Here is a 70,303-nt window from a genome sequence, read left to right as displayed (position 1 = left end):
AAAACAGTTCTCTTCCCTTTTTTTTTTTCAATACAGCAGATTCACATTGAAAACACTTCTGAAATTTGTCTAATTAACCACAGAAGAATTGAAAATTTTGATTATTCCTCGGGGCTGTTCTTGATCAGGTCTTTTAAACAAATGTTTATGAGCCTTTTTCACTGAATCCCAGAACTGAAGAGTTCAAGAAAGAGGCCTCTGGAGTAATAAAATTCATTAGCAACCTCCAACTGGCTGAGGATCCATCCCATGCAGAGCAGCAATGAACAGAAATGGGCACAGCTTTGTGGCTGCCCCAGCTTTGGCATAGGCCCTGGGCCTGGAGCAGTAGCAGCTCTTGAGAGCCCCAAGGCTGGGGCTCTTGTGCTGCCCTGGGCAGATGGGATGGCAGCAGGGGCTGCAGAGCTCTCAGCACCTCAGCCCGAGGGGAGCAGGGCAGCCAGGGAGCCTCCTTTGGCCTTGGCCAAGCACCTTCCCCCATGGCTGGGGCTGAGTCCTGTGGCAGCTGCAGCTGCTGCTGTGCCCTTGGCAGGGGCTGAGGCCATGGGGCCAGTGCCCAGAGCAGCCTGGCCTGAGCAGAGCTGTGGGGCCAGAGCTGGCTGGGCTGGGCTGGGCTCAGAGAGGCCCTTGGTGCTGCCCAGAGCTCAGGGCAGCTGGCAGAGCTTGCAGGGAGCTGGGCTGGGCTCCGAGAGCCCGGCCCAGAAACCATCAGTGTCCATCTCAGCCTGGCTGAGCGTGCAGGGGCAGGACTCAGGCCAGGCCTTGTGGGGCAGGGCCAGCGCCTGTGCAAGGCATTGCAAACAGGCAAGTGGCCCAGAGAGGAGGCTGCTCTGTGCCCTTGGTGGCATGGACAGAGCAGGGAGGGGGCCCAGGACATTTGTCAGAGCCAGCCTCTGTGCCCAGCCCTTGGCAGCCCTGGCTGCTGAGCCCAGCTTTGGCCTGGGCTGAGTTTGGCTGTGGCCCAGCTCCATCCTCCTGCGGGGCTCAGGGCCTGTTCCTGGCCATGGCCAGTCCTGGCTGCCTCTCTGCTGGCCCAGAGGCCGGCAGAGCCCGGGGCAGGGCTGTCTGTGCAGCCCCACAGGTGCCATGGGCTCTGCAGGAGCTGGCAGAGGCTGCCCAGCAGGGAGGCCATGGGGCACAGAGCCCCAAGGCTGCTGTGGGCACCACAGCACAGGGGCCGTTCCCAGCCGCAATGCTCCTGGCCTGGGCTGGGCCTGCACAGGGGCTGGGCCACCATGGCTGGGCCAGCTCAGGGCCACAAAGGGGCCACGCAGCCGCTGCCAGGGCTGACAGCAAGGCCAGGCACACACAAGCAATTGCTGAGCATGGCCTGCGCTGGCCAGGCCTGACTGTGCCAAAGGCAGAGCTCAGCTGCCCTTGGGGGCTGCAGCAACACTCCAGAGCCCAAAGAGCCTCCATGGCTGGGCTGGAGACCAAGGCTGCAGCAGGGAAATGCAGGGCTGCTGCGGGGTTGGGAGGCCATTGAATTCCAGCACACACCTCAGCTCTCTGATGATCCCGGCACCATGCTGGGCCCAGTTTCAGACTGGAGCAGAGAGCAGATGTTGATGGGACAAGGGCCCTGTGGGGCTGTCAGGGACCTGCAGCTTGCAAGGTGCTCTGCTGTCCCTCAGGTGCTCTGGGAGAGATCCAATCCCAGCTGGGCACTTCAGGGCACAAGTGGCACTGCCTGTTGATGGGCACACAGCTGATGTAAGCCTGGAAAGGGGCACAGGTGTTAATGCCTGTTAGTTTCCTAATATACAAGAAAATTGTTATTATCTACGTAATCTGAGTTCTTTTCAGAAATGTCAAAGTTTTCCCATCAGGAACAGGAATTTTCTGGATCTACTCTATTGTTCTACTAATTGCAGGAGAAGAAAGGCTGATGATTCCATCTACTTGTGTCACCTATATTCAGTCTATTACTTAATCTCCTTTTTTCATCAGGTGTTTTTAGCTCTCCTGTTGAAATGGCCATGTCTAAGTGGCCATCTCTTCACTAGACTGGCTGGATCTATGTCCTTTCCATTGCTCCCAGATTTCGTCCTCCAGATGCTCTCTGTCATTCAAGTGCCTATTAACTGACTGGTTTCATGCTTTAAGCTCCAGAAAGTTGCCCAGTCTTTCTGATGTTAAAATAAATACCATATTAGTCAACATCTTAATTGTGTTTATATCTATCACAAAATTGTGTTTTCTTATGTCCTTGTCTAGAACTTTTCCTTTTCGGAAATCCCTTGGGGACCTGGACATGTCAGATGCTGCTGGGACATCCCAGAGAGCTGAGGGAAGAGATGTGGTGGTTCTTAAACTGTTCAAATGTTCAACTTGTCTTTGTTGGCAAGAAACCTTTCTGTGCCTTTGAGTGTCACCAGGCCCTGAGCCCAAAGGACACAAACCTGATGAGTTGTGGTTCCCACTGCAGGGGCTGCACTTGGACCTTGGCTCTGCACAGGAGAGCTCTTCATCCCCTTTCTCTCTTTTCCTCCCTCTGGGCATGGAGGGAGCTCCTGACTTCAGCCTGTGATTCGTGTGTGCAAAGAGCAAATCTGGGCAGAATCGGGGCAGGGAGGGTTTGGGGGGACCTTGGGATCTGTGCTGGGCACAGAAGGTGTTTTCCATTGCTCTGAGACTGTCTGCTGTGCAAAGTGGATTTAATATCCAGCAGAGGAATGACTTTGGCATTTGATGGAGCTGTGCCTTCCCTTGGCTTTGTTGGCTGACAAGAAATGAACATCCTTCTGTGTCTCAGGCAGCTCCTTCTGCAAGGAAAGCAGGTGGGAGTTGGAGCCAAGGAGCTGAAAGCTGCAAGTGCAGCCTGGGCTGGAGGGAGCTCAGATTTGCACAAGGCTGCTCTGAGTGCCAGGGCTTGGATGGGGGAAATGGTGGGGTGGGGTTAGGGACAGAGTCTGATTGATTGTCAGCCAGGAAGGATCTTGATTTTCATATCCATTCCAACAGCATGAGGAGGTACTTGGATTCAGTGTCAATTGGAGGTTGCACATATCAGTGAATTAACAGGAAAACAAAACTAAAAAGGACCTAAAAAATCTTTTCTCGACGTCTTTTTAAATATCATGTATTCAGTTTCAATACACTACTGAGATCTACTTAACCACAAAGGATTTGAGAATTAAAATCAAATGATTCCCAGAGGCTTGGCTTGTTCAGGTGTTCTGAATGTTCATGAGCCCGGGGACACTGAATTCCTGCACTGAAGAGCTGAAGGCTGAACAAGCCTCTGGAGCAGTGAAATTCAGCAGCAGCCTCCAAGTTGCTGAGGATGTCAGCAGCCCCCACTGAGGCCATCCCTGCCCAGAGACCGTGGGGGAATGGGCAGACAAGGAGAGCGTCCCTGGGGCTGGGGCAGCACAACTCAGAGGCACCAGGGGCTCCAGCTGGGCAATGGAGTGTGGAATGTGGCTGGGAAAGCCCTGCCTGGGCTGGGCCAAGCAGGACACACAAGCCCTGACTCCCATCCCCCAAACAACTCTCTCAAGGAGACATTTAAAAGGAAATTCTATTTTTTTTTGTGTACTCTGAGTTGGATGCACTAAGAAATATCAATAAGAGAGTCTGAGGAGCTCAAAATAACCAAACAGCCTTTACTGGCAACTTTAAAAAATCAAATAAATTCTCGCAAAAGGTTTAATAGGACATTCAATCAACAAAACAACATTTCTCAAAGCATTAATGGCCCATTCAACTTCACAAACTCTAAGCCTGTTCAATTTTAAGTTAATTGAAATTTGCAGGAGGACAAAAATAGAAGAAGTATTTTTCCTTCTCAGAGAGATAGAAAGAAAAATAAGATTCAGAGAAGCACACACAGAGCTACCAACTCCTGGATTCCAGCACTGTTCAGATGGAAATTCCAAGAGGATCCAGGGCCAAGATGTGTACTTGCCTTGTGGTCAGCCTTCAATACCCCTTGGTCTCCCTGGGCCCTTCCCCCAGGTGGGGCTTGGGCTCATTTGGTCCCTCAGGAGCTGGGCTGGGGGCTGCAGAGGTGGCTGTGGAGCATTGCCTGTGCTGTGCCAGGGACTGGCAGCCACTGCTGGGCTGGGATAGAGGCTCTGGGGGGATGGGGGTTCCAGGGCAGTGCTGGGGTTCCAGGACAGGGCAAGGCTGGACCTGCACCTTCCTCCCCCACACACATGAAATGTTTCCAGCCAACAATCTCCTCCAGTCTGTCACAACAGAGAATGTTGGATGTGGAACCCCATTTCTGGTCATGGACACCTGGATGAGAAGGACAGTTCTTTTCCATAGGAAGGAAAGCCCAGAGCTCCAGTGTTTGGAAGGCAGATGAGAGCCTCTCTAGTCCAAGGCCAGCCAGAATTGTCAGGAATAGCAGATTTTGTCCGGGAGCAGTCTTTGTATATAGCGAATTTGGAGGTGGAAACCCAATCTTGGCCATGGGAACCTGTAGAAGCAAAACAGTTCTTTCCTATAGAAAGGATAACACGGAGCCTTCCCCAGTGCTTTGGGGACAGATGGGAGCTGACCCTTTTGAAACCAATCCCAGCCAGTCTTGTCCTGGAAATATTCCTATGTGAACAATCCTTAGATATAAGGAAATTTGGAGGTGAAACTCCAATTGTGGCCATGCATGCCTGGAGAAGAAGGGCAGTTCTTTTCCATATGAGGGAAAGCACGGAGCCTCAGTGTTTCAGCAGCAGATGAGAAGAGACCCTCAACATGCCAAGGTCAGCTGGACCAGTCATGCAGCCCCTGGGAGGCCAAACCAGCCAGACCTGTTCTGTGTTCCCTTGCTTTTATGGGGCCCAATATTTTCACAATGGCCCCAACAATTTCATGGGGCCCCTCAATGTTATCATGGTCCCAATGATTCCATGAGGCCTTGCAGTGTCACAATGGACCTTTGGACCCTGGGGTTTTGCTGTGTCACAATGGTCTCCTTTGGCTCCACAGTGTCACAATGGACCACTGATGACAGGAGGCCCCTCTGTGTCACCCTGGAGCTTTGGTTCCATGGAGCCCTGCAGTGTCACAAAGGCCTCTTGGTTTCACGAGGCCCCGCAGTATCACAATGATCCTCTTGGATGTATGGGGATCCTCAGTGTCACAATGGTCTCACTGGTTCCATGAGGCCTCACAGTGTCACAATGCTTTGCTTATTCCATGGGGCCTCATAGTGTCACAATGGTCTCCGTGATTCCATGAGTCCCCTCAGTGTCACTATGGTCTCCTTGGTTCCATGGTGCCCCACAGTGTCACAATGGCCCCGTGGTTCCATGAGGCTGCCATCTCTTAATGGTGTCTCCATTGTTACATGAGGCCCTGCAATATCAAAATGAACCTTTTTCCATGAGGCCCTGCAGTGTTACAGTGGACCCTTGGTTTGATGGGGCCTCTCAGTGACACTACAGTCCCTACATTTTTATGAAGTCACACAGTGTCAGTACGGTCCCCTTGGTTCCATGAGGCCCAGCAATGTCACAGTGCTCTCCATGATTCCCTGAGGCCCCACAGTGTCACAATGGTCCCTTGGTCTCACAGGGCCCCCCAGTGTCACAATGGTCCCTTGGTTCCATGGCCCTGTGCTGCTGCATTCCCCCCTCCTTCTCAGGCTGTCCTGCCAGATGAGAAATGCTCCTTGGGCCTCAGCCTTGGCCAACAGCCCCTGGGCTCAGCTCCTCTGCAGCTCATCACAAACACTGTCTGCTCCAGGCACTGCTGCTGCCCAACCAGCTCCTGCTTTCTGTAGGAGCAGCCCTGGGAACTGGTTTTGTTCCCTCAGTGGCACAACATCCCTGTTCTCACCCTGCCAAAGAAAGCTGTTGGTGCCAAGTGTGGCCAGGATGAACCATTGCTGGGACTGAAGTCCCTCTCTTGGGGCCCTACAAACAGCACTCCAAAAGGAGCCCTTGGAGCTCTCCTGGGCCAGCGACTCCCTCTGAGTGGGGCCTCTCCCAGCCGGGAACTCTCCCGTTTGCTGCACTCGGGGATCCCCAACAACGACGGAGCCTGGGCCGATCCCCCCACTCCTCCAGGCTCAACCGTTCACCCACTGGGGAGATGCCAAAGGATCCACAGGGAGCATTTCCTGCCCTCAGGGGAATTTCTTCCAGGTGCCTTGCACTGACTCTTTGTGTCTGTGTGCACACAGGAGTGCCTGTGCCGGGGAAATGTGGCAGAAATGCTGCTCTCTGAGGGGTTTGAGAGCCTTGGATAGCTGAGTCGGTCAAATATCCAGATATCAGTAAGTAATGTTAAGTCACAAGGCCTAAGCTAAGTTAAATGCTGCTAAGAGTTGTTCTTTTGCTAAGTTGTTCTGTTTAATTTATTTCTTAGCTAAGTTGAATAATAAATGGTATTACTGTGTTAAATTGCTGAGTCATATGTTTTAAGTTTGGTTAAGTAGTGTTAAATGCTGTTCTTTTGCTAAATTATGAAATTGAAGGTATCAGTTAAGGTTAAAGTATAAGTTAAGTCCTGTTAAGTTTGAGCTCTGTTCAGCTTTTGGGCCATATTCCTTTTATTCTTGCCCTCACTGTCCTTGTGTCACAAACACGCACAGGGACAGTTCTTGCTTCATTTCTGGTTTGATTGTCTGGATTTGGTTTGGTTTTGTTGTTGCTTTGTTTCCTTGGTGTGCCTGAAGTGTCCAGTCAGGAGCAGAGTGACTCTTGCCAAGGAACTTTGTGCTGCTGTCCCTTAATATTCAATCTGGTTTTTGCTGCTCCCTTGCTGGGGATGTTTTCAGCGCTCTCAAGGCCACGTTGGTACCAGGGTGAAGGAGCCCTGGCCCAGGCTCTGGCCCTGGGGGACACGGGGACGCTGCCGGGGGGTCCCTGTCCCCCTGTGCCACCCCCAGGGCCCCGGCCCCCCGTCCCCGTGTCAGGCTCTGGGGTCGATCTCGTGGAACATCCTCTGAGGGAGGCTGCGGCGCCGGGGGCGGGGGGACCTGGGGGGACAGGGGACCCCGCTGTGCACGAGCAGGGTTGGACTGCTCTGGGGGGAACTGTGAGGGGGGCCGGGGCAGAGTGACCTCCTCACACAGCCACCTGTGATGTCACACAGCCCCTGTGATGTCACAGAGCCAATTCAAATATGTCACTTTGTTATGTCATACTGCAGTGCTGTGATGTCACAGAAGACTGTAATGTTACAAAATTACCCTGTGGTATCACAATCTGTTCTGTGATGTCACAGCCAGCTCTATGATGTTACACAGCCACCTGGTGATGTCACAACCCACTCTCTGATGCCACAGATCCATACTCTATGGTGGCAGAGTCTGCTCTATGGCCTCACATCCTACTCTGTGATGTCACAGCCTGCTCTGTTATGTCACAACCCCCTCAGTGATGTCACAAAACCCTCAAGAACTCATTTACATTGGAACACTGAAGTTTCTTGTACTTTGAAGATATCCCTGTCAGGGACACAACTGAGAAAGTGTTCCCAGGTTCCAGGTAGAGCAGAACCCTGTATGCAGTGATGACAGCTGGCGACAAGCAAGGCAAAGGTGTCCCTGGTGCTGAGCAAATCTGGACATGTTTCAGGAAAGCAAAGGGCCAAGGCCTGAGCCCCAGCCCCTGGCAAGGCAGATCCTGTCCCTCCCTCATTGCTCAGGGGTCTTCCCGGGATGGGCACTGGGATGTGGGGATGGGCAATGCCAAGGGCAGGACCATGGGGCGGCCCCTGCCAGGCTGCTGAGCAGGGACAAGGAGGCAATGAGGCCCCAGGCCTGCAAGGGTCACTTGTTCCCTCGTGGCCTCAGGCCCAGGGCCAGGAGCCATGGCCAAAGTGCTGCCCAAGTTGGCTCTGTCAGGGCTGTCTTGCAGCTGCTGCCCATCCCTGTGCCCTGTGCAGCCCAGGCTGTCCTACAAGTGTCCCTGCCCTGCGCCTCTGTCCCTGCTGGCTGTCGGCATCCTCTGGCTGCCCCACCTGGCTGGGCCCTTCCTTTGCTGACAGCTCTGCCTCCTGCCTGCCTCTGCCTGCCCACACAAAGACTTGGGCTGCTTCAGGCTTCTTCTGGGGGACGTGCTGCACCACAGCCCTGCCCTGGCTGGAAAATTCTTTTGTTTGGTGTCCAGCCTGGGCCTCCCCACTTGGTATTAATTCTTCCTTTCTCCAGCTGTTCTCTACTATGTGAAAAGGATCCACCATCTCTGAAATCACTCTTTAATCCCTCCCAGGCCTCTCCTCTACTATCCTCAGTTTCCACCCCACTGAGCACAGAGCTCCTGTGTCCCTATAGAGTGGTCAAGTGCTTGAGGCCAAGAGCACCTGGACAAGAGGGACAATTCTTTTCTATAGGAAGGAAACCACAGAACCCCAGGGTTTGAAGGCAGATGAGAAGCAGTCACCAGAGGCCAAGGCCAGCGAGACCTGTCTGTCCTTGGAGCTTTTGTCTGAAAGCAGCCTTTGGATATATGTGGGGAGTTTTGGGTGTGGAATTCCATTTCAGCCACCGGTTCCTGGACTGGAATGACAGTTCTCCATAGGAAGGAAAGGAAAGAGCCCCAGTGTTCCAAAGGCTGATTAGAGGCAGCCCCAAGGAGGCCAAGGCAGCAAGATCTGTTGTCAGGGAAGAATCCTTGGAGAGACAGAATTTGGGAGGCCAAACCCCACATTTGTCTATTTGGATGGGCTTTGGATGGGCTTTGGATGAGAAGGACAGTTCTTTTCCATAGGAAGGAACGTGCAGAACCCCAGTGCTTCAAAGGATGATGAGAGCTGGCCCTTAGCAAGCCGAGGGAACCTAGATAGTCCTGGAAGCTTTTGTCTGGAGCTGTCCTTGGATTTAAGGAATTCTGGAGGCAAATTCTCAGTTTTGGCCATGGATGCCTGGACATAAAAGATGTTTTTTCCCATGAGAAGAAAAGCACAGGCCCCTGGTGTTTGGAAGGCAGATGAGAGGTGGCCCCCAAGAGGCCAAGGCCAGCCAGAGCTGTCTGTCCCTCCAGGTGACCAATGGGAATAATCCTTGGATATAATCAAATTTGGAGGAGGAATCCCAATTTCAGCCATGAACCCCCGGAGGAGAAGGACAGTTCTTTCCCACAGGAAGGAAAGCACACAACTCCTGGGTTTCAGGGGCTGATGAGAAGCAACCCTCAATATGCCAAGGTCAGCTGGACCAGTCAGGCAGCCCCCAGGAGGCCCAGCCAGCCAGACCTGTCACGTGTTATTGGATCCTTGGGGTCCTGCAGCATCACAATTGCCCCTTGGTTCCATGAGATCCCGTAGGATCACAACAGATCTTTGTTTCCATGAGGCCCAGTGATATAACAATGGTCTCCTTGGCTCCACAGTGGCACAATGGCCCCTTGCTTCCATGAGGCCTTGCAGTGTCAAAATGGTTTCCTTGTTTCCATGGGACTGAGAATGCCACAATGGCCCCTTGGTTCCATGAAGATGCAGAGCCCCAGATGGCCCCTTGGTTCTATTGGGTTCCTCAGGGTAACAATGGCCCCTTGGTTCCATCAGGCCTGGATGTGTCACAATGGTCCCTTGCTTCCATGAGGCCTCGAGTATCACAATGGCCCCCTGGTTCATGAGGTCTTTGGTGTCTCCATGATTCCATAAGGCCTTGCAGTGTCACCACAGATCACTGGTTTCACTGAGCCCCACAGTGTCACTGTGGTCCCCTTGGCTCCAAGAGGCTCTGAAGTGCCACAAAGGCCCTTTGGTTCCACAAGACCTCCAAGTGTAAAAATGGCCTTATGGTTCCATCATGCCCCAGACTGTCACAATGGTATCCTTGGCTCCATTGGACCCTTCATCCCATGGAGACCCAGAGGGATCTATGCAGTCCCTTTGGTTCCATGAGGTCCTGCCATGCTATAATGGCCCCTTGGTTCCAGTGGGTCCCAAAGTGTCAGAACAGTCTCCATTGTTCCATTAGGCCCCACAAAGTCACTGTCATCCCCTTGGTTCCACAGGGTCTCACAGTAGAACAATGGACTCTTGGTTCCATGAGGTTCCTCAGTCACAATGGTCTCCTTGCATCCACAGTGTCACAGTGGCCCCTTAGCTCCATGTGGCCACGCTGTGTCACAATGGCTCATGGTTCCATGAGGCCAAACAGTTTAACAACGGACCCTTGGTTCCACAAGGCCTTGCTGTGTCACAATGGACTTCTGGTTCCATGAGCTTTCACACTGCCCACAGCATCCCCTTGGTTCTGCAGGGTCACCATGGACCATTTGTTCCATGAGGTTCCGTAGTAGAACATGGTCACCTTAGTTCTGTGAGGTTCTGCAGTGTCACAATGGACCCATGGTTCCACCAGGTCTTGCTGTGTCAGAATGGCCCCGTGGTTCCCAGAGGTTTCTCAGTGTCACAATGGTCTCCTTGGATCTGCAGTATCACAATGGACCATTGGTTCAATGTGGCCCCAATGTGCCAAAATGGATTTTGGTTCCATGGGGTTCCATGGTGTCACAATGGACCCTTTGTTCCATGAGTTTGGTTCTGTGAGGCCTCGCCACAATCAAATAGACGAAATATCAGAATAAGACTCATTAAAACTAAATTGCTGTTTAATAGAGTATCATTTATTCAGGTCTGAGGTCTAGTGAGGGATAACTCCTAACCCTATGTGGACATGTAATTCTACCAGCGTCATTAAATGTGTATCACAATTTACCCATTACCATAAAATCCATCCCAAGTTCCCAGTTGCAATCCTTCTTTTTTCTGCCATTACATTCTTGAGCCAGATGTCTTCTTGTCTTCCAACCATCCTTGCTGGGAAAGCAGCCCCTGCATGGCTTGTTCCTGTGCTGAAAGTTCACAAGCACAGTAAAAATTGAATTAACCCTTTTGGTATCAAGGCCAAGGCTTTGTGTGGGCAGGCAGAGGCAGGCAGGAGGCAGAGCTGTCAGCAAAGGAAGGGCCCAGCCAGGTGGGGCAGCCGGGGGATCCGACAGCCTGCAGAGACAGAGGCGCAGGGCAGGGACACTTGTAGGACAGCCTGGGCTGCACAGGGCACAGGGATGGGCAGCAGCTGCAAGACAGCCCTGACAGAGCCAACTTGGGCAGCACTTTGGCCATGGCAGACACAAAGATCACCAAAGCCCCAGAGGGTCATTAAAGTCCTTGTGCTGTGTCTGTGCTGCTGAGCTGGGCCGGGCTCCTGGCACAGAGGCAGCTCCTGGCAAGGGCAGCAGAGCTGCAGAGAGACAGCTCTGGCCAGGAGCAGCTCCTGTGCACAGCCCACCAGGGCTGGGGCACTGCCAGGGCCCATCAGGGACACCAGCAGGGCACAGACAGAGCTCCCAGGGGCTCAGCACTGGCAGGGGCTGTGGCATGTCCCAGAGGGGGCTGTACCACAGCAGCACCTCTGTGGCTGTGTCATGGAGGCACAGAGCAGCTGTGATGTCAGCAAGGGGCTGTGTGACAGCACAGAGTGGGTTGTGTGAGGTCACAAATTGGGCTATGACATCACAGAGTTCTTTCTGTGAGGTCACAGAGCAGCTACAGCACCATAGAGAGACTCTGTGACATCACAGAGCAGGCTGTGACATCACAGCATGGCTGTATGACACCATGGAGCGGGTTGTGAGGTCAAAGTGTGTGCTGTGACATTACAGAGTGGCAGTATGACATCACAGAGAGGGTTTTGTGGCATCACTGAGGGGGTTGTGAAATCACAGAGATGGCTGTGACATCATAGAGTAGGATGAGGGGCCATAGAGCAGACTCTGCCATAATAGAATGTGGCTCTGTGACATCTGAGATTGGGTTGTGACATCACAGGGAGGCTATGTGACATCACAGGGAGGCTATGTGACATCGCAAGGGGGCTGTGTGACATCACAGGGGCTGTGTGACATCACAGGGGCTGTGTGAGTGCCCTGGCCCCCCTCACAGTTCCCCCCAGAGCAGTCCAACCCTGCTCGTGCACAGTGGGGTCCCCTGTTCCCCCAGGTCCCCCCGCCCCCAGCGCCGCAGCCTCCCTCAGAGGATGTTCCACGAGATCGACCCCAGAGCCTGACACGGGGATGGGGGGCCGGGGCCCTGGGGGTGGCACAGGGGGACAGGGACCCCCCGGCAGCGTCCCCGTGTCCCCCAGGGCCAGAGCCTGGGCCAGGGCTCCTTCACCCTGGTACCAACGTGGCCTTGAGAGCGCTGAAAACATCCCCAGCAAGGGAGCAGCAAAAACCAGATTGAATATTAAGGGACAGCAGCACAAAGTTCCTTGGCAAGAGTCACTCTGCTCCTGACTGGACACTTCAGGCACACCAAGGAAACAAAGCAACAACAAAACCAAACCAAATCCAGACAATCAAACCAGAAATGAAGCAAGAACTGTCCCTGTGCCTGTGTGTGACACAAGGACAGTGAGGGCAAGAATAAAAGGAATATGGCCCAAAAGCTGAACAGAGCTCAAACTTAACAGGACTTAACTTACACTTTAACCTTAACTGATACCTTCAACTTGACAATTTAGCAAAAGAACAGCACTTAACTTTGACGCCAGCCGGGGGTTTATTTACAGACGCAAACAAGATGGGGCTGCTATATGGAAAGTGTCTCGAGCTGTTTATTTTTTCAGCATCACTCTCATTACATGATTATGATAATGGGAAGATGCTAGCAGCTCACAATCCAGGCAGCAGGCCAGAAAACTTAATGTTACAACATACTTTATAAGCTTCTTGACCAATCACACAAAGCAAAAGCATATTGACAGTAGTTCTATCCAATCACCATAAGCACACGTACCGTTGATTAAAACAATGCCTGCTTATTTAGAATACAATACCTGTTTGTAAGAGACAACGCACAGAGCTCCATTATTAAGCTTTAACTTTCCTAATATCTTGCTAGATAAACTTGCTGCAACTTAGAGAGCTATTCAGACAAGCATTAATACATAGGTTATTGTTCTATTTGGCCTTGCCTTTTCTACAGTTTAAATAATTTTTCTGCTGACCTATCTCATGACTGTTGCTTTAGCACTGTTCACAATTCTGCTGTATCTGAGGCCTGCCTTTTGCTGCTTTCCTAGAACCCTCTAATTTTATGGATTCCACAAACAGTATTTAACCTGACTAACAACCTATGACTTAATGATTTAATGGTAGAATAACATTAAACAATATTCAACTTAGCTTATATCATATTAAACTTAGCAAAAAAAAAAAGCTCTTAACAGCATTTAACTTATTCCTTATGATGTAACCTTACTTACAGGCCTGACTGACTCAGCTGTCCAAGGCTCTCAAACGCCTCAGAGAGCAGCATTTCTGCCAAATTTCCCCAGCACAGGCACTCCTGTGTGCACACAGACACAAAGAGTCACCGCCAAATTCCCTATATCCAAAGACTGCTCCCAGACAAAATCTGCCATTCCTGACAAGTCTGGCTGGCCTTGGACTAGAGAGGCTCTCACCTGCCTTCCAAACACTGGGGCTCTGGGCTTTCCTTCCTATGGAAAGGAACTGTCCTTCTCATCCAGGCACCCATGGCCAAATTTCGGATTTCACCTCCAACACTGCCTGTTGTGACAGACTGGAGGAGATTGTTGGCTCAAAACATTTTGTGTGTGGGGGAAAGGAGGGGGGAGGTCCAGCCTTGCCCTGCCCTGGAAGCCCAGCCCTGCCCTGCCCTGGAACCCCAATCCCCCCAGAGCCTCTATCCCAGCCCCAGCAGTGGCTGCCAGTCCCTGGCACAGCACAGGCAATGCTCCACAGCCACCTCTGCAGCCCCCAGCCCAGCTCCTGAGGGACCAAATGAGCCCAAGCCCCACCTGGGGGAAGGGCCCAGGAAGACCAAGGGGTATTGAAGGCTGACCACAAGGCAAGCACACATCTTGGCCCTGCATCCTCTTGGAATTTCCATCTGAACAGTGCTGGAATCCAGGAGTTGGTAGCTGTGTGTGTGCTTCTCTGTATCTTTTTTGCCTTTCTGTCTTTCGGTCCTTTCCTTCTCTTTCTGTCCTTTTGCAAATTTGAGTAATGTAAAATTCAAATAACTTAGAGTTTGTGAAGTTGAATGGGCCAAGGCAGTGCTATAAGAAGTGTTCTGTGTTGATTGCATGTCGTATTAAACCTGTCGCTAAAATTTCTCTGATTTTTTAAGTTGCCAGTAAAGGCTGTTTTCTTGTTTTGAGCTCCTGAGAATCTCTTGTCAGTATTTCTCCAGCACATCCAACTCAGAGTACACAAACAATTGTAATTCCTTTTAAATGTCTCCTCGAGAGAGTTGTTTGGGGGATGGGAGTCAGGGCTTGTGTGTCCTGCTTGGCCCAGCCCAGGCAGGGCTTTCCCAGCCACATTCCACACTCCATTGCCCAGCTGGAGCCCCTGGTGCCTCTGAGTTGTGCTGCCCCAGCCCCAGGGACGCTCTCCTTGTCTGCCCATTCCCCCACGGTCTCTGGGCAGGGATGGCCTCAGTGGGGGCTGCTGACATCCTCAGCAACTTGGAGGCTGCTGCTGAATTTCACTGCTCCAGAGGCTTGTTCAGCCTTCAGCTCTTCAGTGCAGGAATTCAGTGTCCCAGGGCTCATGAACATTCAGAACACCTGAACAAGCCAAGCCTCTGGGAATCATTTGATTTTAATTCTCAAATCCTTTGTGGTTAAGTAGATCTCAGTAGTGTATTGAAACTGAATACATGATATTTAAAAAGATAGAAAACATTTTTCAGGTCCTGTTTACATTTTTTTCCCTGTCCATAAATTGACACTGAATCCAAGTACCTCCTCATGCTGTTGGAATGGATATGAAAATCAAGATCCTTCCTGGCTGACAATCAATCAGACTCTGTCCCTAACCCCACCCCACCATTTCCCCCATCCAAGCCCTGGCACTCAGAGCAGCCTTGTGCAAATCTGAGCTCCCTCCAGCCCAGGCTGCACTTGCAGCTTTCAGCTCCTTGGCTCCAACTCCCACCTGCTTTTCTTGCAGAAGGAGCTGCCTGAGACACAGAGGGATGTTCATTTCTTGCCAGCCAACAAAGCCAAGAGAAGGCACAGCTCCATCAAATGCCAAAGTCATTCCTCTGCTGGATATTAAATCCACTTTGCACAGCAGACAGTCTCAGAGCAATGGAAAACACCTTCTGTGCCCAGCACAGATCCCAAGGTCCCCCCAAACCCTCCCTGCCCCGATTCTGCCCAGATTTGCTCTTTGCACACATGAGTCACAGGCTGAAGTCAGGAGCTCCCTCCATGCCCAGGGGGAGGAAAAGAGAGAAAGGGGATGAAGAGCTCTCCTGTGCAGAGCCAAGGTCCAAGTGCAGCCCCTGCAGTGGGAACCACAACTCATCAGGTTTGTGTCCTTTGGGCTCAGGGCCTGGTGACACTCAAAGGCACAGAAAGGTTTCTTTCCAGCAAACACAAGTTGAACATTTGAACAGTTTAAGAACCACCACATCTCTTCCCTCAGCTCTCTGGGATGTCCCAGCAGCATATGACATGTCCCCCATCCCCAAGGGATTTCTGTACAGGAACAGTTTTAGATAAAGACAAAAGAAAAGGTAAGTCTATGATAGATGTAAAAACCTTTAGGATGTTGACTAAAGTGATATTTCTTTGAATATTGGAAAGATTGGGAAGCTGCCTGAATCTCAAAGCAGGAACCCAGTCAGTTGAGAGGCACTTGAATGACCAGAGAGCAACTGGAGGAAGAAATCTAGAAGCAATGGGAAGGACAAAGATCCAGTGTGTCTAGTGAAGAGATATACAGAGAGACGCCCATTTAAACAGGAGAGCTGGTAACACCTGAAGGAAAAGAGAGATGATATAATAAACAGATTATTGGAGACTCAAGCAGAGGGGAAGATCAGTAGCTCTTCTCCTGCCATCAGTACACTTCCAGGAAATTGCTGTTCCTGGTGGGAAAATTTTGCCATGTCTTAAGAGTACTCAAATGACCCAGATAATGAAAATGTGCTTGCATATTATGAAATTTACAAGTATTAAAACCTGTGCCCCTTTCCAGGCAGACATCACTTGTGTGCCCATGAACAGGCAGTGCCTCTTGTGCCCTGAAGTGCCCAGCTGGGATTGGATCTCTCCCAGAGCACCTGAGGGACAGCAGAGCACCTTGCAAGCTGCAGGTCCCTGACAGCCCCACAGGGCCCTTGTCCCATCAACATCTGCTCTGCTCCAGTCTGAAACAGGGCCCAGCATGGTGCCGGGATCATCAGAGAGCTGAGGTGTGTGCTGGAATTCAATGGCCTCCCAACCCCGCAGCAGCCCTGCATTTCCCTGCTGCAGCCTTGGTCTCCAGCCCAGCCATGGAGGCTCTTTGGGCTCTGGAGTGTTGCTGCAGCCCCCAAGGGCAGCTGAGCTCTGCCTTTGGCACAGTCAGGCCTGGCCAGCGCAGGCCATGCTCAGCAATTGCTTGTGTGTGCCTGGCCTTGCTGTCAGCCCCGGCAGCGGCTGCATGGCCCCTTTGTGGCCCTGTGCTGGCCCAGCCATGGTGGCCCAGCCCCTGTGCAGGCCCAGCCCAGGCCAGGAGCATTGCGGCTGGGAACGGCCCCTGTGCCGTGGTGCCCACAGCAGCCTTGGGGCTCTGTGCCCCATGGCCTCCCTGCTGGGCAGCCTCTGCCAGCTCCTGCAGAGCCCATGGCACCTGTGGGGCTGCACAGACAGCCCTGCCCCGGGCTCTGCCGGCCTCTGGGCCAGCAGAGAGGCAGCCAGGACTGGCCATGGCCGGGAACAGGCCCTGAGCCCCGCAGGAGGATGGAGCTGGGCCACAGCCAAACTCAGCCCAGGCCAAAACTGGGCTCAGCAGCCAGGGCTGCCAAGGGCTGGGCACAGAGGCTGGCTCTGACAAATGTCCTGGGCCCCCTCCCTGCTCTGTCCATGCCACCAAGGGCACAGAGCAGCCTCCTCTCTGGGCCACTTGCCTGTTTGCAATGCCTTGCACAGGCTCTGGGCCCTGCCCCACAAGGCCTGGCCTGAGTCCTGCCCCTGCACGCTCAGCCAGGCTGAGATGGACACTGATGGTTTCTGGGCCGGGCTCTCGGAGCCCAGCCCAGCTCCCTGCAAGCTCTGCCAGCTGCCCTGAGCTCTGGGCAGCACCAAGGGCCTCTCTGAGCCCAGCCCAGCCCAGCCAGCTCTGGCCCCACAGCTCTGCTCAGGCCAGGCTGCTCTGGGCACTGGCCCCATGGCCTCAGCCCCTGCCAAGGGCACAGCAGCAGCTGCAGCTGCCACAGGACTCAGCCCCAGCCATGGGGGAAGGTGCTTGGCCAAGGCCAAAGGAGGCTCCCTGGCTGCCCTGCTCCCCTCGGGCTGAGGTGCTGAGAGCTCTGCAGCCCCTGCTGCCATCCCATCTGCCCAGGGCAGCACAAGAGCCCCAGCCTTGGGGCTCTCAAGAGCTGCTACTGCTCCAGGCCCAGGGCCTATGCCAAAGCTGGGGCAGCCACAAAGCTGTGCCCATTTCTGTTCATTGCTGCTCTGCATGGGATGGATCCTCAGCCAGTTGGAGGTTGCTAATGAATTTTATTACTCCAGAGGCCTCTTTCTTGAACTCTTCAGTTCTGGGATTCAGTGAAAAAGGCTCATAAACATTTGTTTAAAAGACCTGATCAAGAACAGCCCCGAGGAATAATCAAAATTTTCAATTCTTCTGTGGTTAATTAGACAAATTTCAGAAGTGTTTTCAATGTGAATCTGCTGTATTGAAAAAAAAAAAGGGAAGAGAACTGTTTTATCCAGTATTCTTTTCCTGTTTATAGTTTGGTATAATCAATGTCCAATTGATATTGACCCCCAGCACCTCCTAATGCTTTGTGAAGAGATATAAAAACCAAGACCCTTCATGGCTGACAATCAATAACACTTTGTCCCCCCCTCTCCCCACCTTTTCCCTCATCCAACCCCTGGCACTCCTATGGATCAGGAATGGTGTGGCCAGCAGGACCAGGACAGTGATTCTTCCCCTGTGCTCAGCATTGGTTGGGCAGCACCTCAAGTGCTGTGTCCAGTACTGGGCATCCCAATTTAGGAAGGACATGGAGGAGCTAGAGCGTCTCCAGAGAAGGGCAACAAGGCTGGGGAGGGGTCTGGAACACAAGTCCTGTGAGGAGCAGCTGAGGGAGCTGGGGTTGTTTATCCTGGAGAAGAGGAGGCTCAGGGGAGACCTCATCACTCTCTACAACTCCCTGACAGGTGGGTGCAGCCAGGTGGGGGTCGGGCTTTTTTCCCAGGGAACAGGGACAGGACAAGAGGACACAGCCTTCAGCTGCACCAGGGGACATTTAGGCTGGACATTAGGAAATATTCTTCACACAAAGGGTGATTTGGCATTGGAATGGGCTGCCCAGGGAGGTGGGTGAGTCGCCATCTCTGGAAGTGTTTAAGGAAAGACTGAATGTGGCACTCAGTGCCATGGTCTGGGTGACAAGGTGGTGTTGGGTCCCAGGTTGAGCTGGATGCTCTCCAAGGTCTTTTCCAGCTTGGCTGATTCTCTGATGATTGTGACCCTGCAGGGCCCTGGGGAAGCAAGGGGGCCATTGTGACACTGCGGGGCCTGGTGGCACTAAGAGGACCATGGTGACACTGTGTACGACCTGGCAGCACAGAGCCAAGGGGCCATTGTGACACTGTGGGGCTGAATGGAAGCAAGGAGTCCATGGTGACAGTCTGGGTCCTGCTGGAACCACAGAGGCCACTGTGACCCTGCAGGGCCTTTTGGAACCATGCAGAGCATTGTGGCAGAGCAGGACCTGGTGTCATGATGGGGCCATTGTGACACTGCAGGGCCCCATGGAACCAAGGGGCCAGTGCTGCTCCTCAGGGACTCCTGGAATGACGGAAACATGTTTGACACCGTGGTGGCCCTTGAGACCAAGAGGCCATTGTGACACTGTGGAACCAAGGAGAGCATTGCTGCACGGCCAGACCTCATGGAACTAAGGGTCCATTGTGACAGTGCAGGGCCTTGGGGGACCACGGTGCCATTGTGACGCTGTGGGGCCCAAGGATCCAAGGGACTTTGTGACACCAAGGGGGCCCATGGAACCAAAGGCACATTGTGACACTGGCAGGCCTCATGAATCATGGACACCATTGGGACACTCTGGGGCCTCATGGAACCATGGTGACCCCAAGTTGGCTGGGAGTGTGGACCTGCTGGAGGGCAGGAGAGCTCTGCACAGGGCCCTGGACAGGCTGGATCCAGGGCCCAAATCCAACAAGGTGAGGTTGAACAAGTCCCAGTGCTGGGTCCTGCACTTTGGCCACAACAACCCCTGCAGCACTACAGGCTGGGGACAGAGTGGCTGGAGAGAAGCCAGGCAGAAAGGGACCTGCAGGAACTGTTGGACAGAAGGCTGGACATGAGCCAGCAGTGTGCCCAGGTGGCCAAGAAGGCCAATGGCTCCTGGGCTGGATCAGGAATGGTGTGGCCAGCAGGAGCAGGGCAGGGATTCTTCCCCTGTGCTCAGCACTGGTTGGGCAGCACCTCGAGTGCTGTGTCCAGATCTGGGCCCCCAATTTAGGAAGGACACGGAGGGGCTGGAGCGTATCATGAGAAGGGCAACAAGGCTGGGGAGGGGTCTGGAACACAAGTCCTGTGAGGAGTAGCTGAGGGAACTACTGGGGTTGTTTCTCCTGGACAAGAGGAGGCTCAGGGGAGACAAGGCAGTGTCAGGGCACAGGTTGGACTTGATGATCTCCAAGGCCTTTTCCAGCCTTGCTGATTCTGGGATTCTCTGAAACCACCCTTGGAGCAGCTGCAGGATGAGCCCTGGGCCTCCTCTTCAGCAGCTCCAGCAGCCCAGGTCCCTCAGCTTCTCCTGGCAGCCCCAAAGCCCATCCTGTCAGTCCTGCAGAGCCTCTGCAGCTCCTCCTCATTGCCCAGAACAGGGAGCCCCAGAGCCAGACACAGCAGCCCAGATGTGCCCCCCTGGCCTGGGGTGCCTCTGGCAAGGGAGCAGCACCAGGCACTGCAGGAGCCTGCAGACAATTCCTGCAGCACTTGTAGGATGATCCTGCTGCCCAAGGGACCTTCCCATGGTGCCAAGTCAGGAACTGCAATGGGGAGTGGGGCCAGAGAGGAAAGGGCAAACCGGGATGGGCTGTTTGCAGGGGAGGGAACAGGGCTGGGCAAGAGGAAGCAATTTGTATAAGGGAAGAGTAAAAAGCCTAGGAAATGCTGAGGGCAGTTTGGGGGTGGCTGCCAGGCAGCCCTGGCTCTGAGCAACAGCGTCTGCAGTGGCACAGGAAACTCCCAGCTGATGGGAACAAACTTTCTGGCTGACTGCAGAGGCCAGGACAAAGCTGAATGGTTTCCCTGGTGTCCCCCAGGCCTTGCTGGCCCCAGGGGCTGATGGCATTTGTGCTCCCTCAGGTTCATGTCCCCACAGCAACAGCATGGGGGTGCTCCCCCTGCTGTGGGCAATGCAAACAGGGGCTGCTGAGCCAGTGCTGCCGTGTCTGTGCCTGCAAGGATGGGGCACCTGTGTGAGCTGGGGGAGAGGCCAGGGCTGCAGAGGGGGGATGTTGTTGGCAGCTGCATGAGGACGCTCTGGGACGCTGCCCTGGGCTGTGCAGCGCACTGGGGATGGATCAGCCCCTGCTCTGCTGCTCCTTCCCGTCTGCCCCAGGGCCCTTGCAGAGCCCCAGCCATGCTGTTTGCCCCCAGCCTGCCCACGGCCAGCCTGAGGCTGCTCACGGGGGTTTCTGTGCTGAGCATTGGCCTGGCCGTGTTCTTGAGAGAGCCTGGGCAAGGAGCCTGGAGCCTCCAGGGCCTGGCCTGAGGCGTCAGCGCTGCCCCAGCAGTGCCCATGGCCTGTCCCTGCTGCAGCCCCGGCACTGCCACCCCCAGGGCTGTGCCCGGCCCCCAGAGCACTCAGGCCCTGCAGCAACACCAGGGCCACCAGGGCAGCGGGGCAGGGCCACGGCAGCAGCACTGGCAACACCAAGTGCTGCTGCTGCTGCTGCTGCTGCTGGGCCAGCACTGATCTGCCCCAGCTCTGCACACAGACATTGCTGCTGCAGCTCCAGAGAAGGGAACAAAAGGGCATCTCTGCCGAAAACTCTGCTGGGAGATCCATTAGTTCCTTTAAAGCCACTGCGAGTGCAGCCCCTCATTGACACAGTCTGTGGCTACAGGGAAGGCGGAGAGAAACAAAATGAGAAATGGCACAACAAATGGCTTTTTTTTGTGGACAATATGAAAAAAGTAAAAGAAAAGAAAAAGCCCACAACCAAATGAAGAAGTATCAAAGGTGACTTTTATTACAAATGATGGGCAGAAATTGCCCAGCAGTTTAATGTTCCTGAACGCATCCAGTCATCAGTCTCCACACTGCAGCCTTGAGCTCCTGGTTCCTCAGGCTGTAGATGAGGGGGTTCAGGGCTGGAGGCACCACCGAGTACAGAACTGACAGGGCCAGATCCAGGGATGGTGAGGACATGGAGGGGGGTTTTATGTGGGCAAATATGGCAGTGCTGACTAACAGAGAGACCACAGCCAGGTGAGGGAGGCAGGTGGAAAAGGCTTTGTGCCGTCCCTTCTCAGAGGGAATCCTCAGCACAACCCTGAAGATCTGCACATAGGAGAAAACAATGAACATGAAACAACCCAATACCAAACAGGAACTAACAGCAATGGGCCCCAGTTCCCTGAGGTTTGAGTGTGAGCAGGAGAGCTTGAGGATCTGTGGGATTTCACAGAAGAACTGGCCCAGGGCATTGCCATGGCACAGGGGCAGGGAAAATGTATTGGCCGTGTGCAGCAGTGAATAGAGAAAGGCACTGGCCCAGGCAGATACTGCCATGTGGGCACAAGCTCTGCTGCCCAGGAGGGTCCCGTAGTGCAGGGGTTTGCAGATGGACACGTAGCGGTCATAGCACATGATGGTCAGGAGGAAATACTCTGCTGAGATGAAGAAGAGAAAGAAAAAGAGCTGAGCAGCACATCCTGCGTAGGAGATGTTCCTGGTGTCCCAGAGGGAATTGTGCATGGCTTTGGGGACAGTGGTGCAGATGGAGCCCAGGTCAGTGAGGGCCAGGTTGAGCAGGAAGAAGAACATGGGCGTGTGCAGGTGGTGGCCGCAGGCTACGGCGCTGATGATGAGGCCGTTGCCCAGGAGGGCAGCCAGGGAGATGCCCAGCAAGAGGCAGAAGTGCAGGAGCTGCAGCTGCCGTGTGTCTGCCAATGCCAGCAGGAGGAAGTGCCTGATGGAGCTGCTGTTGGACATTTGCTGGGGCTGCACATGGGCACCTGTTCATGGAGAAAGGACAGTGGCAAGTCAGGAGAGGCTGCTTTGGGCCAAACCTGGGCCATTCCCTGCAGATTGTCCTGCTGGGACTCACCCAGCCTTGTTCCTGCTCTGTGAAATCCTTCATCCAGGTCCCTGCCTGAGCTCCAGTTGTGCTGGCTGAGTGTGCCAGGAGCAGCCAGGCCTGTGCGTGGGGGCTCTCGAGGAGCCATCCCTGCCCTGATGCCCAGTGTGTGTGGCCATGAGGCAGAGGGACAAGGCTGGATATTCAGGATTTGTCAGGGAAATCACTCCTAATGAAGAAAGTCTTGTTAGCATCTGCACTCACAGTCCTATAGGACATGGATGGCAGGAGCTGGTTTAAGGAATTGTTTTCCTACCCACACATCATTCCTGGCTCTCTGAGGACAGCAATCCCCAGCATTTCTGCTGCACTCAGACTTTGCCACTGAGAGATGGGAGAGGCAAAGGATTCCCCGTGGCTCAGGGAAGGTGAGGGGCTGGATGGGCTTGTTCCCAACTGCCCTGGCTTTGCAACTTTTGCTGCAATCAGAGCACAATCACACTCCTGGGTCACCCTGGGATGCTCCAAGAGGCTGGAACTCCAAGAGATCCAGGCATAGATCTGCACCCAGGAGGGCAGCTCAGAGCCTGGCAGGGCACAGCAAGGAGATCCCTGGCTGTGCCCATGATGGGATCTCAGGGAGGGGGCTCAGCTCATTCCCCTTTGCCATGGACTGCTTTACCCACAGCCCCACAGGTGCCAGGGAAGCTTGGACACCCCATTCCCATGGACAGCCCTGCCTGGCAGGAATGCCAAGGGCAGTGCCTGGCTCAGCTGCTGCAGATGCCAGAGCCTCCCTGAGAGCAGCAGATAACAGTGCCAATGTCAGGGCAGTGCAGAACCAAGAGCAGATGTTGTGGTGCTGTGCCTGAGAGGGCAGGGCAGAGACAGCCGGGCACTCAGGACAGTGTTCCCGTGCCCAGCTGTGCCCGGCACCTCCCACACACCAACAGTGTCCTCCTGCCCCAGCACTGCTCTCTTCAGCCCCCTCTCCTTCCCTGAGCATCTCCCTGGGCCTGGACATTCCCTCCTGAGAGGAGCCTTGTCCCTGCCAGCGCTCACAGAGCCCATCCCAGCCTGTGTGCCCTGGCTGGGGCCCTACAGAAACCTGCCTGTGTGCAGGGCCCTGCCTGGGGCAGGCTCTGTGTGCAGCTGGGCAAGGGCAGCTCAGGAGAGCCCTGCTGGGCCCTGCAAAGGTGATGCTGCTGCTGTCCAGGGCTGAGGAGTGGCTGAGGGCCCTTTGGGAGGCTCCCAGCAGAGACACTGACCACCCAAAGTTACAGTTCTGGACTCTCTGTAAATGCTCAAACATTCCTTGGATGATCCTGTGTGTCTCTCTCAACTCAGAATGTTCTGTGAGTATCTGATTACAATTCCTGTTCTGCTTCTCTCATCCCCTTGTTGTCTATAATCAAAAAAGAAAAAAAAAAAACCAAAAAAAACAAAACAAACCTTTGCAACAGTGTTAGAACAGTAAAGTAAAAACCAGACATAAATTGGAAGCTTCCAGGTGTCCCAGTGGGGATGGGGCACACCTGGGGCCTGATTTCAACAATTTATTAAGGTTGATTAATTAGGATATTTAACAGGAACATCCCATAGCAGATTCAGTTGCCCTGGTTACACACCCCTGGCTCAACCCATTGGAATAGGTCCAAGGGCTTCTTTACCTTCACTTTTTGTTATGACTGCTCATTTATCTGGTCAATAAAAAAAAAGGTTTTGTAGGTTCTCTTCCTGATAATAGGACTATTTGATAATAAGACTGATAAGACAGTATTTCAGGAATGTATTTAGACAGTGAGCTTATTTTTCTAAAATCTAAGAGAATGGTTAGGAAACGTACTAGAGTTAATTAAGGATTATAATTATATAAGTATATAAGAGCAGTTAATATAGTGAATAAGAATTTAGTAGTGTTAAGTAAGGATTGTAGATTTATAACTATATAATAGTAATTTACAGAGCTATGAATGTATCAAAAATGTATAAAAAGCAATAATCTTTTTGCCATCACCCCAACTTTCCCACCCTGCTCCAAGCAGGAAATTGAAAACACTCTCAGGAAAGCTCCCGATCTTTCCAGCAATCCCAGGCTTACCTTCTTTGGGAAGTGCCCTCCAGAGCAGTGCCCAGGCTGGTCTGGAGCTGGGAATAGCCCTGCCCCACCCAGCCCCTCTCAGCAGCAGCCCCTGCCCTGCTCAGGGCAGCTCCTTCCCCCCAGAGCTTCTCGCCAGCGCTGGGAGCAGCTGCCAGGGCTGGCTGAGAGCTGTCCCTGGCAGGCAGCAGAGTCCCTGCCCCAGCACAGCGCCCTGGGCTGCAGGACCCTGCTCTGCAGGACAGCCCTGGGCACCCCTGGCTGCAGCCCCGGCTGCTCAGCCCTGCAGCAGAGCCTGGCAACAGGAGCTGCCTTGGGCTGTGCCTGGGCTGGGGCAGCAGGGAAAGCCAGCCCTGCCCTAGGGCCACAGCCCTGCCCTGGAGCAGCCCTGAGAGTCCTCCTGAAAGGTCTTAAAAGCTGTGGGATGTGCCAGCTCCAGGGGATCCCTGCAGGAACTGCGGCTTCTCTTCCCACAGCCAGGGAATGACTGCTTCAAACCTGGGCTGATTTCTGCTCTAGTGAGCCCTGAGTGAGCTCTGCCCTGTGCTCCCAGCCCAGGCTGAGTTTAAGCCCTCTGTGCCTCTGTGCTGTGCCCGGGCTGGCTGCAGGCAGTGCCCCAGCCCTGCTGGGCTGTGCACAGGAGCTGCTCCTGCCCAGAGCTGTCTCCCTGCAGCCCTGCCTTTGCCAGGAGCCGCCTCTGTGCCAGGAGCCTCTCTGCAGGTTTTTCAAAGGACTTTGGGTTTGGCTTTTGCCTTGGAGTCTCTGAGAGGTTTGTGCAATCATGGCCTCCAATTATCTGCTGTAATTAGTCCCTGGAGAGGCTTTGTCAGTAACAACACTCAGTGGGCTCATTAATGCTTCAAGGTACTTCAGTTATTTTAAAGTACTTGGTGTTTCTCTTTTGATAGAGACTCTGTGAGAGGTTTGTGCAATCATGGCCCCAATTATCTGCTTTAATGAGTCCCTTGAGAGCTTTGTACTGACACTCAGTGGGGCTCATTAATGCCTTGAGATACTCGAGGTTTTTAAGGTACTTTGGATTTTTCTTTCCACACTGAGTCTCTGAGAGGTTTTGGGGCCATCCTGGCCTCCAATTCTCTCCTCCAAGGAGTCCATGAGGAGCCTGTGTTGGGGATGGACCTCAGTGGGACTCATTCATGCCTTGAGACACTTTGGGTTTTGTCGTGGTGAGGGAAACTTGGATGCTCAATATGAGTGTTTAGCAAGCTTCATTTATTGAAGAGAGCATCAGACTTATATGCACAACAAACAATAAGCTCATACATATACTGCAAGCTAAGCAATCTATTGGCTATTCTACAATATCCGCTCTTCCTCATACCTTAGGGGTTACATCTTTCTTTTCTCATGTCTCTCTCACTACTTTTTATTGTACCACAGCCATGCTCAAGGACACAGTGTTTTGTAGGTGCAGGGACCCAGATTAGCTGCATCCTCCCAATTCTTGGTCCAGAACGTGGCCCCTGTCACGTAGTCATTCCTCCACACCTTATTCTCTTCCCCTCTGATTTTCCCACACCCTCCCCAGGCCCTACTCTGGAGTAGTGTTGGCTGTGCCACCCTGGACCCTCTTTTCCAAGGTGGTGATGGCCGCGCCACTTGGAACCTGTTCTCCCGCTCTTCACCTTCTCTTCCTGGCCCTGATCTCACCTCTGGCTCCACCTCTGGAGGCTGTGACCACTCCATCACAGTACACGTCTGTTCCAGGGATTATGGAACCAGAAACCCCACTGCAGAAACTGTCCTTTTGTTTACTCCCCCAAAATGGTGATGCCCATAACCCTCCTAGCAGAGCCCCAGACAACTTACTACAGTGACCCAGCACAAACATCAGGGCTTCCACTCCTTCTCCCGAGAGGATCTCCTACTTCATTGCCTCTGCCGGCACCATAGGGCCCCTCCAAAGCCAGGCCAGTCCATCAAACAGTTTGGGACCTGTGTTTCAGCATCAAGAGCCTCCTTTGAATGCAGCCATTGCCATCCGGACTCCCCAAAGAAACTTTGTGTTCAACCAAATTGTGCCTGTGCCAGTGCCCACCGCCATGGATTGCAGCGGCAGGCATCTCCAGCACGCCATGGCAAACTGCACTCAACAAAGTTTGACACCCAGAGCTCCCAAGCACGGCTGGTGGAGAAGGAGAAATCATCACCAAGCCTGCTCCAGACAGCAAATTAATGTAACTGTGCAAGTTTTCTGTAGAAACGCTAACACTTCCCTTTTTATTCCCCCTTCCTGGTAAATATATTTTCAGTTGTATTTAGATCATTTTAAGTGAGTTCTAGATCATGTTTATATCACAAAAGATATGTTTGTTTGATTAACCTTTTCCAACCCCCCAGTCTTCATTAAAAAGGAGTAGCTTGATTTAATAGTACTAATTTAAGTGATGTAAGCTATTAAATACCAGAATTGTTATTTCATTTGTTAATGTTAATTTAGTTTTTACAGACTATTATTATCTCTTTTCATTTTAATATATACATAAATGTAAATAGTTCTCAACTAATATTACAAGAAGTTAATATGACACAAACAATCCTAACTCCCATTACTCATGTTAAGTTTTTAAATCCCTTTATTTTAGTTAATTGGAAAAATCAAGTTTCCAGAATACACTCTTTATACCCTATTATCCTTTATGCAAGGAACCCCCAGAAAAACAATATCTCATGATAAATGTATAAGTCTAATTTGATGCTTGATTTTTCACTGGTTTAAAAAGTTTTTTACAAATGATGAGTTTCATTTTGTGTTTTTATAAATTATGTGTTTTACTTTCGTACTTGATGTTGCAAATTACAATTTTTGTTAGCAGAAAAGTAACAGAAGTTTTAATTAGAGTGAAAAGCAAGTGAAAAGAAGGTGTGCGTAAGCTGTTTGATTGTAAGTCAAGAAGTGATAGTATAGAATACTTGAAAGATATTTAAAGGGAAGAGAAAAAGGGGAAAGAGGAAAAAAGGAAAAAGAGAAAGTAAGAGAGTGAGCAAAAAAGAGAAGGACTAATTTACTAAGAATAAGGGTATTAAGTTGAGAGCAAAGAAATGAAAGAAAAGGCTTTAGTTAAGTGTTACTTTAATTATTACATTAAACTTACTTTCTTACCTATACCTTTTAATCTTCTCGTGTGTACCCCCTTCATGTTTAGTCTTTCCATTAAGATTGTTTATTGTCTCAAGTTTAGCTAAAATTATCAGCTTCATAATTGTTATTGTCATGTTAATAGTGTTTTACTGTTCATTATTATGTCCCTGGGAATCCCTTTATGAGTTGTCATAATCCCTCTGTAAGTTACCCCATAAGTATTAACTAATTTAAGGGCTATAACTTAAATTATTCCCCTGTTTCTAAAAGAAAGCAAAAGGGGGAGGTGTGGGGTTCCCCCGCCCCAGGAGGTGGGGATTCTACCCAGACAGGGAGCATCGGGCGAGGGGTGTGATTTAAAGAAGATTCCACCCCTCCATCCTGTGGGCCGTGACCCCGGAAGCCCAGGAAGAAACACTCCACTCCATTTTGTCAAATAAGGAATGGCCCCAGAATGTTCTTCTTTTCCTGTACTCCCATTAGTTTAAATTCTACTGCAATGTCCCCGCCTTAGTTTTTTCCATTGATTTTTTTTCCTTAGTTTTTTCCTTGATCCACCCCTTTGCAGTCCCCTGCTCCTCCTGCTATTGGACCCCAACCCTAAACACCACCCCTACCCTGTCATGTAAAATCCATGACCCTCTGCCCCTCGTTTCTTGTCTTGGTCCCTGGCACAATAAAGGATCCTGGGTTTTGCTGAACCCAGACCCGTCCTGTTGCCTTCCTGTCCCTGTTGGTCACCGGTGGCTGCCTGAGGTCTGAGACTCTGGGGCCCGGGGGAGTTGTTACACCACAGGCCCCTGGACGCGAATGCCAGCCCTTTGCCATGGGAAACAAAACTCACTGCCCCAGTTTCCTGATGTCAGTTTGCAGGAGGCGCTTGGCACTGCCAGGGCAGCCCAAGTTGGAGGTGGTGGCAGGTTGGATCTGGGAGACACCCTGTGCTGTTTGGGATTTCAGGAGGCGGCAGCCCAACTGGGGCCACAGGCCCCTGGGCTGAACGCAGGCCTTTCTCCATTGGAAACAAAACTCACCACCCCAGTTTCCTGATGTCATTTTGCAGAAGGAGCTTGGCACTGCCAGGGCAGCCCAAGTTGGAGGTGCTGGCAGCTTGGGTCTGGGAGATGCTGTGCGCCATTCGGAATCTCAGGAGGCGGCAGCGCAGTTGGGGCCACGGGCCCCTGGACACGAATGCCAACCCTTTTCATGGGAATCAAAACTCACCAATCCAGTTTCCTGATGTCAGTTTGCAGGAGGCGCTTGGCACTGCCAGGGCAGCCTGAGTTGGAGGTGGTGGCAGGTTGCCTCTGGGAGACATCCTGTGCTGTTTGGGATTTTAGGAGGCAGCAGCCCACTCAGGGTCACAGGTCCTGGACATGAACACTGGTGAAGGAAAGATCCAATGTTAAAAGCATCACCCAGGCAATGCTCTTTTGACAAGTTCTGCCCTGAGCTTTCCTTAAGAAGATCTGAAACGTTCAATGTCACCAGCAAAGGCTCCTGCAATGGCTGCTGGCCAGCAGAGCAGGGCTGTCAGCTGTGAAACAAGTGCTGCCACAAGCAGCAGCTCCCCCAGGGCAGCAAATCAAGAGCTGGGAAGGAGCTGATCTGACGGCCAAATCTCCTTAGCTCCTTCTGAAAGAGCAGGAACAGTTCCTCATTCCAATGTGGTGGAATGCTGGGCACCACAGCTCCAAGCGAGGACTGGACACAAGTTTGCTCCCACTGAGTGCTGTGATGGTTTCTGCAGGAGCTCTGGGCCCCTGTGCTTGCCATGCACAATGAGGAGAGAAGGAGCCAAGTGCACTGATGTGGAAAATGGATATGTAAAAAGTTTTTAGAGCCTAATAGAAGGCCCACACAGTATGAATCTGTATATAAATCTTGAGACAAGAAATGCTGACTTAAAAATGCCATGGAATAGGACAGATATTGTTGAGAGAGAAATGGAGCTAGAAAAAAATTTCAAAAGATTGCCTTGCAAATAAGACTTTGGAAAAATAAAGCTATGAAAATGCATTGTAGTGGGACCCACAAGGGGTAGTTTGAAATAATTGGCTTTAAGGCATCTACAACATGGTGTGGAAAAAAAGCAGATAGACCAAGAAACACTTAAAAGGTATTATAATTAGGAAATAGTCAGCTTCTGACTGTGATGGTGTGAATTATAACATCTGTATTGTCTCACCCTTCTCATGAGACTGAAAATGGAATAAAAGTTTTTAAAACACCTCTCAGTTGTCCCATTTCTAGGTCCAGAAAAGAGTATTATCCAACACACTGACACACCTTTGCCTCGAGCATAACCCAGCCTGCACCAAACACACTGAAAGTTTTCCCCTTTGGCCCGTGTCTTGAAACATCAGGTCTGCTGTTTGACAGCTCAGGTTGGTTTGGTCTCAAGGAGTTTCCCTCAGAAATACTGGGTTTGTCTTCCTCTGTGCCTTCCCCTCAGCAGCCTTGGGGATGCTCCTATGTGAAGCCATCTGTCTCACACAGTTTGAGACAAAACCAGGATATTGTGCAATAAGTCGTCTCCGCTATAGTGTTCCAACAATCCCTTTCCAGCAATAGAAAATTATTACTAATAGATGAAAGTGGAAAAACCCCAACAGTTTATTAACAAACAGAATCCCCCCATGACACATGTTCCAAGAAGGCGCCGGGTTCTCTCTCGGCAAGAACAGGAGCTGTCACGGAGCAGTTCCAGCAGCTGATGGAAGCTCGGTGGCTCGTCCGGCATCGACTTTCTCCCATGGCAGAGCTCCCTGAAACGGCCAGGGCAGGGGAAGCAGCTGGGCTGGAGCCCCTCGCTGTCTTTCCTCCCCGGCGTGGCTCAGCTCACAGGCTCTCGGGCTGGGAGCGGGGCCGCTCTGCGTCAGCCGGCACCATGTCCCTGGGCTTGGACAAACAGTTTTCTGCCAGGAGAGCCCTGCACACTGCTCCACAGATCCCTCATAAAGGCCCAAACCAACTCCAAACACACTGTCTGCAGCAGCTTTTCACAAAGGGCTGCAGAAATCCATGACAGCTGCAAGTGAGTGTCGGAAGGATCTTGTCTTGTTCCTGACAGCAGAATTCTTGATGATCTTATGCAATTTTATTCAGATGTAACATGAGAGCTGAAGTTTTTTTGTTAAAATATTTCATGATGAGTAACAAGCCTTGGGAGCATGAGGTACAGGACTGACACGTGAAAGCATGAGTATATCCTCCAAAGTGGCCAGTTTAATTGTCCATTTTATTACTCTTGTATTTACTCCACACTAATAAGGAAAACCAAGCTTTGCTTGGAGGCAAAACAGGCATGGGATACACTACGGTCCCTCGCAGGCTCACCAGGGCTGAGAGTGACAAAGCAGGCAGTCTGCTTCATTGTGAACGACTACAGAGCTACATCCCAATCTGGTTTAAGTAGCATGGTATTATTAAGAGCTCCTTTTCTGCATGAGATACACAAAGGAGATCCCAAAGGATTTTCATGCAAGCATGCAGTCAAGAACTGGTCCTGCTGTCCTAATGAAGGATGGCTTTGGCAATTACACTCTTCCCATTCATCTTTTGATGCAGACACTTCAGGTTTTCCCCCACACCCCTGCAAGGCTGGCAGTCACTGTTTCCCATTTCCTGTTCTTCCCTAGAGATGGTGCAGTGGCTGCTTTGAAACAAAAAGCCCTGAGATCTGGACAGCTCGAAGGAGCACGAAATGCTAATTAAGTGCTCATATTGGTAATACCCAGGTCTGCACTTCCCAGTCCTCTGAAGCAGCAGCAGCAGGACCATGCATCATTCCTGTTGGTGGATGTTCATGTTTCTGGTGTGCAAGAGCAATGGCTTTGAGGAGGGACAAAAATGCCCCTATTCAAACAGTGGGTGTGCAAGGAGATGTGAAGTTTCACAGCCTTTTCTAGGATATTTCAGAAAGATCTAAGAGAATATTGTGGCATGGAGTAGGTCCCTAATTTTGTCTCCAGAGAAATCCCCAAAGGGCACATTCACTCTGCTGCTGATGGCAACCCCATAAGCTCATGGACCCGTTTTCCCTGCAATGTGCCACCCTGCCTGGGCTTTACTAGGCCAGGACTAGACCCAGAGCTCAGCAAACACATGCAGCCAGGTGACATTGTGTAACATCAGAAGCTGGCAACCAAGAGTACAGTTTGTACTGGGCCCAGAAGTGTTTTTCCCTAAGACAAAGCAAATTGAAATGTGAAGTTTCAAACTTCAAATGATTATGAAAGGAAACTGCAGAATAATTTCTGGAAGGGCAGCATTGTCAATGATCATGCAGCCACCAACAGCTGCAGCTGAATCCAGAATTGCTTCTTCCAGCTGTGCAGGAATTCATTACACTGGCAAGCACTGGTCCATGGGAACAAATGATCCCCAGGCTCTGGGCTGAATGGCACCCAGGCTGCAGTACAGATTGGAGGAACCCTTGTCACTTGTTATTGGCCTCCCAGTGCACTCATCCTTGTGCAAACAAGGTGCAAACAACACAGCTGGACTGCTGTCCCAGGTAAATATACATACAGGTGACTTTTCCCTGTGAGCCAGATCTGTGTGAGATTGCAAAGGAGCAAAGCTTTGGGATTTGGGCACACTTCTTTTGGTTTCTTTGCTCAGGCCTTTGGTGAGCACAGAACACACCTAGGTAGAAAACCTTTGACTATACAAGATCTTTTGGATCCATAGTCCCCCAAACAGGTCAATGGTGGCCCCGTTGTAATGCCAAGTAACAAAGAGCAGCACAAATGACACAAAGAAAACATGGCCAAAGAGGAAGAGGAGAGGCCCAAAGAGGAAAGGATGTGGTGAGACACTGGCACATTGAGTGAGCTGCACTCCCATAATCTCTTGGCTAGCAGGTCCTGGTCTCACATTCTCCTCTTGGTTTATTTAAGTTTTATTTGTTTATTTACTTTTTTCATCATCAAAATTATATATAGTTAAAAATACGTCATCAAATTTTACAGATACAATCAAAACACATTAATTCAAAACTACATCTAAAGATCAGAACATATGTACAGCTGTAACTATGAAGCCTAATGCATCAATCCTATTCTTCAAACACTCTTCATGCAGGCAGCAGCTTTTTCTTGAGCTTGGAGGAAAGAGAGCTCTTCTGGACGGGAGGCGAGGACTTTGTGGGTGAGGAACATCAGAAGTGTCCGGAGAAAACTTCTTGGTAAGACTGTAACCAGGCAGATCTGCAAAATGGAGACACAAAGTTTAACAGAGGCCACCATGCAAACCTAAAGCAGCTGAAGCTCCGTATTTCATGGGACACATTTCCTGCAAACTTCTAAACAGCTGCACTGGGAAACATGCTCCTGCTGGCAGACACTTGAGGCAGGCCAGGGCAAAACCCTGAGCCACTTGCCCAGAGCTAGCACAGGCACAGCCTGGCCTCTGGGCTGCCCTGGGACAGCAGGGAGCCCAGAGCCCTGTGCTCTCCAGGAATGGCTCAGCTGCACATGCACCCTCCTGCTCCTCTGCCTGCCCCACAGCTCAGCAGCCCTACAGCTCCAGGGGCACTGGCAGCAGCACAGCTCCTTGCAGGGGCACATGCAGGGCACAGCTGTTCCCTGGCAATGTGCACAGCCTCTCTGCGCTGCCACAAGACCCTTCCTCCCAACAGAGAGTGGCCCAGCTCCCCCCTCACCTCTGTGTGAGGCTGAGCCATGATTCCCTTCACCTTGTCCTCAGTCTGGAGTTGCTTCAGGCCCCCCATGCCATGACTAGGAAGAGCAATGGAGAGAGTGGGGGCAGATGCAAACCCTTCCTTTGGATTTCGTCTTTTTTGGCACAGCTAAAAAGGCAAATCCAGAGGTGTCCAACTCAGCGCTTCCTCAGCCTTCTGGAGAACATCTCGCCCTCACCAGCCCAGCATTTTGGAGAGGTTTTCCCGCACGTGTGGAGGCTTGCTGGCAGCACATTTCTTCAGCTGGGTGCCCATCACCTTGTAGAGGGCAGAGGCGAGCTTGGTGGCCACGGTGCGGACACTGGCGCTCCGCACGGGCAGCGCCTTGTTCTCCAGGAAGGACCAGAGCACGGGCAGGGCGTCGCGCTGGACGACTGCAGGGCTCCTGGCATGGACCCACTGCACAAGCACTGCCGGGACAGAGACACAGCTCCTTAGCCACAACCTCAATGCAAACAAGGATCTACCTCTGCTTTTGCTTCTGGCAAGCCTCTCTGGCCAAGATCAGCAAAACAGCACACAGAGCCCCTTGATCCAGAAACGGGCAAAGCAGCTGATCATCCTGGAAACAGAACCACCAACCCCTCAGGACTAAATGCTCCAACCAGAGCCTTGTCCCTGTGGCAGATTCTGCACATTTATTAAATTATTTCACAATCTCTTTCTGCATGAACAATGAATGAAATGTCCAACTGCCTTTTATTTCCATTAGGAACTTGTCTAAACCCACACTGAAGATTTGGAAATGCACCATAGAGAGGAAATGGAGAGATTTCTAATAAAGGGATGATTCCATTTTTGTAACTTTGATGTCAAGTTCCAAATGTCTAATCTGGCTCTTCCCTTGGCTCAGTGGCACACAGCAAAGGGCAGGATTAGAACACACCTCAAAACTTCAGCCCACCAGAGATGGCTGCTCCTTGAGAACTCGATTAGAAACATCAATGACCAGCTGGTGTCTTTGGCAGAATCCTTTTGGGGCTTCCAAGAAACAGCTGTTTCAAACCTCAGGGTGTCTTAGATAATTACCCAGACCCCATTGGTGTGGCATTTGAGCATCTCCACATTTTATTGCCACTTCCCCTCCCAATGTTAATGGCATTTTTTTCTTTTAATGTCCACTGAAATAGGGGCATAGAGAAAGAAAAATGCTACACAGGGGACTGAAATGTAACCAAAACACGAGTGTTTTCTCATATTGTCTCTGAAATGTGCTCTCTGTCCATTTTCTGAACTGAACTATATCAAACACAGACAAAAATTTACTACCAACAGGCTTCTTGCATGGCAGATTTGGCTGAGAGACCAAAACCTGAAATGCTCTGGAGACCATTCTTATTTTCTGATCAGACAAAATGTTATCTAGCAGCCATTTAATATTCTGTGGTGGAAGAGACTTCATTTTCTCTATGCTGTTAATCCACCAGCAGTCATCAACATTGAAAGAGCTCCTGCAAGTACCCAAAACCATTTCTGCTAAGCAGGAAAGGGTTATGGTACCCATTTTAAAATGGGAATTCATTTGAGTTTAAATGCAATTAAAGACATTGGTGACTACTGAACGTGAGGAACAGCTGTCTGTTCCTACTAAATCTCAGAGACAACATCTGCTCTTTCTAAAGTAGTCCTAATTTATGGTTAATTCCTTTATTTGAAAAAGAGATCAAAAGAACTGCTAAACTAAATTCCCTATTGCTGGAGATCTACTTTATTCAATTGCTTTTTAAAGGGCCTTTGACATTCCCAATCGCCGAACATGCCCTTTTGAGATTCCAAATGGAGACACAAAGTGTATTAAACCTTGCATTTAAAGATGTTGGCATAATTACCAGTGGATTTAGCCCCAGTTAAAGCAAGGCGATCAATCCTCTTCTCTACCATATATTGAGATTATCCTTTTTCCATTCCTTGGCTATTGCTGACATAGCAAGCTCCTCTGAGGAATCAATTATCAGCTGCATTTGTAGCATTTTGGACAGTGCTGGCACAGGCAGACACTGTTTGCACACCCTGAAAGGCTCAGTCCAAGGCCACTTTGACAGCACAGGCAGGGAGCCTCAGCCCTCTGCTTCTGTCCCTGTGCCCCAGAGGCTGCCTTGCACTGAACCCGTGCCTCTGATACCTCTGTTGAGTTTTGACCTGAGCTGTGACCCCCAGGCTCTGCACGGTTCAGCCTCAAAACTTTCCAAGAGAAAAACAAGAATTCTGTGAGGGCAAAACAAACTGATGCCCTGAAACAGCATTTGCCACCATTTTCCCTCAAAGATCACAGATGTCCCTGAGCTTCCCAGAGAGGAGCCAGCTGGGGTATTTGTAGCCCCTCCCTTTGCTGGAGGCGGTTCTGAGATGCCCCAGTGAGAGCTCAGCCCCGAGGCCGAGCGCTGCCCCCATCTCAGATGCTGCCCAGCTCTGCAGCAGCCAGGGAAATCCTGCCAAATCCACCTGCCTGGGCTATTGGGCAGCAGGGACAAGCTCAGCACCTCCTGATGTGGAGGAGCTGCTCTGCCCCTGTTCACAGGCATTCCCTGTCAATACTCCCTGGGCAGAGCTCTTGGCTTAGAAGGGGAGGCCATACCTGTGATACACTCGGTGACATCCAGCAGAGCTTGGCCACTCAGGTGATTCCAATGGTAGCTGAACTCTTTCAGCAGTGACACTTTATCTACAAGGGAAACACACGGTTCTGCTCACTTTTCTCAGGTCATAGGAGAAAGGACAGTGAGGAGGGAAAGGGCAGGGCCAACCCCATTTTATAAAATAAAGTACATTTCTGCGGATTTTTGAATCCTTTTCTTCTTTCCTTCCAGCATACTTGGCAGGGTTTAAAATTCCAAAAGAAAAGCTCTCCTTTCACATTTGTAAATCCAAAGTTGTCTGCTGTAGCAGGAGCTGTGTTAAAACATTTCACATCAGGGACCTCAAGAGTTCAGTCACATGGAAGCAGTGAAAAGGTTTTGCATCCCAGAGCAAAAAGGAAGAAGCCCATACTTGGGTCACAGAAAGGCACTGAGTCAGGCAGTTCCTGAGTTCACAGAGCAGCTGAGGAGGAGAAAGTGGAAACTCCTCTTGAAGACCTGCCTCTTCAACACTCCTTTTTCCAGGCATATTCCCCCAGTGAACATTCTCAGAGCTGACATAAATGTGTGTGGCAGAGGAATTTAGAGCAGCCCTTGCCTATGTAGTTAATTGCTGTGGCCATCTTGCCCCATGCAAAACAACATGTGGAACAAGGCATCATTGACAGCTGGGTTTATACCTGTTTGTTCTAAAGAAATGAACTTGGCGAATCATAAGTTCCCCTTTGAACATAGAAGACAAAGAAGAAAAGTGGAAAATAGGCAGCTGATGCCTCTAATGTAGAGCCTTGCAGGTGGCTGCTCTGCAGAAGCTCTGATGGGTCAGTGTCTCTTCATGCCAACAGCAAAGCTGGTCATTTGGGAAGTCAGACAGGGCCCAAGCACACTCCAAACCCCCTTTGCCTCTGAACTGTAGCAAAGCTGTAGCCCAGGACTTGCTCTTCAGACAAGCAGCACAGAGCCAAGGGCTCCTGGGACTGTTGGGAAATGCTGATCACATTCCAGCCTGTTGGGGATGGTGCATAAGGACTGCAGCTGCACAGCTTCTGGTGGGTGTCAGCTGGAGTGTTCCACAGACAAGAGCAGCTGTCAAGGCACTCAGCGCTCTCTTGTGCAGGAGAGACAGAGATGCAGTTGAGGAGAGTCCCTGCTAGGGCTCAGCCTTACCCAAATGAGCAATGGATTCTTCCAGTGCTTTCACAGCTGCCCCACGAACCCTGGGATCCTTTGAGTTCAGGTTCTTTGTTATTCCTTCCACCAAACCAATGATCACCGGGTTCAAGGCATCTTTCAGGGCTCCTGTGATTTCAGCCAGCACGTCCAGCGCCCTCTGTTTCACTTTCTTGTGGCTGTCAGATATCCTCAGGACAAAATAATCAAAAATCTGTGAAGAGAACAAGCAACATGAAAGCTGGATTCAAATGTCCTTGTTTGAAGAGTGGCTGTAGCAGTCAGCAATGTCAAAGATGAAAGTGATCCTTTCTGTCAGGTCAGCATTTGCTTGCACAATTTCACTGTTTTCCTGTGGGCCACTCACTGGAATGGTGGTGCAACCTCATGCTGGTTGAAAGATTTTCTTCTGTTTTTAAGAGGTTGGGCTGGGGACAGAGGAGCCCCTATGGTATTTCTCTCCATCTATAAATCATTAAATCAATTCCATTTATTAATGCTGAAGAGTACCTTTGCTTTGAATGGAAGCAGATGTTTACAATGCCTGGTTTTCTATACAGTTGCCTCAAGTACTGAGGGCAGTTCTGATTTTGCCAAAACTATGGCTGGAGGAGATCTAAGTTTTATTTTGTTTGTCTCAGAGCCAGTGTCTGGAGAAGTGCAGGGCTCTGGTCAACTCTTCCAGGATCTAGACCATTTCTCTAAGTAACAGGTAGACTTCCAAAATGTAATGTGCTGTACAGCTCTCATTAGAGCAGGTTCAGTCCCTTGACAGCCACATTATCAGGCACCTTTTCCTGGAAAAAGGGAAAAAGCAGCTGCTGGGAGGAGAAGGCAGAGATCCGTTCTTAGCTGTTTCCATCCTTTTCCAAAGAGAAAAAAAGACCCCCCAAGAAGGGTGAGCACTGTCTTTACCAAGAGGAATAGGAACAAGGATGGAAATGAGTAGCCAGAGTTGTGCCTGTGTAAGACAAGATGGAGTATATAGAAGTGTTGTTTTTGAAAAACCAACTGGGTTTAAACCAACCCAGCCTGATACTTCTGTTCCCTATGCAAACCCATTTTTGGACTAGAGAACAATTGCCATGCTTTCAGGGGCTGGATTCCCTTCACTTAACCCAACTGGGAGTAGAAGACAGCAGCAGTTACAGCAGCAGAAAATTCTGCCATCATCTGATGAACAGCATCAATAGGCACCTGCCAGACAAATACAGCTGGACTGAAATAACTTGTCCTGAAGCCTGGATCTGAATTACATTTGTCTGGGTAAGAGGGACCAGCGTGTCCCAAAAAGCCAGGACAGAGTGCCAAGACACACTGAATTAACTTTACTGCTACAGGCTTAGGAAAGGAGCTAAAGGAAAGGAGCAGTGAAGATACCCTACGTACTTGGACAATGTTAGTGGAGATGAGCTGGGGGCTGGTTTTGCACAGGTCTTGGAGGAGTACCACTCCCTCTATCCTTGTCTGAAACCCCTTGGCTTCCAGGAGATGGTAAAGCTTCTGGAGCAGCTCTGTTTCTTCCACAGCTGGAGGTGACGTGACCTGGGCTTTTGCACGGTGTAGGAGGTGTCCATCAGAGGGAGACTTCACCCTGGAAAATAAAACCAAATGAGGACCTGTTGGTTATAATTATTGTAGCATGGCATTCCCATCGTGGAAATAATTAGCATTGACTCCATGATTCCAGAAGGCTGATCAATCACTTTATTACACTATACTATACTATACTATACTATACTATACTATACTATACTATACTATACTATACTATACTATACTATACTATACTATACAGAAACTCATCACCCTTACAGACAGTCTGATACAGACAGGCCAGATTGGTCAATTGAATCCAAAACACCATCACCAGTAGCCAATTAGAAATTACCCTTTAGTAAACAAATCTCCATAACACATTCCACATGTTCACAACAACAGGTGCAGCAAGTGCAGATAAGAATTATTTCTGAGTCTTTTCTCTGATCTTCTCACAGCCTTCCCCAGGACAATGCCTGGCAAAGTTGTGCCTGCTGCTCTCTATGGAGAGAGCTGCAGCCACAGACAATACCTTCAGTTAATTGTGAGCAAAAAGTCTTGAGCAGCTTTCCTATTAGCTGATTTCAAGCTGGAAAGGCATGAGGGTCTGAAGAACAATGTGGACCTCATGGCAACCATTACAGGAGACAATCTGCAAGTGACATTCTTGCTGGAGCTCACTGAGGAAAACCAAGGATGAGATGCATCTGATCTATCTTCAGATGGCTGCCAGGGCACACAGGTCACATTGCTTTGTGGAGAAAGAGAGACACTGCTTCCAATTCTAAATGCCTCCTCATAAGGGACGTGTGTGTCTTAGAATAAGGAAACTCATCACTCTGGAGAAGTGTCTCTACACCAGGCATGACAATCTGGAAAAGTAGCTCAGATGCATCTGAACAGATAAACAGGGCTATATTTGAAGGATTCAGAAAATCAGTAAGAGAGATAAAAATGGAAGCCAGACATCCCAGAACTATGCTCACATTTCATTTGCTTCCCTAGAACATAGATGCACAGGTTAACAAACCCACTGGGAACAATTCTCCTGGATCAACCTGTCTCTTCCATGAGCACAGGAAGATGCTAGCTGTGCTACTGAGGCATGTGGTCACTTTCCTGCCACTGCTGAGCAGGACAGAGCTAAATTCTGTTATCAGAGGAGAACAGGTACAAGCAGCTCTGCAACTGCCATGAAGAGACAGCAAGGAGCAATTCCTGTCTTAAATGCTGATTGCAGCACAGGGGGAAATAAACCAAACATGCTGTCCATCAAGCAAATTACATGAAGGACAGGAATATCAAGACAAAAAGTCCACATTGAGACACCTGTTGACTGAAGTTGTTCAGGAATTGCCTTGCTCCTTACTACTCAAACTTGGTACTGCTTGAGGGTAAGAAAACCATGATTCAGCCAGGCCAAACCACATGGATGAGAACTGCATCTTTGTGGAATGGCATCTTGCTTCCAGACTGAGATTTCTCATCAAAACACCCATCTGAAAAAGACTCCACTCAGATGAAAAAAAAGCCCTGTTTGAATTTACTTGTCCCAAGTCAGGCAGCAGAAACTTGGCCCTCTCCCAGCCTCCACAACACTGCCCTTGCCACTGCACTGCATCGTCTGAGCTGCAACCAACGGGTGTCTTTTTGTCTCTCCATTTTTGTGGAAACCCCTCCAGAGAAGTTGTGTTCAGCACAATGCAGAAGTAGACATGTTTTATCCTAGAGCATTTGTAGGGAAAGGAAACAATCTGTGGCATTGGTCATCTCTGCCAGAAAGTTTTTCCTGAGGAAGAGACATGTAAAGCTTGTCATGTGCTTTGTCTCATCTAACAAAAGTGCTCAGTACCGTTTGCTAGAAGACAACGTGGCCTGGGGCTTCTTTGAGCCATTGTTCCTCTCCTTCACCGGCTCCTTGACAGATGGGCCTTCAGCCTTCTGGTTTGCCATCCCCTTCAAAGACATAGAGAAACCCCATCAATCTTTGGAGTATAAAATTGGAAATTCCCTGTTGAAAACACAAGTTAGAACCAGGATCACTGCTACCAAGGCTTAGGGAAACATTTCCTAACTTACAGATGGAAACAGACCAGAGATTCAGTGATGCCAACTCTTTGTTTTCAGTAGCCCAAGGCAGGTTATGGGTGCTACCACACTGAGCAGCAGTTTAAAATCCCAAATTCCTTAGTCTTGAGCATAAATGGGAATAATGCAAACTGGCAGGCAACGCGTGTTCGTGAAGGAAGCAGCAGTAAAAATTGGACTCTTTGGGGGTTGGCCCATTGTGTTGGAAGTCGATTTGGTTCAACACTCACTCTCCCTGTGCCTGCACAAAGGCAGGCTCCCTTCTATAATGTCGATAGAAAAATAAACAAAGGATTTTCCACTGGATGCTGCTGAATTCACCAAGCTTCTTCCAGCTCCACAGGGCTTGACAGCAGGGCAGCATTCCCAAAAGACAGACAGTAATTGTAGTAACTAGGATTGACTTGGACATCTTTTGTATATTTGCAAATTTTCTTGGTACTACTACTTCCAGTGTCCTTTGCAAAGACTCTGTTATGTTCAGAAGCACAATTCTCACTTAATTCCTTTACAGGGGCAGAGTAGGGAGAGCATGGTGGAGGCTTACGCTTAAATGTAAACCCATTTTCTCCTCTTTCCCTTTCCTCTTTGTGACCGATATTGAAAATATTCAAAACCCCACTTTTTCTCTAATAATATCAATTCCTTTGCGATCTGCAGATGAACAGGCTGAGGATTAACAGCTCATTCCCAGGAGCAAAATGATTCAGCAGAAGAGGAATGAGCTAAAGACAGATTGGGTATGTTTGATCTCATATTAGCAGTGGCGATACTTGCACAAAGGAGACATTTCTCCTGCCAAGCACTTACTTTCTTCTTAATTCTTGTCAGAATATCTTCCAGGTCACGGGTGGAAAGAGATTGTTCCAAAAGCTTTTTAAATTGTTGATGATTGAGCAACATCTTCACCATCTCCTGTCCATAATGCCTAAGGAAGGAAGGAAGGACAGAAGAAAGGAAGGAAGGAGGCAAAAAGGAAGGCAGGAAGGCATGAAGGAAGAAAGGAAACAAAAGAAAAGTGAACAAACACAGGAAGAGTGTTAACAGAAAAGGCTGATACCTTAAACTCATCAGGTGCAATCCTTCCACAAGAAGGCATTACCTACTCAGCAAAGAGGGAGATTTACCTCACTTGACACTGCACAGTGCTGTCAGCTGAACACATGAGGCAGGAGGAGAATGTGGGGCAACAGAAAAATACCATTTCACTCTGAAACTGGGTGTGTTTCTGTGGCATCAAAGGATCTCAGGGAACAAGCAAAACACATCTGCTTTGTTGTCAGAGCCTATTAGCAGTGTCTTGCTGCCATTGCACAATATTTTGCCTTTCTTTAACTGGCAGGGAAGCCAGAACAAAACACCTCATGCATCCTATTGATTATTCTATACTATGTGTTTGCACAGGGGCAGCCAGTTGCTCTGGTGTTCTTGGCGGCTATTCATGGGAATTTCATCATCAAAGGAAGGGGATTTTGGTGGTTTGGGTTGATTTTGCCACAGTTTTCTTCAAGAACAAGTGTGGAGTTCACTGAGCCACAGATAACAGCATTCTAGAAATCTGCAGGACAGGTTTAGAAAGACTGAAGACCCCTGAAATATTTCTAGGAAAGTCTGAAGTTAATGAGAAATGGATGTTTGGGATCCTTCAGTGATGAACATTAGCCAACACTTTGGCTTTGTGTTGTGCACCTAAGGCCAAACAAAACTGTTGGACTGGCTGATCTGAGCTCTTTTGATCTCAGTAAAGAATCCTTCAAGCCACAGGAAAAAGTTGGCAATGTTCCTTTTTGCTGGCCAACCTCAGGTTTCCTAGTACAGCCATTTGCCCAGGCAACCCAGAGCAGTGGTCACAGTGCCAAGGCTGACAGAGCTCAAGAAGTGTTTGGACAATGCTCTCAAGCACATGGAGTGACTCTTGGGGTCACTGCACATGGCCAGGAGCTGGACTCGATGACCCTGATGGGTCCCTTCCAACTCAGCATATTCCATGATTCACACCATGAGGTAACTTCATATTCCCTTTAGTTTCTACTCTTTTGTGATTTCACCTTTACAGCCAGACACAAAATGGTTTTCCTGTTTTAGGAGGTGAAATGAAGATCATTACCTTGTGTCCTTGTGACAGTCCTGAGCAAGCTTCCCTGCCACGTGTGCCAGCCTCTCAGCCCTGGCTGTGCCTGCGAGCTTGGTGACTCCAATTCTCTGCACCAGGGACAGGAGGAGTTGGGCCGCACACTGCCGCACCGGGGCGTGGCCCCTGCTGGGGAGGAGAGAGCAAACCCTGGGCCACAGGGACCAGGAGCAGCAGCAGCACAGGCCTTGGCCAGAGCCTGCTCCCTGCCCTTGCTGGGGGAAGGAGCCTGGGCTCTCCCTGCACCTTCAGACACCTGCAGAAGGTTCTGTCCTCAGGTAAACACAAAGTTAGCATTGCACACAAGGCCTGCCTGCATGGAAGAGGGAGGAATTCAGTCTCCCTGCACTGTCTGAGACTCAATTTCTTTCTCAGTATTTATTCTGAGAAAGATTAAAGAAATAGATGACATATGAATAATTTAGAAATAAAAGACAATTGATGCTGACCCATCAGAGGGCAACCAGTACACAGAGCTGCAGCAGGATTGAGGCTCTTTCCACCCATTTATCCCCAAATCTGCAGACCTTTGGAAAACAACAAATGCAGGGAAAACACATTGTGGGCTGTGAAGTTGCAGAATATCCAGCAATGCAGCCTGTTTCTTCTGTGAGGCTTGGCAATGGATCCATCTGAATGTTTTACCCTATTCCAAAGCTGAGGAAAGGGTGGCAGGCAGTTTAGCCAGGCTGTCCTGTTCTAGAGAGTGTCTCTTGGGAACTATCACCAACATTTAAGGCAGCATTTGCTTCAACTGTCCCATGGCACTCGGCCTGTGAAGGTGCCTTTAGAGTGATTCATCATCTCAAGGCTAACATGAAACATCAGTTTGAATAGAAAGTAGAGCTCTAAGGCCAGGACAGTCATACAAGACTCCTTTGGCAGGAGCTGCACCTGCTGTGCAGGCTGTGCCACACCCAGCAGATTGTCCCCCATGTGCTCCATGCCCCAGCAAGGACCCTCCTCATTTCTCAAGTTAATGGCATTATGAGGATACGTGGTTTTCCCCAGGGCCTCTGCGGTTAGTGCTGTGAAATACCAAACACTGCTCACAGCTGCAATTGCAATTGTCCCTCTTCCCACAAAAGCACCAAGCTCTATCCTTGGCCTTTGCAGGCACTTTCCCTTCCCCACCAGTCACCATATCTAGGAAAATCTGACAGACTGGGAGAACTCCAGGAAGCAGCAGGAAGCTGAGTCAGAGAAGCTTTAGTTTGGATATCAGGAAAAAGGGTTTTTCACCCAGAGGGTGGCTGGGCACTGGAACAGGCTCCCCAGGGCAGTGGTCACAGCACCAAGCCTGACAGGGTTGAAGAAGCATTTGGACAACAATCTCAGGCACTTGGTGTGACCCTTGGGCTGTTCTGTGCAAGGCCAGGAGCTGGACTCAATGGTCCTGATAGGCCCCTTCCAACTCCCCATATTCTACAGTTCTGTGATTCTGAGAACTAATAGGCTGCAGGAGGGCAGAAATAGGTGACAAGAGGAAAGAAGTGAGGGTAGTCGGAGAATCAAGTCACTGAGTCCACAGAAGATGCAGGATACAGGACCTTTCCCTCCCACCATTCCCATTCTCTGTCTCATCCCTTCTCCCTCCCACACACACGAAGGTGAAGAACATCACTAAAAGAAGAAGAACCTACTTGACTCCCATGTCCATGAGAGCAGTCATTGCTCGTGCAGGAGTCACATTCTCCACCATGATCCCCAGGGTCTGACTGGCTGCTTTCTGCACAAATTCTGGCGAGTTGGACACCATTTGGAGAAGGACCCGAGCAACCTCATCCACCTCAGAGTCCATGTCCTTCTTCAAGGTCACAAAGAGCTCTCCCAGAGTGACAATGGCAGAGTAGGACACCTTGGAACGGAGGTTGGTCACCTGGGAAAGTCATGAGGGGAAGTATGAGAATCACCTTGAAAAGAAAACCAGTTGCCTTCAACAGAAGTCCCAGGAAATGACAACACATCCACTGTGTCCAGAGAAACATACAAGTACAAGAAGAGCAGGAGAGCGCAAGCACAGAAAGGCACTTACTCTGGCACCAATTTCTGGCCTCAGACCTGCTAACTGCAGGCCTAAAAAAAAAATTTCACAGAAGTGTTCTACTTAACCCTTCTAAAATGTCCACAGCTTTGATTTTAGGCCCTTTTATTAGAAAATTAAAGCAAGTGCTGCTTTCAAATCATAAAGGCACAAGTCATAAAAATAAAAGAGTCAGGTGCTCCTGTTCAAAAAAGCAACACCAGCAGCTGAAGCACTCAGCCAAGAAACAGAAAACACAGGCTCTGGTCTACAGAATAATTTGCAGTGTTGAATTACAGCTTGGGCAGAGATTGGGACTCTGGCAAATAACGTCATTAGTGTCTCAGTTTCTGCCTTTGCACATTGCATTATAAAGGCACCACAATCAAAGATGAGTGTCAGATACCCGACCTGCCAGTAAATACAGCTGCATGTACCCACAGATCCTACAGATAGCTGACAGACATTAGAAATATCAGGTCTAAAAACAGAAATGAAGGTAGACCTTGAGCACACATGGAGATGAACAAGCGCATACCTACTCTACACACTGTGTATGAAGTATGGGGGACAATTCAGAACAATGTTCTCACCTCGCTGGTAAGTGCCAAGCAAACTTCACGAAGTCTACAAAGCAGGACCTCTGAATGGGACCCAGCCAGGTGTTGGATGGTGAAGAGTCCCTTCTCCTTCAGCTCCCTGAAAGGCAGAAGATTGATTTTTCTCTCCACCAAGGCAGCACCCTCTGAAATGACCAGGCTGGCAGCTCAGTTGAACAATGGGAGGTGCTTTTCAAGGAGTGCTTAATGAAATCGTGGAACGTGTTGCCCCAGGATGCTGTGGCTGTCAAAAGGATTCACAAACCCAAGAGGCAAAGAGAGGGGTTTCAGAGTGGCCATTTAAGAAGACAGACTTTCTGAAATCTCTGGCACATGAGGCCCCTCTGTCACTGCTTCCTAGAAGCTGTGAGACCAGGCCATGCTGCTGTTTCTTGTCACCTCCCTGTACCTGTCCCTGAGGCACAGTGCCACCGGGCTGTTATTGGGGCATTTTCCTTCTTTGTCAGCCCCAGCAGGCATTCAGCAGGGAGAGTCTGCACCGCCACTCTGGAGCTGAGTTTCCACTCTACAATCTAGGCCTCTCTGTCACCCCCTCCACTCCACCTCACACATTCCCCAAAAAAGCAGCAGGATGACCCAGGAGATTCCACCCCTGGGCAAGAACTGTTGAACTCTGGCTTTTCCCAAAACCCCCTACCTAAAACAACCCCCACAACAGCAACAGGTTATTTAAAAGGAGCAAACAACTCTGTCTCTGAGCATTCTCTTTGTGCAGGCCCTCAGCTACAGGAAGGTCTGTGAGGCATCAGGGCTGCAGCCCAGGGCTGGTGACCGATCCCACGGGCACCCCTGAGTGCCATCCGGACCCCCCACACCTGCAGAAGCTCTCTGCATCTCACAGGGCACCAAAGAGAAATAGGGAAGAGAAAGCAGAAGTGAAAGGGCAAAACAAAGGTGACTCCACAAGGAGATGCATCGTGGCAGATTTTTCATGCTTATCCCGGTGTGAATGGAGTCCTTACTCCTGTGTGAATGAAGCATCCACCAGGGAGTGATCAAAAAGACATCAAAAAGAAAACCAGTATCAGCTAAAATTTGTAGGGTTATCACCTCTGGGCCTCCTTCTGCCTGTGTATAATTTTGGGACACATTGGGAGTATTGGCAAAACATCTCAGGTCCATATGAAGCAGTGAGAGGGAAAAAGTTGAATTCCAAAAGTGCAAGATTCCTAGAGGGTTTTCTTTCTTTTTCCTTCTCTTCTGCCATGAGCCCTTCAGGAGTAATAGCAGGCTGAGGGACTTGAAAGCACAACTCAGTCCATTTCTCAGAAAAAGGAACTCCCTGGAGCTGCTTCTGGGACTCCCATGCAGGAGGTCACAGGGAGACCCTGTCACCTGCCATTGCTGTCAGCAGTGGGAGCAGAGAGGAATCTTACTCAGTCCCACTGGTCCAGTGGCCCGAGGCACCCAAATCTCTACACTCAAAACTTCTGCCATCCTGCTTCTGCCTTCAGCCAGCAAATCATCTCCTTCCAGAGCTTTCTCTCTTCCCTCAAGGTTTCCTTTGCAGCTCCATGGAGCAGCAGGCAAAGAGAGGAAAGAGCACGGACCTGCTGCAGCTGCAGCACTGCTGCAGAGCAAGGCCAAGAAAAGGCTGCTCTCCAATCTTCATCCTCTCCCTGCTCTGCAGGGGTTTCACCAGTGCCCTTTGGCCCTCTGGGCTCTCGGGGCTCCGAGGCACGAGCAAGACACGCTTCTGACCGACCTTAACGCCGAGAGGGACACAGAGGGAACGGGGCCTTTCTTACCAGTCATTGCTGCCCAGCAAGGAGAGTGCCTCCTGCAAGGACTGCTGTGGGTCTGAAGAGGCTCTGTCCTTCTGCCCACGCCCACGCTTGGCACCAGGGGCCGTCTGCGAGGTCACTGTGAGGACAGGGTCGGCCATGGGCGCTGCAGCCCCGGGCAAGGCCCCGCCATGGAGCGGCCTCAGCCCCATCTCCCAGCCAGGGCTCCGTGTGCTACAAACTGGCACTGGCTCAGAGGCTTCCCTGCTGTCTGGCTCCTGGGGCTCCTTGCTTGCTCCCAGCCTCCCCCAGCTGGGCCCAGCTCCAGGCTGAAGCTGACAATTGCCCCTGCAGCGCCAGCTCCCAAGTGACACAGGTGCCCAGATGGTGAGTGAACAACTGATCGTGGTGGTTCTTGTAGGAGCACAGTGAGCACAGCCTGGCAGACTGCCCTGCAGCTCATCCCTGCAGTCCCAGCTGCCTCCTGGCACCAGTGCTGTAGTTTGGACTATCAGGATGGGCAAAAGCCAGAGCTTAGGCCTTTACCACTACTTTATTCAGCTCAACTTTCCAATGGATCTCTAAGAACCAACTGCTCCAGTACTTCCAAGCTGGAGTAACTCAAAGCAGATTTGCTGTTCACTCTCAGGACAGACTATGGAGCCAAGATCCCAGCAGTCCTGGCTGAGGCAGGAGGCAGTTTGTGCTCCTCGTGCAAGGAAAAACCCATGTGGAAAAAGCTGCCATGGAGCAGGCTTACCTGAGGAGCTGCGTGGGAAGCTGCCATCCCCATGGATGATGGGTGTATTGGGCAGTAAGGGAACGTTGTCCTGCTTCCTCACGACCTTCTTCCTCAAGGCACCACCAGGGTGTGTTCTCTGCACTCTAGAAGCTGTGCCATCAACAGGTGGTAGGCTAAAGGCTGCAGGGACCAAAGAGGAGCTTGTAAGTGGATAGTGCTGCACAGGGTGATGATGGAAAGGGCCAGAAAACTTGCTGGAGCTGCGTAACATCTCTTTGTTATCCCAAAGAACTTCAAGTATAACAATGAAATACCACTTTATACCAAGTATAACACTAACATGGGACAATGAGCACAGAATCCTAGAAGATTTTGGGTTGGAAGGCACCTTTAAGCACTATCTAGTCTAACTCCTGTGAGCAGGGTCATCATCATCCTGATCAGGTTCCTCAGAGCCCCATGTAAGATGGCCTTGAACATCTTCAAGGATGGACCAACAACAGCTTCTCTGGGAAAACCCTTCCAGCTTTTCATTCCCTTCATTACAAAAAAAATTCTCCCTTATGTCTAATCTAAATCTACCCTATCCTAGCTTAAAGCCAAACTGCAGTGATGCTTCCCCTAAGAAACAAGGAAACCCAGCATTGCTTTGCCTTTGTTCTCCTGTTGCAGAGGCTGGCAGGGGCAGTTGCCAAAGCAAAGTGCAGATAACCTTGGGTGCTGGCCTCGGGCTGAGTGCTGCCTCCTCAGGGCCCCGCTGCCGCCCTCGGGCAGCGCTCACAGCCCTGCAGGCAGAGCCCCTCAGCCGGGATTCAGTCGGGAACGCTGCTGCCTCCTGGGGCTACAACAGAAGCCCTGGCTGGGGCTTCAGCACAGCTCTACAGCACCAGCTCCTCAGCAGGGAGGGGCAGGAGAAGGATCTCTGGTGTTTTCATTACAAGGAGCTGAATTTTGTTTCTTCCAGGCTGCACCCCGGTTGAAAAGCATTCTTTTGGACTCCCCTTCCCTGGAGGCTGCTCTCCAGGAGAGAGTCTGAAGCCCCAGTGTACTTTGCAAGGCAGAATTTTCTACTCTTAATAAGACTTTAGAGGTCAAGGGAGGAAGCTGATATTCTGTTACTGACTCAGTGAGGCCATGGGCAAGACACTTCATGCCTCTCTATTTTTCTTTGGGAAACAGAATTCAATCCCAAGCAAGCTTCCACTCAGATGCAAGCAGAACAGCTCCCCAGTTTGATTGCAACGCTGTGCAAAGGGCAAGCAAGTGGTCAAAAAGGACCACTACAAGTGTAGCCACCACTTACTTGCTTCAGCTGCATTCCCAGGCTCAACTGTCTCAGGAATAGGCTGCAAGGATGTTTTCCTTTGTCTCCTTTTCTTCATCTCTCTCTCGAAAAGCTCTGCGTCCTTCCGCTCCAAGTTCTTCTGAGCCAACATGCACAAAGCAGCACGGATCTAGGTGCAATGGAAATACATCATAGACTGCAAGCAGAGACACACAAACCACACACAACATCTCATCAAGAGCACAGAGTCCACAGAGTGCCATAGGCTTCAATGCAGCTCCAGCCACATTCCAATAGTTTCAGAGGAATGTCTCCTGTCCTCACCTTGGCAGTTACACACAGTGAGGGGGAACACTTCAGTGCCACAACCTTCCACTGCTGCAACTGCAACCTATGTCAGGAAGCCCTGCTTGAAGCATCAAAGTCATTGGAGTGCTCCAAGACAGAGGAAGAGCTGACATGGCCAGTGAGCAGGCAGTTCAGTTCCTACAGGCCATGGCAGGAGAATAAAAACCATGTGCAATACCCAGCAAGGAGGACTAATGAGCTGTTGCTTAACACTCCTGGCCAGGAATTGCAGCTGTTTCTCACTTCCTGGCTTCTGAAGGACTCAGCTCTGAAGGACTCTGAAGGACTTGGTCTCTGAAACCAGGAGACCAAAAGGAGGAGTCATGTGAAAACAAGTTGCAGAAACACTGATGATAATGAGCAGAAAACTTGAGAATGAGAGGGCTGTGAGATACAGCCACAAAGGTAACCAGGAAAAATCAACCTCTCCCATTTTCTTTTGCAGCCTTGCTTACACCCAACATTAGAATCTTTGCTTCTCTGCTTCCGAGAGTGCACTTTGCCCACGTGCACTGATGTGTAGCTTGCTCTGCCATTCAGAACTTCTCTAAAACAGCCTTTGCACATAAAGAATGCTTCTGGCATGACCTTAGCACCATCTCCAAACCAGGGACCTAGGCACCACTGGAAATAGCCAAGCAATGGTTCTGTAGCTGTCCAATATATTCCCAAGGAAATCCCCATCCCCCAAGAGTGGCAGATGATGATTTTCAGTGACATTTTGGGCCAAGCACCAAACAGCCACTGGAAAGGAAGTCTGCTCATCCCTGTCATTATCTCTTACCTTTCCAAAGCCATCCCTCAGCTCTTTGTCCCTCGTTAGACCAGGACTGGTGGGATGATCTGTCTCCTTGGCCTGGCTCAGTGGGAGGCCTGGGAATGGAAGCAAAGCTTTGTGTAAATCTCTGGCAGACTTCAAGCCCCCAAAAATGCAATGCTGGGCAACAGGCAAGACAGGTTCCAGAGTGCAGAGCTCTCAAGACACAGAGATTGTGGCTGAGAGCAGCAAGGTACAATGCCTGGACCTTCTCCCAAGGGAAGGGCTACTGGCAGCAGACATGCCATGGCTCTGTTGGCCAGCAGACTGAAACCTGCTGCATGATGAAGGCCTCAGCCCCTGCATGCTGGAGAGCCTCTGTGTCTGATAGAGAAGGGCAGAGACGGAGATTGCTCTTGACAGAGATTCTTTTCTGCCCTTTTTCACGCTGATTTTAGTAAACATCATCTTTCCAGTTCCTAAAAGAAGCCCCAGGTTCTAATACCTGGATGCATTTAGATCAACCTTGTCTTCTTTTTGTTGGAATATTTTAGAGGACATTCAAAGAAAATCTGAGCATTGCAGGAGTGTTACCCAAATGTGAACTGTGTTCTTGACACTAGATATTTCATTTTCCCCAAGGATTTTCATTCTAAACTGTATGAGCTTGGGCCACTTTTGGGCCAGCCTGACTAAAGGCTGATTTTCTGTCACAGACATCTTTTATGAAAAAGCCTTTCCTTAGGATTTTTCCTCCTGAGAAGCTGAGAGGCCTCAGGAACAAAATGTAGACAATGGTTATCTGCTGCTGTGGAATGCAACAGGTGCATCTGTGATTGGCCCATGTTGGTTGTTTCTAATTAATGGCGAATCACAGTCAGCTGGCTCAGACACAGAGGAAATCCTTCTGAGGAAATCCTTTCTTCTATTCTTTTAGTATAGTTTTTCTTCTATTCTTTTACTATAGTTTTAATGTAATATATATCATAAAATAATAAATCAAGCCTTCTGAACAATGGAGTCAAATCCTCATCTCTTCCCTCAACCTGAGACTCCTGTGAGCACCATCATAATTTTCTAGTTGCAATTCTATACAACAGCTTCACAGAGGATAAATTAGGTGGCAACGCACTAGAAAAAAAGCAATGTCTTAAATCAGGACTTTTTGTCCCTGCAGAATGGTCAGCATAATAAAAAAAAGGAGACTTAGATAGCAGCTCTTTCAAAGGAGGGCCTTGGAAGGTAAAAGCATTTGGGATATTGGCAGGGAAACTACAGATCCCAAAGTAACTTCCTTGGGACCACTGCTGTCACTCAGGCCAGCAAAATGGACACAAACAATATAACAGAGGTGACGATGCAATCTAAAACATCTGAAGCTCCGTATTTCATGGGACACATTTCCTGCAAACTTCTAAACAGCTGCACTGGGAAACATGCTCCTGCTGGCAGACACTTGAGGCAGGCCAGGGCAAAACCCTGAGCCACTTGCCCAGAGCTAGCACAGGCACAGCCTGGCCTCTGGGCTGCCCTGGGACAGCAGGGAGCCCAGAGCCCTGTGCTCTCCAGGAATGGCTCAGCTGCACATGCACCCTCCTGCTCCTCTGCCTGCCCCACAGCTCAGCAGCCCTACAGCTCCAGGGGCACTGGCAGCAGCACAGCTCCTTGCAGGGGCACGTGCAGGGCACAGCTGTTCCCTGGCAATGTGCACAGCCTCTCTGCGCTGCCACAAGACCCTTCCTGCTGCCAGCAAGCAGCCCAGCTCCCCCCTCCCCTCTGTCCTTGTCCTCCCTGGCAGTGCCCCTGGGGCCAGCGCGGCTCCGCGGCCTCTGCCGGGGCTCCTGGGCCAAGGCCCCTGAGCCACCCCGGAGCCCAGACCTCCATTCCCAAGGCCGGGCTGCGGCACAGGAGGCTCCAAGCCCAACAGGTCAGCCAGTTTCCTTGGGAACAGAGCCATCCCAGCTCCTATCTTGCACCAAGAGCTCTTTCCCTTCTTCCTCTGGGTGTTTGCTGTAGGCTCAGAAGAAGCTGACATTCAGGTACAACACAAGAAGTGAGTTAATTGAACTCATGCCTTTACAATCAACCCATCTAATGGGTGAGGAATTCAAAGCATATTTTGGTTACTGAAAAGATTGCTTGGTTTTTTTATTTTTCGTGAAATGAGCATCAGTTTAATTTCTCTGAACAATATGGAGCTGGCAAGCCAAGAGTGAAGGGCTCTACTAGTTCATGTGGTGCCCATTGCCTCCCCACTACTACAGGACCCCTTTCCTTCCAAACAGTTGGCAATTCACAGTGCTCTCTAGAATCTGACACTGGCAAGGAAGTAATTGTTTTCAAAAGGTCCCACTCAATTCCAGGTCGGGTTTTGCATTTTTGGGATTTTATATTACTCTTTACAACAAAAGAAGTGCTGGGACACACACAATGGCACCACATTTTAGATGCAAAAGAAGCTTTGCTTCCTCCATTAGATGTGCCCAGTATTCTGTGAGCCTGGCTTTGTAGGGAGCAAAGTGTTCATCCCAAAGTTCCGTTTTTGCTCTACTTACTTGTTCCAGGCGTTGATTATCCCCTGCTGTCTTTTCAGCAGAGACACCCAAACACAACATAAACATGACCTGCCTCAAAACATTTCTGATCTTGGCTAATACTGTCAATTCAAAATATTCCTAATGGAAATAGCAGAGGGTAGGTCATTTTGAAATACTATCCAACAGAGCAGTTAGAATTAAGAGAACTAGTTCTTTACATGGCTGCACAGAGAATAAAATCCTATGGCAGCCAAGGAGGATGAGTGTCTTAAACCAGGATTCTTTCAACCTGTAGAATGCTGTGGTCAGTAATAAAAGTGTGACAGGTAAGGTTTAATGAGATAGGAAATTTCTAGGCCAGAATTGATCCAGCAAAAATGTCACCTTACTTACTGAGCATTAAGCATTCCAGCTGCATATGAGCGAGTAAAGAGTCATTCCAAAGGGGCCACAGCCAGGATTTGGCAGAACTAACCCTGATCCCCAAAGGGACCAGGGGATCTGATCCCTTTTTCTGCATCAGCAGAATTATTTCTCCAAGTCTCATCTCTCCTATCATTACACACCCAGAGATGACACAGGAACAACAACAGTGTCATTGGGGCTTTCAACTTGAAAGCATTGCCTGACCCAGATGCACCAGGGACTGCATTTTGTCTGGCACAATTCCACTTGTCAGGGATCAGGCAAGGCAGGGACAGGGACAAGGCAGAAAGCATCTCCTGCCCCAGCCTCAGCCTGCAACACTGACGCAGGCAGAGGGAGCCAGGCAAGAGATTTGTCACTGTGAACCTGCCATAGGTGGCTGAGGGCTTGTGCTGTCACAGCATGACAAACTCACACCCTGCCTAGGCTGCATCCTTTTGGAAGCCACCTTCTCCTTCATTGGAAAATTAAACAGGACTTTCTGTCATAGGAAATTTCCAGATTTCTGCCAGTGCAAAACCAGGCAATGTCCATGAATCCTCTTCAGATCTCACAGGGTTCAGCTCAGAAACTGCCCCAAGGAAAGGTTTTCTGCTTCAAAAGCAGGAGGAAGGAGTGGGAACATCTCTCATTTCATGATAAATGCCTTCTTTACCCTAATTGTGACACCAAAAAGGCTGCAGGAGATAAAAGGCATGTGCAGGATGGAGAGGAATGTTTTCTTGCCCTGCACTGCATCTCCAGGGCCCCAAGGCACCACTCCAGCTCCTGCCACTCAACACTTCACACTGGAGGAATTTTCACTGCACCAATGGAGCACAGTCCCAGGGACTGGGCTCTGGGAGAGTCCACTGAGCCCATCAAAGAATTGAAATGAATTTAAAGAATTTTTTAAAACAATGTGTTTTAACCAACCTTTCCAAATGTCACCTCAGAGTCAAGACTACAATGGTCATTTTAGGACAGACGTGCCCTGTACCCACCTGCATGTTCAAAGCACTTCTCTTTGTTTATGCTGCTGGATCCTGGCCTGGAGAAAATGGAGGAGAAAAGAACATGTGAGGAGGTAGAAAGAGAAGGGAGGGAATGGGTGTACCATGAAAGGAGGCAAACCTTCTTAGCATGGTCACTCTGATGAAGGAGGAAATGCAACCCATAAACCAACAGGATGCAAAGCTAATTCACTGTCCTTAAGCTTTCAGTTGCTGGAGTCACACAGAGTTGACCAAGTTCTGTGTGAAACAATAGCCAAGTCCAGCAGAGGACCCATCAGGAGGTGCTTTGAAGCCCTGCCTCCTCTTCCCCACCACCACCTCTGCTCTTGGACATTGGTGTTGCCTTTGACATTGTGCTGGATCATCATAGATGGGCAAAATGGTGAATACACAGAGGTTTGCCTAAATCCATGGGACACCCGACTGGGCAAAATAACCACACGAGATGGGAAGAGAGAGCTGTACAGCACACTGGAGCAGCAGACACCTTGGCTCACCTCATCTCCTGGGACTCCTGGAATTCCAGCTGGGGAGAGCTTGGCGGAGACCCTGCAGCACTGCCCACAGGGGGACTCACTGCCTTGTGTATGGGGGGGATCAAAGGCAGTGCCAGTGACCCCTTCTTCATATCCCCACCAATGGAATACAGCAAGGAAGTCTGGAAAGAGTAGAATACAGTGCTCAGGTCAAGCATCCAGCCTTGCCCCCATTTATGCCTCAAGACATTTAGATGGGACCTGGCAGGAAAAGTCAAACTTATGAAGCAGCTTGGCCTAGGACAGGGAAAGGTGACCTAGTAAAGGGAGGTGGGGAGGGTCAGCCCATGTCACACATTTGCCACCTCTCCCCTTCTGCTCAGGTTTCTCCAAGTGTGGCTGCATTCCCAGCTGGCATTCACATGTTTGACATCAAGACTTTCTGAGCTGCCCCTGCCTCCACTGGCCTTTTGGATGGCATGGCAGTGGCTTTAGATCACTGTTCTCTCCTTGCCCTTGAGGTGTCTCACAGCCAGTGCACATCTCCAGCCATGTCCCCACAAAGCCATTCTGCAGGATGCCAAAACCTGCTTTTCTCAAGCCCCTCATTTCTCCTGCTGCTGCCCTTCCCTCCTGCACTTCCCCTGCAGCCTTGGAGCCCAGATGCTGCTGAGCTCTTGGGATGCTGGCTGCTCTCCAGCTCCCACACATCCATCATCTCAGGCTCCCTGGCACTGAGGAAGTTCAGCAGAGCTCCCTGCCCTGCTGCTCTCTGCAAGCTCTCTGCCTGCCCACATTGCTCCAGGGCCCCCATGCCATGGCCAGCAATGGGGCTGGGGGCAGCAGGGGCAGGTGCACACCCTTCCTTCATATCCCATCATTTCTGGCCCAGCTAAAGAGCCAAACCAGGACCTGTTCAAACTTCAGTGAGAGGGTCAGTTCCTGTCAGGGATACACTGGGCCCTTTCTCTGCAAGGCTGAAATCAACTACCAGAGTCCTTGATTGGACATTCTCTCTACCAAAGCTCTTGTTCATCCGCCTCCTGCTGCACCCCATGGCAAACCCAAAACAACTGCAGGTCCTGGCCCTGCTGCAAAGGCAATCGTGGGGCTGGGCTCTGGGCTGCTCTCCCCATGGCCACCTTCCATCCCTTCCCTCTGCACAAAGCCATGCCAGAGCACACAGCTGCGCAGAAGCTGATGAAGTCCTGAAATAGCATCAGGGACAACTGTGCAGAGGGCATGGCTGTACCATTCAAAAGCTGAGACAACCTCGAACTGCCTTTGCAGGACTGCCTGTTCCAGCAAACACCTTTTTCCATCCTAACCAGACACAGCTGACACAAACTACCACCAAGACACAGAGACGGTTCAAAGAAACCCATTGTTTACTAAATCTAGGAGCACAGCCTGTCCAGAGTGGACAACTTTAGCTGCTCTGACTGCTTGTTGGTGTTTTCTCAGCCATAAGACAGAGGAAGAACCATGGCAGAGCCCAGAAACCATTGTAAGACCTCTCCTGTTATTGATCCACACTGAGGATGTGAAGGCTGCACTACACACCCATTGCAGAGACAGCCTGAAGCACAGTGTCCAGCTGAGCTCTTCTTTGGCTCAGCTGCTTCCCTGGGCTAACAGCACAGGAAAAGGTCTCCAAGCTCTGCCTCCAGCACATAAACTGAAAATCTACCTCACAGGACTTAGTTTGGGCTCCTTACCTTAGAACTTTTTCCTTCTGAACTCTGCTCCTGGTTTTCTCTACTGTCATTATCATAGCCAGTGCCTGCTTCCTTGTTCTCTCCTTCCACGCTGTCCATTTTATTATTGTTAGAAGAATGAGAGCTGATTCGGATGGGGGGCAATGGCTTTGAGGGAAGGACCCAAGGCCGGAAAGACTTGGAGAAAATGAACCTAGTCACGCCTGCAAAGAGGAGGAATTTTCACTGCACCAATGGAGCACAGTCCCAGGGACTGGGCTCTGGGAGAGTCCACTGAGCCCATCAAAGAATTGAAATGAATTTAAAGAATTTTTTAAAAGAATAGGATTTACCCAAGCTTTCCAAATGTCACCTCTGAGTCAAGACTACAATGGTCATTTTAGGACAGACGTGCCCTGTACCCACCTGCATGTTCAAAGCACTTCTCTTTGTTTATGCTGCTGGATCCTGGCCTGGAGAAAATGGAGGAGAAAAGAACATGTGAGGAGGTAGAAAGAGAAGGGAGGGAATGGGTGTACCATGAAAGGAGGCAAACCTTCTTAGCATGGTCACTCTGATGAAGGAGGAAATGCAACCCATAAACCAACAGGATGCAAAGCTAATTCACTGTCCTTAAGCTTTCAGTTGCTGGAGTTACAGACAGCTGGCCAAGCTCTGGATGAAATAATGGCCAAGTTCAGCAGAGGACCCATCAGGAGGTGCTTTGAAGCCCTGCCTCCTTTTCCCCACCATCAGCAGTCATTCGTCAACTTGCATCAGAACTCCCCAGTCTTGCTGCCTCTCCTTTTGGAGCCAAGTGGCTCCTACAGCCTCTCTGAAGCAGCAAGGGCTGCTGAGCTGAGACACGAGTCCGTATGGAGGACAGCTACTTTTGTACAGCTGCCAAAGCTTGACTTTGCTTGCTCATTCCTTACCCTGGTGACAGCCTCGTGCTACATGGGATCAGAGCACTGCTGTCTCCTGAGAATGATATTACACCTGCTGGCTCTTTCAAGAACAAAAAGGCTGTTTCCAACTCAGCTGCTGGGGAGGATATTCAGATTGCACTATAAAAGCCCCACCGAAGATTTTCAATTGGAATGATACTTCTGTATCTCCTTCCTTATTGTTATCAATCAGATAAGCTTGACAGCTACATTTTCTTACACATATCCAAGCCAATATCTTTCCATCGGGTACAGCCCTATGCCTCTTCTCTACCACGTTGCCCTCTTTGATCTTAAGCCCAGATCATAATAATAAACATCGATCAGATTATACATTTATACCCCAAAACATATCCGGAATCTTATTTCACAGTGGAGGCCCAGGCACAGTCAAGTTACACCTGACGTTTACAGAAGCAGCGCCTGAATTTGCAGACACCTCTCCAGTAGCCAATATTTGCCCAAGCACAGTCTCCTGGTTGCAGAATTTGACAGTCAAGGATCACAGCATTCAAAGACCTGCAGGACCCCATCCCATGCAGTACAGTTCCCAAATGTCACCACAACAATTACAGAGAGATTCAATAGCCAAGCCCAGCAGAGGACCCATCAGGAGGTGCTTTGAAGCCCTGCCTCCTCTTCCCCACCACCACCTCTGCTCTTGGGGCATATGGTGTTGGGTTTGACATTGTGCTGGATCATCATAGATGGGCAAAATGGTGAATACACAGAGGTTTGCCTAAATCCATGGGACACCCGACTGGGCAAAATAACCACACGAGATGGAAAGAGAGAGCTGTACAGCACACTGGAGCAGCAGACACCTTGGCTCACCTCATCTCCTGGGACTCCTGGAATTCCAGCTGGGGAGAGCTTGGCAGAGACCCTGCAGCACTGCCCACAGGGGGACTCACTGCCCTGCGGATGGGGGGGATCAAAGGCAGTGCCAGTGACCCCTTCTTCATATCCCCACCAATGGAATACAGCAAGGAAGTCTGGAAAGAGTAGAATACAGTGCTCAGGTCAAGCATCCAGCCTTGCCCCCATTTATGCCTCAAGACATTTAGATGGGACCTGGCAGGAAAAGTCAAACTTATGAAGCAGCTTGGCCTAGGACAGGGAAAGGTGACCTAGTAAAGGGAGGTGGGGAGGGTCAGCCCATGTCACACATTTGCCACCTCTCCCCTTCTGCTCAGGTTTCTCCAAGTGTGGCTGCATTCCCAGCTGGCATTCACATGTTTGACATCAAGACTTTCTGAGCTGCCCCTGCCTCCACTGGCCTTTTGGATGGCATGGCAGTGGCTTTAGATCACTGTTCTCTCCCTGCCCCTGAGGTGTCTCACAGCCAGTGCACATCTCCAGCCATGTCCCCACAAAGCCATTCTGCAGGATGCCAAAACCTGCTTTTCTCAAGCCCCTCATTTCTCCTGCTGCTGCCCTTCCCTCCTGCACTTCCCCTGCAGCCTTGGAGCCCAGATGCTGCTGAGCTCTTGGGATGCTGGCTGCTCTCCAGCTCCCACACATCCATCATCTCAGGCTCCCTGGCACTGAGGAAGTTCAGCAGAGCTCCCTGCCCTGCTGCTCTCTGCAAGCTCTCTGCCTGCCCACATTGCTCCAGGGCCCCCATGCCATGGCCAGCAATGGGGCTGGGGGCAGCAGGGGCAGGTGCACACCCTTCCTTCATATCCCATCATTTCTGGCCCAGCTAAAGAGCCAAACCAGGACCTGTTCAAACTTCAGTGAGAGGGTCAGTTCCTGTCAGGGAAAAGGTCTCAGAGCTCTGCCCACAGCACATCAACTGAACATTTACCACACTGCACTTACTTTGGTCTCCTTACCTTACATCCTTTTCCCTCTGAAATCAGCTCCTGTTTTTTTACCCTGGACTCATCCCAGCTGGTGCCATTTTTCCCATTCTCCTGCTCTCCGCTGCATGTTGGGCTTGGCTTGGTAGAAGGAGAGCTCTTCTGGATGGGAGGCAACGGCTTGGAGGGAAGGAGCATGGAGGCACTTGCCAGGGAAAACCTCTTGGCAAGAGGGCAGCCAGTCAGGCCTGCAAAGTGGAGACACAAAATAGAACAGAGGCCACCATGCAAACCTAAAGCATCTGAAGCTCCATATTTCCTGGGACACATTTCCTGCAAACTTCTAAACAGCTGCACAGGGAAACATGCTCCTGCTGGCAGACACTTGAGGCAGGCCAGGGCAAAACCCTGAGCCACTTGCCCAGAGCTAGCACAGGCACAGCCTGGCCTCTGGGCTGCCCTGGGACAGCAGGGAGCCCAGAGCCCTGTGCTCTCCAGGAATGGCTCAGCTGCACATGCACCCTCCTGCTCCTCTGCCTGCCCCACAGCTCAGCAGCCCTACAGCTCCAGGGGCACTGGCAGCAGCACAGCTCTTTGCAGGGGCACGTGCAGGGCACAGCTGTTCCCTGGCAATGTGCACAGCCTCTCTGCGCTGCCACAAGACCCTTCCTCCCAACAGAGAGTGGCCCAGCTCCCCCCTCACCTCTGTGTGAGGCTGAGCCATGCTACAAGGGAAGAAGTGAGTTAGGGGAACTCCCACCTTTATCGTCAACAAATCTAATGGGTGTGGCACTCTCGGGGAATAATTTCTAATTATTAAGAAAATTTATTCAGTTTTATTTCTCATGGAACTGGCCTGCATTTAATTTTTCTAAAGAGTATTGAGTTAGCAAGTCTGAAGGTAAAGGTGGAAGGCTCCAATGATAAGAGGGGAAAAAAGATTCTTTCTTAAGGCTGGCCTGTGAATCCACTGGAAAAACCCACACTAGCTGTGACTGCTCGTTCTGCAAACCACAAAAACCTTCCCACAAGCAGGCAGGCCTTATTGGTGTTTCTAGTGCACCGTAATACCGTCCTCAGGGTTGGGCCCAACCAGCGAGCAGAGGAAGAATGGGAAATTTATCTGTAGTGAGACCTAACGTTGATGGCAAAGAAAGCAACAGGACTTGCATCTCATGACCATGTCCAATCTGTGGTCAGCTGTGGCCACAGTCTCTGTCCTGGCTGACAGTATGAGTGATTTGGCCACTGTCAAAAAGGGGAAAGCAGAGCAAACTAATGATAGAATGTTGTGATGCCTCAGGGCATCCTTGCAGGATCATCTGTAGCTGTCAGCCACCTACTCTGACACAGAGCCAGCACTGACCACCACAGACCAGTTTTCTCTGAAATCTGGTGGGATTTGTTTTCCATTTGGCTTCAGCCTTTCAGCTCCTTTCTATCCTCACCTTTTCCTTCAGGGGTCTTTCCTTTTCCAGTAAAATCCATGTTTGAACCTGTGCCTCTGCCTGGCAGAAGTGCCTGGGTTGGAATTTGGGAACGCTCTCAGAGCAGTCAGCGCCGGGAGCTTGGGCCCAGCCTTTGAACGAGGCCGGGTAACTCCAATCGCCAGCGCTCGGCACAGAGAGGCAGAGCCGGACGCGTCTGCTGCTGCTGGGGCCGTGTCAAGCACAACCTGCACCAGCCCAGCCTGGGGCTGCCCCTTTGTGACACGCTCACCATGGTTCTCTCGTTTCCATGGCTGCAAAACCCCAGCCCAACTCCATCCTCTTCCATTCCCCTCCCAAGGGCAGCCAACCCTAAGCCCAGCCTGGCCAGGCCTGAGGCTTTCACACTGTCTAGGATATAGACCCTTTCCAAAGCTACTTTTCAAGGCCTTTATTTCTGTAATTCCCACTCAGTTCTGGGTTGCAGCTTGTTGGTGGGGGATTTTGTTTCTTTGTCTTCACATCAAACCAAGTGGTGGGACACAAAAAATGGCACCAGGAGGTGGAAGTTAAAGAAGCTTTGCACTCCCCAGTAGATGACCCCATAATTCAACTGGCCAATAGCTGTAGGGAACAAAGTGACCATCCAAACGTTCCACTTTTGCTCTGCTTCATTGTTCCATGGCTTTATTCCCTGCTTTCTTTATTTCAGAGACACCCAAGCCCAACATAGACATGATCTGCCTCAAAATATTTCTGATCTTGGCAGTTCCTGACAATTCCAAATTTCTTAACAGAAACATCACAATAGGCAGGTCATTCTGAAATACACTCAACAGAAAAGATAAAACTAATCATGCTTGATTTGGCAGAACTAAGCCTGAGCCATGGAACCCGTGGGTCTGATCCCCTTTTCTGCATCCACAAAATCATTTCTTCAAGTCTTATCTCTCCTATCTATTCAAAGAAGCTTTGCACTCTGCATTAGATGCCCCCAGTATTCAGTGGGCTGATATGATCAGTGTATCTGTAGGGTGTAAATTTGCCATGCCGAGTTCTCCTTTGTTGCTCAAGGGATTTATTCCTGCTTTCTTTCCTGCAGACAGACCCAAAACCAACATTACAACACCTGCCTAAAAGCAATTCTCATTTGGACTGTCCCTGAAAATTCAAACCTACCCTCAGAGCATTTCCCTGTCCCCAGGGACAGGCTCCAAGGCTGGGCTCTCACCTGCACGGAATGAAGAAGAGCTGCTGCCCTTGCCAGCGGCTCCAGGGTCTCGCCATCAGCGCTTTGAATGCAGCTTTTGCACACACTCTGCCTCTCTGAGCCCCGCAGCATTCCCGGGCATCTGCAGTGCTGCTGCAGGCCAACATCCTCCAGGCACAGCTGCAGCAAGGAGATTGCAACAAGGCCTGGCTGCAGGAGTCTCCAGCCTGCAGCAGCCCTTCCCCTGCAGTGGAATGATCTTGTGCTGCCATGGGGGAGCAAAGGGGCTGAAAGGCTCTTTGCAGATGAGGGTCTCCTCCATGTGCTGCTGCTTGCTGGGCTGATACAGCTGCTGGTGCCCTCCCCCACAGATGTACCAGGAGCCTGCTTGGGAAAATAACACTGCCAGTGCCAGTGCCAGTGCAGCCACCCATCCCTGCCATGGCCCTGCCCACAGGGCATCCTGCCCACCAAACTGCTCCAGTCAGGTGATGTCAGACACCATCAAAATACATTCAAACAACGTATTTTCCACATTCTGGCAAAATCATGGCCATACAGTCCACATGCTGGAGGCAGACTGCTGTTGGCAGAATGGGGGAAGCCCCAGCAGCTGCTCTCCCCAGGCTGGATGGCCATGGCAGCAGAGGCAAGTCTCTCACCGTGCCCACTGCTGTGGGACCCAGTGCTTTGGACATGTTCCCACTGAACTCAGGCTGCTGCTGCAGCAGCACCATGCCTTCACACATTTGATAACAAAGAGTTGGAATGGCACACAGGATTCCCCAAGAGCTGCCAAAAAAAAAAAAAAAAAAGAGGAGTGGGGGAGGAGGCAAGTAAGTGAGTTAGAATAGTTTGCTCCTTTTTAATACAAGCATACCTGGATTTAGGCAGGGACACTGGGCTAATCATACTGGGGCCTGGTTTGTAAGCTTTGTTGTTGCAGTGTGATGCCATTTCCTGTTTCAGCTCCCAGGTGTGGCAATACCTTCTCCCTTCCCCTCCCCCTTGCCTCCTTGCTAAGTGCTGTCAGTCAATTTTAACATTCCAGCAAGGCCGTTGTCTGGTTGGTGCAGTTCAAAAGAAGCCCCTCAGCCCTGGGGTCATTGGCTCGTCCAAGTGTCATTGTCCCCTGAGCCTTCCCCCCCTCCCACCTGGTTGGTGGCTCACCTACCCCTTCCCCTCCCCCTTTCCCCAGGTTTAAAAAGAGACAGGACCGTGTGGTTGGGATTCTGTGGAACTGTTACCAAGATTCAGACATCTGTGACCCTGGAATAAACTCTGGATTAAACCCTCTGCAGAATCCATCTCCTTTTCCTCTTCACGTAGCCTGGAGCCTTTCCATCAGAGGTAAACTGAGTTTTACCATGCCTGGACTTGTTCCGAGTGCCTAACTGCAACTTCCAGCCAGCCAAAGGTGTCTCTGAGGTGAAACACCACAGCTGCCACCTTTGGCCCAGCAGCCAGGGTCAGACGAGCCCAGGCACATTCCACCCAGTAATATTGGGATAACATTCCAATACTTTGTCTCTAGCAATTCCCACCAGTCTGCAAGCATGTTTCAGCAGAAACGGGTAGATAAGACTTTACAGTACATGCAGGAGCAAGTCTGAGCAGGAACTCAAAGTACAAGACAAATACTCCCAAATCGGCCACCCATGGGGAAAGGAAGAAAAGCAGATGAAACAAGAGCCATTGTGGCTGAATTGCCTGCATTTATCCCATGGTCAGACCTTTCTGTACAAAAGCACCTCAATTCAAACACACAGCTTAAGATCAAGGAATTCAAGTGTTTCGAGAGCATTTAAAGCCTGATTTCTATTACTTTCAAGGAAAGGTAGATGCTAAATTTCTTAAAAACACAAATGTGGGTCTATTTGGGAGTGCATCCTTCAAAAGCAGGAATGGAAGTTTAGAATTGCAGAACTGTTTCCACTGGAAAAGACCTTCAAGATCATAGAGTCCTCCCAATAACCTGAGACCACTAACACTGCCAAGGTCACCACCAAAGCATATCCCAGGAAATGTCGTGGGATGGGACATCCTTCTTGTCTCCTTTGTCTCCCCAGGAGCCCCTAGGAAAGAGAAATGCCCACACAGGCTTTATCTGATTCCTTCTCAGCCAGCCTTTCCCTCACTCCCTGATCTCATTTGCTCTACAGGCTTCACCAGCTCGCTCAGCTCAGAGGAGCTGTCAGAGGAGAAAACGCTGCCTGGTGTGGGGCTGTCTGATCCCTGTCTCATCTTGATTCCATCTGCCCCGCTCCCTCTCCCATGAAAGAGACCGAAGGATCCCCCCAGCCCCATGGTTCTGCACCAGATCCCGGGCATGTTCCCTCCTGCGCTCCTTGGCGGCCCCAGGGAGGCTCCAGAGCCCTCCCTGTGTGCGGGACAGCTGCCGCAGCACCGCTGCGCCTGCGTGCGAGCAGCGCCCAAGGAGCAGCTGCGCCAGTTCAGAGTCTGAAATGGAATCCTCAGTGCACACAAATGACAACTGGCCAGCAGGGCTTCAGAAGAAGCTGGCCAGCAGGGCTGGCAGGAGAAGCTAAATCCATCTGCTCCCTGCCCTTTCTAGCCATGGCCACGCTGATGCAATTGGAAGAATTGCCCCTGCCCAGGAAGATCTCAGGTGCAAGAGAGGAGCAAAACCAGGTGTTTCTGAGGTGCTAGCTGCCAGTGCCTCAGGTTTTCCTTCCAAGTTCTAAGGGGTTTGGACTATTTTTACCATTTCATACTTTCTGTGTGTCCCTGTGAGCGAGTAAGAACCACAAACCCTCTCCGTCAAGGCCTTGAGGGACTGCCAAAGCAGAACTTGTTCATGCTCTTTTCTCCTGGTGATTTTATAATCCCGTGCAGCCTCTGATAGCAAACCCGTGCTGTAGAGAAAAGATTGACCTTGGAATCCTGGGGCACTTTCTGGGTGGGTGTTTGAATCTGCTTTTCCAGGCCTTGGGCTGAGCATGGTGAGGCCGAGGCCTGGGGCCCTCCAGCCGGTGCCGGGAGCCCCCGGGGCAGCGGCGAGGGGCGGCCCTGAGGGGCGGCACAGGGGGCATTTCCCCCGAGTGGGCGGGCGGGCAGGCGGTGGGGAAAGGCGCCCTGGGCACAAGGGCAGGCACAAGGGCCCCGGCTCTCTGCAGTGCGGGCGGCCCAGCGCCAATCGCTGCTCCCAGAGCCGCTGCCAGGGCCGGGTCTCCTCCCCGCCGCTGACCCTGCACCTGCAGCGCTGCCTCCGGCTCTGCCGGGCTTCCCGGCACGGACGGCAAGGATGTGGACACGCTGCAGCAGGGGCCCAGCAGGGACACTCAGATGGTGCCGGGGCTGCAGCTCCTCTCCTGCAAGGAAAGGCTGACACAGCTCGGCTTCTTCAGCCTGGGAAAGAGATTTAGACTTGATCGAGCTGTGGCCTTCCAGTACCTGAGGGCAACCTACAAGAAAGCTGGACAGGGACTTAGTACAAGGGCAGGCAAAGACAGGACAAGGGAGAATGGACTCAAATGGAGAGAGAGTCGGTTTAGGTAAGGGATTCAGAAAAAAGACTCTCCTGGAACAGGTTGCCCAGAGATGGTGTGCGTGTCCCATCCCTGACAGTGTTCAAGGCCAGGCTGCATGGAGCTCTAGACAAGTCGGTCTAGTGCAAGGGGTCCCCAGCCACAGCAGGGGGGTTGCAGCTATGGGATTTTTCAGATCCTTTCCAAGCCAAACCATGCCACAACTCCATGATTCTGGGATTCTTCCCCTCCTCATCCTCTGGCAGAAAAAGAAACTTGGCCCCAAGTTCCACACTGCAAACCATGTCTTTTGGCAACCTGCAACTATGTCAACAGATGATGAAAAGAGATGATGTTACTGATACGATTTCCCTTTTCTACTTGAAAATTAAATGCTCTGCTCCTGTCCACTCTGGCAAAATTGTCAGAAGAGGAAATTCTTCCCCATGAAATGCTTCGTCTCATGCAAAGAAGAAAGAAGCCACAAGCCAACACTCTTCTTTATTGCTACATTGTTTTATTTGGTTACTTCTCTAATAGGAATTACTTTGGGGTGTGATTTGTTTGTTTCTCTCTCTCGTTCCTCAGGGTGCGCGGCGGCTCCTCCGTTGGGTTCGTGGGGGCAATGGAGGAACGGCTGCGAGCTACAGCGGCTCCACAGCAGCGGCAGCAGCAGCAGCAGCGGCAGCAGCAGCAGCAGTGGCAGCATTAGCAGTGCTTCTCTCAATTGGTTTTCCGCTCGACTTTTCACTCGCTCCCCATCCCCTTCTCCCTCTCACACTCACTCTACTCCCATCCCGTCCCATCCCATGCCGTCCGTGTTCCGCCTCTCCCAGCCCGGCTGATGCCGCGTCCCACAAGGCGCCCCTTGGCGGGGCCGCCCCGTGCCCGCCCCTGCCCGGTCCGCTGTTGTTCCGCCTCAGCCGGGGTCTCTCTGTCCTGGCTGTGGCGCCACTGGAAGAGCCACTCGCTCTGGTGCTGGCGGAGCAGCACGGTTTTTTGGCTGCACCTGGTGAGGGCCCCGGCCCCGAACGAAGCCCCTGCCGCGGTTCTGCCTGCAGCCGCCCCGCTGCCGCCTGGCTCCTGCCCCATGGCCGACAGCGTGGCCGGCAGCTTCCCCGCTCTGAGCTCCACCTCTCGCCAGCTCGGCCGCCGGCCCCGAGCCGCTGCAGCCTGGGGCGGCTCGGCAAGCAGCAGCGTGCCAGGTGGGTGGGTGCCCTGGGCAGAAGAGCGGGAGCGCAGGGCCGCCCGCACGGGCAGAGAGGCCTCCCCTAGAGCAGCTCTACCGGCAGGGCCCACTCCTGGGCACCAGCGGCTGCAGCAGCGTTTACTCCGGGAGCCAGCTCACTGACGGCACCCCGGTAAGAGACGGGGCCGGGTCAGAGAGTGGCGGCGGGCGGTGGGCGACGAGCTCAGCCCGCCGCTCGCCTTGGCTCACAGGCAGCCAGCAAGAGAGTATCCCGGGAGCACATCTCGGAGTGGGCGCGGCTGGTGAGTGAGCGGGGCCAGCGGGAGGAGCTGGCGGGGCGTGCTGGGCAGGACTGAGGCAAGGCCTGGCAGGGCAGCAGCTGGAACGCTGTGAGGGGAGCGAGCATGGAGTGAGCGGGGGCTGCGCAGCGCCTCAGGCCATGGCGAGCCACGGCAGGGCCGGGCAGGGGCTGCCCGAGGCATGGCGCAACATCGGCCCCACTGACGGCATTGCAGTCCCCCCGCAGCGCAAGGGCGCCCTTGTGCCCCTGGAGCTGGCGCTGCTGTGGAAGGTGTCACAGCCTGGCTTCTGCAGCATTGTGCAGTTCCTGGACTGGTTCGAGGTGCCCAAGGGCTTCGCGCTGGTCATGGAGCGTCCGCAGCGCTGTCAGGACCTCTGGTACTTCCTGCACGAGCAGCGGTTCCTGACGGAGCCCGTGGCGCGGGGGCTGTTCTGCCAGGTGCTGGAGGCCGTGCAGCACTGCAGCAGCCGCAGCGTCCTGCACAGCCACATCAAGGCCGAGAACGTCCTCATCAACCTGGCCATGGGCGAGGCGAAGCTCATCGACTTCGGGTGCGGCACGATCCTCCAGGACATGTTCTACACCTGGATGTCAGGTGAGCCCGAAGCTGGCGCCCAGACAGGCAGCAGAGGTTCCCCTTTTGGCTGGCAGAGGGGCAAGAGGGAGGGAAGGAAGGAGGGGGAATCCATCTTCAGCCAGCTGCAGCCAAGTTGCTTTTTGGCAGGGCAGGGGCTGGTTGTTGTGGAACGGGAGCTGGCAGGGAGGGAGGGAGCAGCATGGGCCTGATGAGCTGCACCCGTGTCCCATAGGAGCACTGGAGTACAGCCCACCAGAGTGGATCCTCTTTGGCTGCTACCATTGTGAGATGCAAAGCTGTGTTTCGTGTCAGGTGCAAACAGGTGAAGTGTGTACTTGCGAATGTGAAATGTGTGGACATCGACAATGGGATAGTTGCGAATTCTAATAATAATTGAGGAAAATAAAGCGTGGAAAAAGGCTTTTGAACCTATCTTTTGTTTTTAATTAACCCTGGTTGATTTAGGAGCATTGGAATTAAGGTGTTAAGGATGTTGCTTTTTGCTTGCATTTAATCCATAAAAAAGCTCTGCAATAATAACCTTTTGAAGTATAATTTTAGAATATTGCTTGTATCCTTGAAACTATAGCTTTGGAATATATATATAGGAAATATGCTTATCTCACACTTTATGGAAGCAGAGAAAAAGAGTTTGAGAAAGGAAGATGACCATCACCTCAAGGATTTATGGTTTCAACCAAAGGGAAGCTGGACATCACTGTTGTTAGATTTATAGTCTCTGCAATTAAAAGGTGGACCCACATCTGGGGAGCTGGACTCCACCAGATGGGATTCGTCTTTCTTCTTTTGGAAACTGGACCATCACCATCTGGGGATACTCCTTTGAAAATACATCCTGAGAGATTCAAATCACAATAGTGTATAGAATTGTGATGTAATAATTTGGAATAAAAATTGCTGATGAGTAAAAATTGGAAATAGAAACTGTTGAAAAAAACTGATGAGTACCCCTATAAATACCTGTAACCCTCAATTATCGGTGTGCAGTTGGAGGGAAAAATTCCCCACTGTACCCAGTGCTGTATTGCTCATACTTTACCATATTAAATAATAAATTGATTGCTGCTTGAATATTGGCCTAGTCAAGCTTCTTATTCATAACAAAACTTTGTTCCTTTAGCCTGGCTGCAGAGACCCCCAGGGCATTTTCTGCACCCAGTCCCAGCCCCCAGCGCTTGCTGAAGGTGCTCCCTGCAAATGTCCTGGAGCTGCCAGGGCCCTGTCCTTGCTGTCACCTGCTGGGGCTGGCCATGGACAGAGCTCCTGGACTTGCATTTCCAGCTGCTGTGCAGCCAAAGCCTGCAGAGGGATCTGCAGCTGCCTGAATGCAACAACTGCAATAGGATCCCCCCTCCAGGGGGAAATCTCCCCCTCCTGTGCCAGCCCAAGGCAATGCTGAATATTCCTCCATTTTTTAGATCTTTTTAAATATTTACCTCAAATAGAAGAAGAAAGGTCTTAGCCAGGCCTGGTGTCTTCTCCCAGCGAGTCATTTCAAACCATGAAGATATAACAGAGGAATATTGACCAATATGACCTCATTTTCTCTACTGTTGGATATGCTGATATTTTTATTTAGCCTTACAAGATAAAAATTTATTAAATTCTTCCTGTGGAGAAACTGAGGCACAGGAGAAGACTGGGATTCATCTGCATAATTTGGGTGTCTGTTATTTATTCATCTTGATTTAATTATCATCAATTAAAGACAATTAATCAACAAACTGAATAGAGTTTAGAGTGTGAATCACTTGACAAAGTGCACGTCTGGTTTAGGGTGAAATAAATCACAGAATGGTTTGGGTTGGAAAAACCCTTCAAGATCATCCAGTTCTCTACAGCCTGAGTGTGATTCAGCTGCCTTGGCACTGAATTTATTGAAACTTTAGTCAACCAATCTATGCATTTACATATTGCTGGTTAACAGGACAGGGAGCCAAGAGGAGCCCCATTCCCTCCTACAGCCCACTGGACACTTTGGGACACCTAAAATAGCTCCAGGAACCAAAGACCAGGCCAACGAGGTGACTCCACACATCACTTCTGCAGCCGGGGCAGAGGGACCTGGGAGATCACCCAAATCATGGAATTGCAGAATTGCAAAGGTTGGAAAAGTGCTCCAAGTTCATCCAGTCGAACTGTCAACACCATTAAACCCTGTCCTCATCCACACCCCCTTTGAACACTTCCAGGGATGGTGACTCCACCACTACTCTGGGAAGCCTGTTCCAATGCTTGACAATGTAAACTAAAATTCTCAGATTTTAGTGCTCAGAATAATTTCCCCAAGGTTAATTCTGATGCCTAAATATACTGAAATCACATCATCCAGCACTGGGGGTCACGAGCTGTTCACTGTGCCCTGGGATACTTGATGGGGCTCTGGAAAGAGAGGAAAACAGCTGGAAAAGGAATTGTCCAGGCCTTGGTCACTCATTACAGTAATGGATTGAGGAAGACCTCAAAAAGGAGAAAATGAGGCTCAGGGGAGACCTTATTGCTCTCTACAGCCACTGAAAGGAGGCTGAGTGAGGTCAGGGTTGGTTTCTTCTCCCAGGAAAGAAAAGCACATGGAGAAAGGGCCTCAAGCTGTGACACAGCAGGTCCAGGTTGGATATTATGAAAGATTTCTTCACTGAAAGGATGGTTAAGCATTAGAATGGACTGCCCAGGGAAATAGTGGAGATAATCATCCCTCAAGTGCTCAAAAATGAGTAGGCACTGCACTTGGTTTGGTGGATGTGGTGGGATTCAGTCAAAAATTGGACCTGATGATCTTGAAGGTCTTTTCCAACCTGAAGGATTCCATGAAAGCAGAACTGCTGCAAAGCCTCCAGCTCCCTGGCAGGCTGTGGCTCTGTGTGTGGCTGTATGGGCTGCAAGCACGAGGCGTTGGATGTCTGTTTATTTGTATTATTTATTAAGCAAATTATTTCTGTGCCCAGCATCTGGAAACACGCCATAAATAAAACACAGCAGAGTCTTAAATTTTGCTGCTATTCACAGGCAAATGTCCCTCAGCCCTCCCTGCACTGCCACAATAAACCTCTGTAAATAACATGCCCAGC

At 50.7% G+C, this 70,303-nt stretch overlaps 2 protein-coding genes across 2 annotated transcripts; both read right to left on the bottom strand.

The window, feature by feature from the left end:
* Positions 1-21,210: 21,210 nt before the first annotated feature.
* On the bottom strand, positions 21,211-22,143 carry LOC136569730 (olfactory receptor 14I1-like). Its single transcript, XM_066570101.1, has one exon. The coding sequence runs from the start codon at positions 22,141-22,143 to the stop codon at positions 21,211-21,213; it is 933 nt and encodes a 310-aa protein (XP_066426198.1).
* Positions 22,144-32,498: 10,355 nt separating this feature from the next.
* On the bottom strand, positions 32,499-62,396 carry LOC136569709 (TOG array regulator of axonemal microtubules protein 2-like). The gene is made up of 16 exons (XM_066570070.1): positions 62,322-62,396; positions 50,167-50,355; positions 49,053-49,203; positions 47,768-47,929; positions 47,032-47,146; positions 45,257-45,362; positions 44,284-44,519; positions 42,617-42,769; positions 41,320-41,437; positions 40,274-40,377; positions 38,272-38,476; positions 36,880-37,096; positions 35,712-35,798; positions 33,315-33,546; positions 33,098-33,173; positions 32,499-32,642 (listed from the first exon to the last, which is right to left on the bottom strand). The coding sequence occupies exons 1-16, from the start codon at positions 62,394-62,396 to the stop codon at positions 32,499-32,501; spliced, it is 2,370 nt and encodes a 789-aa protein (XP_066426167.1).
* Positions 62,397-70,303: the final 7,907 nt, after the last annotated feature.

This window comes from Molothrus aeneus, unplaced genomic scaffold, assembly GCF_037042795.1.
Source record: "Molothrus aeneus isolate 106 unplaced genomic scaffold, BPBGC_Maene_1.0 scaffold_19a, whole genome shotgun sequence".
Taxonomy (NCBI): domain Eukaryota; kingdom Metazoa; phylum Chordata; class Aves; order Passeriformes; family Icteridae; genus Molothrus; species Molothrus aeneus.
This window is presented reverse-complemented; position numbering and strand designations above follow the sequence as displayed.

What these genes read in the sequence shown, in the direction of transcription:
- LOC136569730 (XM_066570101.1), bottom strand. Translation starts at nt 22,143, where the DNA reads ATGTCCAACAGCAGCTCCATCAGGCACTTCCTCCTGCTGGCATTGGCA.
- LOC136569709 (XM_066570070.1), bottom strand. Translation starts at nt 62,396, where the DNA reads ATGGTGCTGCTGCAGCAGCAGCCTGAGTTCAGTGGGAACATGTCCAAA. An exon ending in TGAGGGATGGCTTTGGAAAG is followed by an intron (nt 49,204 to 50,166) that starts GTAAGAGATAAT and finishes CATTGCACCTAG; the next exon opens with ATCCGTGCTGCTTTGTGCAT. An exon ending in GACTGTCACAAGGACACAAG is followed by an intron (nt 41,438 to 42,616) that starts GTAATGATCTTC and finishes TTCCTTCCTTAG; the next exon opens with GCATTATGGACAGGAGATGG.